A 72,089-nucleotide genomic window follows, 5' to 3' on the forward strand; every position below is an offset into this window, starting at 1 on the left:
TTCTTCCTCATTTATAAAGATAATAACATTATCATTTTTTTTGCACCATGGTGATTATGTTGTCGTCATTCTTCTGGCCACTGCTTTCACCTTTGTCCTTTCTTAGATTCGGGCAATCTCTTTTGAAGTGACTCGGTTGATCGCAATTGTAGCAATTTCTGGCTTTTGATTTGGATCGGTTCTTGGACTTTCCATGACCTTCGGATCTACCATATTGCTCAAACTCCTTTGGTAACTCATGCCTCTACCTTCTGTGACGAGAGCATATTCTTGATTTTCAGGTTTCTTTCTCATCTTTTCATTGAGTAGAAGTGTCGATGTGACGTCCTTCAACTCAATAGTGATTTTGTCGTGCAGGATGGTTGTTGCCAAATTATCGTACGAAGATGGCAATGAGTTCAAAAGAAAGATGACTTTATCTTTTTCCTCGATCTTTACTCTGAGGTTGATAAGCTGCGCGATTAATACATTAAACACATTTAAATATGACAAAAAATTTGTACCTTCACCCATATGTAGGGCATACAATTGCTTCTTAAGGTAAAATTTATTTGTCGGTGCTTTGGACATGTATAGGCTTTCCAACCTTGTCCAAATGCCACATGCACTATCTTCATCAATGATGTTATTTTATAACGTCATCTGATAAGTGCAACTTGATTGCACTAGTAGCCTTTTCATCAAAGTCAGCTCAATCCCCTACTTTTATGGTATCAGGTTTCTGGGCATCACTATTTAATACCTTGTGTAATCCTTGTTGGATGAGCAGATCCCTCATCCTTCTTTGCAATGTTGAGAAACCGCTATCTCCGTTGAATTTTACTACCTCGTACTTTACTCCAAACATTTTATTTTTCATCGAGTATAGTACCGACCGTGAACATTATTTTTGTGAACGAGCAAAACCTGTGCTCTGATACCAGTTATTGGGAATAAACTCCCCACATAAATAATATTCACGGTAATAATAATGGAATAATAACATAATACCGAGATACAGTAATCAACAAAAAGAACAACAAGAACACAAAGACTTTAACGTGAAAAACTCTTTTAAATAAGGAAAAAAAATTACGGACCCGAGAGGAGCAAAGTAGTCCACTATAATGGGGAATTTTACACTCCGTAGTTTCAAGTAAATACTCCAGGAACCACTATACACTCAAAAGAAATAACCTCTTTTGAGATTCTCACCTCACTACAATATCTCGCTCACACTCTCTATTTTTCTTACATAATCTATTTCTCACAATGCCCAAGAAATACTCTCTGCAATTACTGTGTTGCTTCTCTTTCTGTGTGTTATAAAATGAGAAGCAGATAGCCCCCCTTTATAGGAGAAATGGCCGGCTTCTTCAACCAATTAAATTGATTGGCTTTAGCAAGTTGGTGTTGCAATTTGCCAATTTGCAAGAATGCAAATTGTTGCCAAAATCGATTTGGCAAAACCTGTTATGGAATTTAACATTCCTTTTTTTTTTCTTTTTCATTATGGGGATGGACCCCACACCGATGAAGAGTGGAAAACAAAAGGCATTTTCTGGTCAGGGGTAGAGGCAGAGTGCCAACTGCGGAGTCGATTGAACCAAGTAACTTTTGGTTCAAACTGTATTTGTCTTAAAAACTCATTGAATATGGACAATTTATTAATGTAGAATCTAGTAACTTAAAAAGATTAGAATACCGAACCCACAAACTTAAAATTCTGACTCCGCCTCTGTTTTGGTCCTTAGTCCCAGGGTATATTTGTGTGTGTGTGTTGGGGGTTGGGGGGGAGGGGTTGGGGGAGTGTGTCATGGTGAAAACAGGGAATGCAAGGTCAAATGAATGACTTTTAAAAATAAAATTAGGTACCAACAGAAAAGAGAAGAACAATAGAACAATTGTAGCTTATGAGTTTGGATAAAAAAGTTAAAAGCTTCTAATTTCCATTCTAAATTTAGACATTAATCTCTTTTAATTTTTTTTAAAATAAAATATGTATAATTAGAGACTACACAAAAATACTACTACTATGAATTAAGCTTCTTATAATTAAAAATATATATAAAAATATCATGGCTAAAGAAAAAATTATTTAACTCTTGAACGAGTAAAATTATCCTACAAGTTAGAACGTATAGAGTGAGAAAAAGAAAATACAAAAAAGAAGGTTCATATTCCTTAGAAAAAAAAAGAAAAAAAGAAAAGGACTAAACAAGTTGTGTAACATTCTTAGCAATTAGCATTTGGTAAAACACCAAGACAACGACAAAAATAACATTTGACATATCAAATTTTTTACTACATTTTTCCTTTGAATATTCAAAATCCAGTCATGTGAGGACCAGTACAAAACTATACCAGGATTTACTCTTATTCAAAAAGTTGTTCCCCCTTTCGTCGAGCAGTCATTGTGAAATTTCATCGAACGGCTGGGCTACACATCTCTTCGGAGCTATCTCCTTCACTGATACCATTCATAACCCCTCAACTGAAGCGCCAAAAAAAACCCTCCAACTATAAATAGGATTTTGGGGCAATTTTGTGGAGCTGAAGTGAAGAGCTATGGAGCTACAGAATACAGTAAAAGAAGCCCTAAATGCACTGTACCATCACCCAGACGACGCCGTCCGAATGCAAGCCGATCGATGGCTACAGGATTTTCAACGTACTATTGATGCTTGGCAGGTTTTGACACAACTTTCCCTAATAATTATTGTTTCGATCTTTCTATTTTCAATCATATGGGCACTCATATTAAGCAAAGTGGGATTTGGGTTTTCCATTTTTGAGTATGAGATGGCTGAGCTGGTAAAAAAAATTCGATTTTTATCTAAGGGATAAGAACAAACCAAATCTTATTATCATTTCTGATTGACCTGAATAGAGGATTCATATAGCCGAATCCAACTAATTTGGGTTTGATGCATAGTTGATTGATTGATTGATTCCTCATTGGCTTGAGTTTTATTTGTATGGTTTTCAATTTGGATTATCAATAGTTGGGTTTCTTTGGGTTGCTGCAAATGTTGGTATATATAAGATACAATAATTTGGAGTTCAATAAATTCTGGCTGGCACAGGAATTATGAGGTGCATTTTCCAGTGGCAAAAACCACTAGGTGATTCCTATCTTCCTAAGCCTTGGTGAACAGATTTACCCGGTACCTGTGCTGGTGGGAGATAGCAGGGTACCCGTTAGAATAGTCGAGGTGTGCGTAGGCTGGCTCGGATGCCACCATCATCCGGAACAAAAAACGTAAATGGGAGGTGCAGTTCCAATGGTGATTGATGGTTGGGTTTTAGGTGGGGTTATTGGTCAGTAAGTAGTCTTTTTGAGCTCAACAACATCTAAGCAAGCGCTTATTCTTGTATATCATTGAGTTTCTGTGCGGCAATACTTTCATCTCTTATTAGGGTATTCAAATTGCAGTTTTTGGGCATACAAGGAGAATTGCATGTTCAATAGAAGGAGAACCTAGGTACAGATTTAATTAGGGGAATTCATGCTTGCTTAAGAAATTATTTAAGAGTGTTTCAAGAGTACTTCAATGGTACTGAATTACTGTCATAATGATTGCAGATTTAATGGAATAATAAAGAAAGTGCAGGGCCATCATTGATATGCATGTGACACTCATCAATATGTCTGTTTCACATGAGATGGCGTATTACAGGACAATAAAAGTTGTCAGCAAATTATGTCCGAGTACTGCCACTTTCTTTTTTAGACAAATGGAGACCATCTGAGTCCAGTCCAATTCGCTTTATGTTTGATTTAAGGAGCATAAATGCAACAACTTATAAGTCTCTATCTCTGACGGTTGACTTAAATGTGCCTTACACTTTTAACCATGTAGAAGAAGCAAATAACTAGCCTATTGTTGCGATTAGTCTGCTTACTAGGAGAAAAGGTATGTTGAGCACATTAAGTGACAAAGGGATGTTGTTCTGTAAATCTCTTTTCAGATGTATTAAAGTGTGTGACCATCTCATCTAAAAGCTTAAGCTGTTAGAGAGAACACACTTTAATTTACTTAATTATCTCTTCAACACGGCCCCTCACGTGCGACTTCATTCATTCTTTTCATTGTCCAAGCACGTGAAAATTCATTTAATGGTGGCGGTGAGACTCAAACCCAGGACCTTTGCCTGCTCTGATACCATATTAAAGTGTGTGACCATCTCATCTAAAAGCTTAAGCTGTTAGAGAAAGCCAACTTTTATTTACTTAATTATCTTTTCAACAAGATGCCTTCCTTTCTGTTCATAAGATTAATTTGTCAATACCTGATGCTGGATGTTTCTTTTACGCTGGCTTGCATAAGAGCAAAAAGGATATAGCTGAGTCATATAGCCGACCCAACTAGTTTTGGATTGGATGTAGTTGATTGATTTGATGTTCATGAAATTGAGGTGCACATGGTTGTTAGCATCTGTTTGTTTTAGCTCTCTCTCTCTCTCTCTCCCCTTTAAGTTAATCCTTGTAACACTTGTGATAATCTGTCTAAAAATATGTCTTTTCCTTTGCACTTCCTTTTCTGTAACCGTAGCATGGCGCTTGTCAATCTACTGAGTTTCTTGTCTTTGATTAGGTGGCTGATAATCTGCTTCATGATGCATCTAGCAATCAAGAAACTTTAATATTCTGTTCTCAAACTCTCAGAAGCAAGGTAACCTTCATATTGAGCGTGTGTGGAAGTCTGTTCACTTATTTTCAGTTTCTCTATGAAGTATTTAGTTATTTACTAGTAAAAGCTACTGAAATGTTCTAATAAATGATATCAGTATCCATCACTGTCAGTATTTCCTAGCAGCAATTTAATAGGGGCATTTCCTATCTGATTGGTAGGTTCAAAGGGATTTTGAGGAACTACCTTCTGAAGCTTTTCGTCCACTGCGGGATTCTCTGAACGTGAGCGAGTTTTTATCATCTCTACATATTTAAAATTTACAACTTGACTTGTAATTTTTTTTTTTTACAACTTGGATGTTTGACTCATTATCTTTAAATTTATCAGTTTTTTTCATATTGCCAGCAGATTGCTTACTTAGATTAACAACCACAAAATTGGAATCAAATATGTAGAGAACTGTTACCTGCATGATGCTAGTAGGTGGGATTAAATTGATTCCTCGCCGACTTTCCTGGAGTATGAAACTGTCTGTTGGCTACTTTTGATGTAAGGCACACGTTAAGTAGTAGCAATATAAGGAAACAGGCCCTAGGGATGAATGCTTGTTATCTGTCTGATCGAAACTGGAAGTGTTTTATTCCTAGGCAGTGGTCTCTCAGACCAGGTATTGTCACGCCCCTTTCATGTTCCTGCACAGAAAAGAAAGTGATTGGGAAATAATATATTGGATTTGCTCCATTATTATAAAAACTAGTTGATGGCTGGCCTTCCAACCATTATAGGGAGGCATGGACCAATATCACCTAATATTAATGTAATTCTGGTTTTTTTGGAACGGGAGTGAAGTATAATTTGCTGCATAATCTCAAATGTAGTTTTCTTTGGTGTTGGTATCGTTAGATTATATCATTCATATACTTTTATTTGATAACTGATAAGTAAACGACATTTCTTTTCGGATTCCCTTTACAGAAGAGGTATACAAAAAAGCTCTCCTTTTTTTTGTTCAAATCTCTCTATCAATTGTGTTGACAACTGAAGATGTCATGTATACTCCGCTTCAAAACTGGCAAAGTCATCTGCAAGTACAATAAATTTTTCTCTCTCCCCCCCCCCCACAGGTTTTCCACCTAATGACGTGTTGTGTAAAGATCCAATCCTTTTGTTTGATGAAGTAACTACAGTCTCGTTGATGAGAGCATACAAAGGATGCAAAGCAGTATTTTGTAAAGCTCCAATCTTCAAGGAATCAAAATCAAAACAATACCATTATCTAAATCAGGAGACTTTCATCTAAATGTACTTGAGAAATACTTTGAATGTTCAATATAGGGAATACTTGTAAACATTATTGATATCCTAAGTTGGGTTGACTTATATTTAAGAAGAGGACTATATTACACCCTCCATTCCAATTTATGTGACGTAGTTTGACTCGATACAGAGGTTAAGAAAGAAATGAAGATTTTTGAAATTTCTGGTCTTAAACATGCCATAACATTTGTGTGGCTATAAGATTTTTCAAACTTGTGATCTTAAACATTGCCATAATATTTGTATGGCTATACAAGCTTCTCATTAAGGGTAAAATGGGAATGTCAAGTTAAATTATTTCGAAATATAGAAATGTATTATTCTTCTCGACACATACTAATAAGGAAACAATGTCACTTAAAATTGTAACAGAGGGAGCAACAAAATATAAATCAAAAGGGAAATAATTTTGGATCCTAAATTTTAACATTCCAATTAATTGGTGGGTGTTTTGGTTAACAGCTCAAATGTGATCTTTTACATGTAACTATGGCTGAGTCCAAGGTTGAGTGAAAACTTTTCTCTAATGCTGTGGTGGCTGAATTGCCCAGCTTGATAAAAGCAAACTGTTGGTAAATAATTTTATCAATCAAACTGTTGTAACTTGTATAAATAGTTACATAAGCTGCCATCAGGTTTTGCTCTATATGTGCATAAACATGCGTATTCTTTTTAAGTAGAAATTTGTATGTGGATTTGTCATATATGTTATATTTTCCTACTGACTGTGAGTTTTGGTAATTCTCAAAATGCAGACCTTGTTGAAAACATTTCATAAGGGTCCCCAAAAAGTTAGAACGCAGGTAACCTATTGGAATTTTTGACAAACATAATATGTGATGTTTAATGAAAAGATTCTGTACTAAATGCTTTACTATAGATTAGTCTTGCAGTGGCTGCTTTGGCTGTTCATGTGCCTGCAGATGACTGGGGAGATGGTGGTATTATAAATTGGCTGAGGGACGAAATGAATTCTCATCCCGAGTTTATACCGAGTTTTCTGGAGCTGCTTAGAGTTTTGCCGGAGGTGCTAGTCTCACTGTTTTAATTTAAAGAAAAGTAATATTTGGAGCTTACTATGCTTTTTATTTGTTGAGAAGGACTGGGACATTTTATTTGAATATAAGATAATAAATGTTAGAGGTTGCAAATTTATGTCCTTGTTGTTGCATTTATTGAGGAAAGTTTGCTTCTTTTAATTTAATGTTGAACGATATTGGTAACAATCGTGTCTTCACACAGGAGGTATTTAACTATTGTTGCATTTATTGAGGAAAGTTTGCTTCTTTTAATTTAATGTTGAACGATATTGGTAACAATCGTGTCTTCACACAGGAGGTATTTAACTACAAGATAGCTGCTCGTCCTGATAGGCGACACCAGTTTGAAAAAGAACTTGCTTCTGCAATTGAGACTGCACTTAACATCTTGACTGCTTGTTTGAATATCAATGAACTTAAGGAGCAGGTGAGCTTTACTTTTGCCTTTTGTGCCTCTTGAATGGACTTCGGATATTTTGACAAATTCAAGTTGCTGATTGATAAAATTTCATAATATGAATTTCCAGCTTGATGAATATATAAATAGTTAAGGTTGTTTGGCTTAGAGATTAGTTATGCAGGGATTAGTAATGCGAGTATTGTAAGGTATTGTAGTGCAGGGATTAGTAATACATGGATTATTTCTTGGTTGATGTATTAAGATTTAGTGTACAGTGTAAAATTAAAAATATATGTTTAATTTTAAAAAAAAATTAAAGTTTATGTTCCACTATGAGCATTAGTTTTTTCATTTTAATCGTTTTAATTCACATGTTACCAATACTTGCACTCTTATTCCACATTCTACCCCACATATATAATACATAAATTCCCGCATAACTTAAGTGGGTATTATTTATGAGAAAAGGAAAAGTAGCGATCAATACATTGTTTTAATTTATGCTTTGATTTTATGTGGAGATCAAATATCCTTATCAAACCAACCAAACAACCCCTTAGGGTCTGTTTGGAAAGCCACCCGGTAATTGTAATTGGTCTAATTATTAGTGTAGTAATTACACAAGCTAGTAATTACGATGACCAAGTAATTACTTGGCCAAACTGTGTAATTACACCCAATTACATCCAAATCCAATTCCTAGGTGGCTTTCCAAACATGCTCTTAATGATTCTCTTTCACCAAATGGTAGTTTTGCCGAGCCTAGAGCATGGATTCCATTTCGACTTTCTGTCATCTCCTTTTAATTTATGTGTCTAAATAACTAAGTGACCTCAAGATGGCTTTACATGAAGTTGCAACTGATTTTGGTCTGTGGATTTTGTTAATGAACTAAAGCTATGGGGCTCTTTAGGTGTACCAACAATAGCCTTCATTGCTTTCTGTGTAACATTCTTTCTGCTCTTTCCCTAACTTACCTTTACATTCGTGGTCATGCCAAACTACGTAACATTGAGAAATTTTCTAATCTGTTTGTTGCACTTTAGTTTTTCCTTGAGCTCACTAAGGTTGTTTATTGGGGTGCATAGTGAATATAGAAACATCATAATGGTGCTGAGGATCATTGAGACAACGCCCTGATTTGAGTTGAAAATGGTTAGGCAAAAAGAAAGAGGTAATAGAAGAGAGGGTTGAAGCAGGCTACTTGTTAGTTTTAAATAACTATCCTCAAAATTGAGAATACATGGGCATTTATAAACTGAGACTTTTACGTTTATGTCCTGTAACCGTCCTATCGTGAGTTATCTCATTTGAATAGATGTTATTTGTGTAAATGGATTTCTACATCAATTATGCCTTTTTTAGTTATGTAGGATTAGTGGCTAGGTGTACAATTTCTGCTTAAGTAACATTTAAATTTTTGAGGGTAAATTGGAAAATTTTATTAGTCTCAAGCATAGATGTATTGTTTTGCTTACATTCTACTGCAACAACGGCAGATGTAAATGATGTAGGTGCCATGCTTGACTTAGTTCATTAACACAATTTGTAATGTAAATATCCCGGTTGCCCTTATTTTAAAAAAATAAGGCAAATAGCCCAGTTGTGACTTCACTTCCAGCATTCTCTTTTTGCTAGACATATTGAGTAATATTTTGAACCATTACTAAGCGAAAAAGAGATCTCCTATTTATTCATTCTCATGTCACACCAGATGTTCATATGTAACTGCCCTATCCACCGGTGATATTGTCTGCTTTGGGCCTTGGCATGTACGGCTTTAAAAAGCGTTACTAGGGTATGAGATTTGCTTCCTCATATACCTAGCATCTCTCAGTATTTTGCCAATGCGGGATTTCTCTAGGCTGTTGCTTACACCCCCCTCTTAGGGACGGAACGTCATTCCTGAGGTTTGCTCCACCATCATCTCAAAGATGTGGGATTTTCCTAATTCAAACTTCAAAAATTGAACGCTGAGGTTTGCCCCGCCATCGCCCAAGGTTGCACGCCAAGTGGCTTTGATACTATATGCAATAGCCCAACTAGTGATATTGTCCCACTTTGGCCTAGGCTTGTATGGCTTTGGAACACGTAAGTAGGGTATGATCCTTGCTTCATTACTGTGTTACATGGACCCTTCATTGCTTGATGTACTCGTGTACAAGTGTAATATGAGTATGGATACTTCGTGCAGACTCTTCAGAATACAGTAAAATTCGCTAAAAGACCTAGATCGTTCTGTATGCATAGCACACCCCTCTTGGATACCTACCCAAGAAAGAGTCCTTGTAACATAGGTTCTCTACACAAGATATGGGGTCAGAACCTAGGTTGCTGCACATTACCTTGGAACTGACAGCACAGCTGCTAGTTTATATGGATATTTGTCCGATCACCAGATTCTCTTAGCTTCTTCTGTACACACTCTGACCAGCTAATTAGTGGGTGAATTCTTTAGAAAATGAAAAATATTTTAAAGGAAGCTGCATTGCCTACTATTTACTTTTCGTTTTTATTCAAAGTTCTTCAAGGTGAAAAATTGACTCGCAGATAGACTTGTGATTGATTTGGTATCTTTTCCTTTGATTACTAATTGGTTTTCCAATTACATGACAGGTCCTTGAGGCGTTTGCTTCTTGGCTACGGTTAAGGCATAGGTACTATTAGGCTTCTCTGTGTCTCTTGGTATTCAAATGCTGAATCTAGATTTTGCTTTAACACAAAACTGTAATCCTTGTTCGATGCTTCCTGTGAATTTGTTTTGCTCCCAAACTGAAGTTGCTGGTTTGGGGAATTGGATCCTGGATTTCATGGAAAGCTAGCACATGGTGTGCTCTTAACAATTTATTTCTGAAACTTTATGATGTATCTTCTTTGGATGCTGAAGATATGACATTTTTATTGGATATTCTTATGCTGTAATTCATAAGTATTTAACATTGTTCGTCTTCTTAATGATTGAAGCATCTTTAAGAGGTAGCATGCAGAGTGAGTGGGGTATGTACAATTATCAGTTAGAGAGACAAAAAAAGTGTCTACTATATTCAAACAAGTCAATTGCTGAATTATATAAAATCCCGCATCGGATTTACAAGGGCATCCAAGGGGGTTTATTAAGGTTTTGGTTTGGATGTTTTGCTCAAGTGGTATCAAAGTAAGTAGCTCGAGTAGGTAGAGGTTCTAAGCAAGTAGGTAGAGTAGGTAGAGGTCCTTAGTCTGAGTCTCTTTGCTACTGATCTGCACAAAATACTTTCACGTGCTTGGTCTAAGAAAAGGAATATAGTTTGCACACGAGGTGGCAGTTGCAGGCCTAAACAAATCATTTAAAATGGGTGTTTTAAATACCAAAGAAAATAAATAAAACTGTTCTCCCTCTAATAGTTTAAGCTTTTAGATGAGGTGGTTTCCCGTAGCCTTCATCAATAAAAGTGTTCCCCCTCTAATAGTTTAAGTTTTTGGATGAGATGGTTTACGCAGCCTTCATAAAAAAATGAGGTGGTTTACGTAGTTCGAATTAGTAAGCTAATCAGCAAAATGAATCAGCAAGTTTGATTAGCATTCGTAGGATTGCTTAATCATAAGTATGTTAGTCAAACTTGCTGATTCAATTAGGCGTATATTTTTGTGAAGTCATGGTACGTAGTTGTGCTGGACTTTCTGTCAGCATGTTTAGAAGAGGAAGAGGTTGTGGGCTAGTGGATTTAAAATTCTGTCCAGCAAGTAAAAGTTTTGACTGGATTTATCGGTGAAATTGGATTTTTAAAACGCTAGATAGAGATGGTTCCTTCCCACTTTGAAGGCATGTAGGTGAAATCATGGGGATAGGAGTCAACCTTGCTCAGGCTATTGACCTAATCATTGACTAATGGAAGTTTTGGAGACCATTTACCACAAAGATTGGTAGAGACTTAAGTGTACTTTATTGTGAAAAATGTGATGTGGATTACATGGTTGTCCAACACCCATATTACCAATTGATAGTGCTGATCACTCTAGTTTCTGTATATAATCTGTGCAGTAACTAGTGCATTTTCTTTTTGGGAAAATACATAAATTACTCCTTAAACTTGTCTCAAAAACTTACTTATACACTTAAACTTTGCGGATGATTCTTTACCCCTATGCTTGTCTGAAGTGAGTCTAACACCCCCTTGAAAACACATAACCAATCTTGTGACAGGCTGTGTCTTACACGCGCCCCCACGTCAGATGCCATGTAATTTTATCTTCTTTTCACTTACTTTTCGTTTTTTCACTCTTTTTTTACTTCATCTCTCACCCTTCTTCCCTCTCAAGTACCAACACCATCACCGTTTTCACGCTACCAGTCTACCACCAGTTCATTGTCGTTTCTTATGAAGGGAATTTGACCAAATTTTGGCAAACAGTCTAAAGGTTTCAACCAAAAAGGATGAAGCCTAATTTGGACTGTCCAATCAAAAGCTTGTAATTCTGAGTCACAACCAAAGCCATGGCAGCTGCAATGTAACCGATGCGATTTTTGAAGAGCTCCCCAATAATAAGCAGCATAACCCTCTCACTCTCATCCTTTCCTACTTTTCAGGACCTATAACATTTATCTCATCATTTTTTAGTAAAACCCAGCTCACCGAATAAATCAGTGCTGGCAAATACCAAGACTTCTCGGGTTAGTTGCCGGCTATTTATTGGTCGTGAGATTATTTTTGTGGATCAAAAATGGAGATTTGATGGTGATTTTGGGTGGGCTGAAAGCTGGATGGATCTGCACGGGTTGTTTAGATTGGTCAGATTTTGAGTTTTAGGTGGAGGGTTAATGGAGTTGGTGTTAATGGTGGTTTTTTGTGGAGAGGAAGGAGGCATCGTTTTCCCCCCCCCGAATTACAGATTAAGAAAAACAATAATCAATTAAGGGACAGTGACCAATCAAAAAATGACACCTGTATGACTTAGTCATTTTTGAAGTTCCTTTTTTTCTTCTCACGCGTGAGCAGGAAGGTGAGACACCTTCCCTGCCATGTCACCTCTTAGGGGCTACTAGTTCCACTTTGAACGAGAATAAGGGGGTAAAAGAATGATCACAAAGTTTAAGTGTGTAAGTGAGTTTTCGAGACAAGTTTAAGAGGTAATTTATGTATTTTCCCTTTCTTTTTCTTTACTGGATAGTGTTACGTTGAGCATTCTTGGATATCATATTGCAGGTTGCATGTGCTATGTTTAAAAGACAGTCATACTATCATGATAATATCTGTTGTAGAGTTTGTGTAAACTCGAAGCTCGGAAGCACATGAAATCGACTACTATGCAGTTTAGTAGTACCAGTGTTATGCACTTGGAACACAATTTACACAGAGAAATCACAGGACAAGGATTCATGTCTCTAGCTAAATTCCTTAGGTTGTATACTTCTGTCCTATGAAAAGGAAGTCTACTAATCTTACTCTACTTTTTGATGTATTAAAGTGCAATTATTAGATATGCCAGGATTTTCTTGTAATAAGTCTCTTCTCTCCTCTTTTTCTTTTTTCTTTCTATTTCTGCATGTGTTGGATTCTCAATCAATTGCATACTCTTTTAGAACTGAACATTTAATTTGTTCATTCTGTAAATCTAGTGTGCATCAATTTTCTATTTTTTCTGAACATAAAGAACATTGTTGCTTAATACATCACTTCTTCTATTTCAGGGTACCTGCATCTGCCCTTTCTTCACACCCTTTAGTGCTTGCAGCTCTCTCAAGCTTGAGTTCTGAAATATTGTCTGAGGCCTCAGTTAATGGTACTATGAATGTTATGAGTTAATGAACTTTCTTGTTGTAAGTTCATTATGGTGATCTTGTGTTATTAGTGCATCAAACTACTATGCTATCCACTTGTCTTAAGCTGTTCAAGGTAATCTATGGGGGATCAGTACTTCAGTAGTTCCAATTCCCTAAAGTCCCTTCATGAAGCGAGTTGTCGCTATAATGGAAATAAATCTATCCTAAACCTATTCAAATGAAACTTAGATTATAGAAAATCTCAAATTGTTGAAAGAGACTGCAACTGAAGTTCAGAGGTAGTCACTGCTTAGTTGGATTAAGTTTAACCTAGGTCCACTATTTGTGAATCCATTCTTACTGATAAATGGTCTATTTGGCTGTTTCATGTTATAAACGTCAAGTTTTACTGTTGTGCAGTAGATTGATAAGACAAAATATATTGTTTCATCGCCTACTCCCTTGCTCTTTTGTACTTATTAGTGGCTTTCAGTTCTTCTGAATTTTATCGTGATTATGTGCTCGCTACACCATGTTTGATGGAATTCACTTTGTTTTCCCTATACCATTTTTTGCAGTCATTTCTGAATTGATACACTACACAGCAGCAAGAAACTCTGGTGGAGTGTCGTCGCAATTGCCCTTGATTCAAGTAATTGTTCCTCAAGTTATGAATCTGAAACCTCAGCTTAGAGATCCTTCAAAGGTATCCTTGTGCATTGAACATAGAAGTTCTGATTGGTTTATTCTTTTTCTTTTTTCCCAAAATTACAAGAAGTAATATTTAGGCATTTAGAAATTTGTTGACATTTTTTTTGGGAAGCATTCTTGATGAAAAGATGTTAACTGCAGAATATTATATGGTGATCAGAATGAAAACCAACATGTTACTTGTAGTCTTCTTTGTCTTTTGGTGTTAAGAAAATCTAAATACACTACCTTTTAATACCCTGAATCACTGGGTCATTTTAAGGCTGGTATGTACAAATTTCCATTTCTCTCCTTCCGGGGTCCCAATTTGGGGAATTCCCAAAATCTCATTCTAGGCCTTCGTGTTCCCTGTAGAATGCTATTCGTTTCACCGGTTGAAACTAACCTTTCAAAAATTTTGTTAGCTCCCAATATCTGCTATCTTATTCCTCCTATGCACTTGTTTTCTTTATTGTGTAGAATGTTATGAGCGTAACATACTTGCTCTACTGCTGATCGTTGGGCAGTTTACCATTATGCAGAACTGGTTGGTGGGTTCTCTAGTTGCAATTAGTTGAAAGTAAACTTAAATGATATTCTTGGGACTACTTTTTTGTTTTGATAAATCAAGATCATTCATTGACATCGCCCTAAGATGGTGTCAAAAACTATTTACAGACGGAGTGGGTGGCTCAACCACCATCCTGTATTAAGTTATTCCACTCATCTGATATTCTTTCTTTTCACTAAAGAATGTATAACTTTGAATCCAAAAAATACATAATGGTCTTTCATACTACCTTGTTCTCTTGCTGATCCTTTGCGTCCCCCAACTAGTGATTGCCTCTGCCACCGTCATCAGCATCACTCAGGTTACACTGGACATAGAAATTTCCAGGTTCTATAATACAGTTGTAAACCTACAATTTAGCAAGATACCGTTTGTATTTACCATGTAATTCCGTGGTGTTCCCACCTCAGATATTCAAATACTTAGGCATCTCTGTTGGTCAATTAAGCATGTGGAAATGCTTCCTACGGATTAGTATTGCCACACCATCTCACTTCCAGAACTTAACTCTCAAGCCATAACCAACTGGTTATTCTAAATATTTAAGGACAGTATTCTTTCCCTTTAGATCCCCTTCCTTAAATTAACACCATAAGAATTCAATGCTATCCCCGAACACCATCCATTGTCTGCCAATCCATTTGTACGAAGTTCTTGGTAGTTTATGTCCTTGAGCTCTATTTTCACAATCTTCCATCCTGTTCTCCATCCTGATCAATTGGTTTAAGGGGTTTGCATGACACAATAAGTTATGGAGCTTTAAGTAGTTGTTTCGTATTTTCTTTCTCTGTTTATGATTTTCTGTGTGGAAATGGCTGTTTCCTTCAATCATCTGATCATCCTGTTGTTTATTTCGTCACTTCCAGGATGAGGAGGATATTAAAGCCATTGCTCGTTTGTTTGCTGACTTGGGCGATGCATATGTTGAATTGATTGCCACTGGTAGCTATCCTTTCTTTCTTAGTCCCTTCCACATGTAAATTTTCTTTTTCTTGGATTGCCCAAAGAAGATTGGCGTGCATAAAAAATCATATGTGATATTAGTTCTTAGTTATGTATAACCAAACATGACCACCTTATTCAGGTTCTGATGAATCAATGCTGATTGTACATGCATTACTTGAAGTTGCTTCACATCCCGAGTTTGATATTGCTTCTATGACATTTAACTTCTGGCACAATCTTCAGATGATTTTGACAGAAAGGTGAATGCTGTTTGACTTTTCAAATCAGTGTATTTGCTGCAAAATAAATTTTGCATCTAAAATTTTACTTATTCAGGGAGTCGTATACATCTTCCGGCAATGAAACTTCCATTGAGGCAGAGAAAACTCGTAGGTTGCAGGTTTTCAGTTCATCATATGAATCACTCGTCTCCTTGGTGAGTCATTTTGGATTAGGAGCAGACAGTTTGGTTTAGACATACAAAGCTTTATAGGGTTGCTTAATCAAAAGATTTATAGTGTTCATCTTATCATGCATGGCTTCATATCAATCTATTGTTATGTCAGGGGGCAAGAACTAATTTATTTTCTTCAGGGACGTGATTCCAATGGTTTATAATCACCTAGATTTTTTACCCATGCTATACTATTAAGTTTATGTTTGATTGTATTTGTTTGCAGGTTACTTTCAGAGTTCAATATCCTCAAGATTTCTCTGATCTTTCAACGGAGGACCAGAAAGATTTCAAGCAGACAAGATATGGTACCAATTACTCAATAGACCGTTCCCTAAACTTAATCTGGTTTTCTTAAAGATGTTTATCATTAATTGCATTTGCTGAGGCAAAATGTGATTATACAGAGGAGTATCTGATTAATCTACTACTAAATGCTTTGTTAGTTGTTTGTTTCTTGACACATTGAAGCTTGTCTTTTGTAGTTTGTCATTTTGTAGATAGTATATGATACCTTGTCATTTTGTGGAATAAGAATGCGTGTACAAGCAATATCTGGATAAAAGTATCTAAAGATAAAAATACCCTAAAGTAGGAATCCTTGTATAACAATCCCTACATTAAACCTTACATGACCAACCTGTGAACCAAACAGCTCCATAGCGTTATTCGACCACGAGCTTATTCAGTTCTTATTTCGCATAAAAATTAGTCCAATAAACCCTCGAAAAATATGGGCAGCAGTTTTGGAATGAAGTAATTCTAATATCACTGCATTTTATGATTAAATATTCATTTAAATGTACTGTTCATGCATTATATGTGACCACGCACTCTTCCATCCCCCTCATACTAACTCCCAAAGAAATTGATGAAATGTCTAATAAATTAACAATTATTAGCTGGGGTTTGGTTTCGCCATAAATATGACCCAGAAGTCATATTTAGTTGATTGAGTTGGATTTTGGGAGCTTTTGGCAGTTTCTTATTAGGTACCAGAAGACCGCGGCCCTTTTCTATGATAAGATAAGGTAAAATTCATGTATGAAGTACCAAGGAGGTACTCCAAAAGTACAGAGATATACAGCCTATAAGAGAAACATCTCTCAGTTTACAGAGAATAAAAAAAAAAATTTAAGTTTACGGAGAATCCAAAAAACTGGAGTACTGGGCCATATCTTCTACCATACTACTCTTACACCAAAAATATAAATTCTGCGAAGATATGTTTTTAACATAAGAAATATGCTGTTTTTTCCCTTCAAAACATCTTTTATTAGGTACTAAAGGACCCTTCGCCCCTAAATGGAGAGATAGTACCTGTTGCCTCTGTCTCGACAGTGTTATCAAGATTCAGAACTAGCAAAGACTATTTCCTTCATTATCTTGAGCTTTATCGAATTATCTTGCGTATGCCCCTTGCTGGTGTGATCACCATCCAGAAGTTCTCCGTTTTGCTTTATGCCTTGGTTGTTTTAAGGTAGGTGACAGAACTTTTTGGTTTGATTTATTCTTTGGCTATTCACATCTTGTTGGCTTTCTTTTCTTTAGAAAAAGAAGAATGCTTTTTATATTGGAGGACGGTAATGGTATAAGTGCATTTATAAGCTTCTAGTTGACTGGTTTTCTGTCTTGCTCCAGAAAGACATAGCATATTCTCAAGGAGCTAGTCTCTTGGCTCATTGATATGCATCAAGTGTCTAGCTCAATTTGTACCCTCTATGCACCTTGCCAGTTATTTCCTTGATGGCATTTTCTTTATTACCATGCTAGTCTTGAAATTTTGGAAGACCAATCATGAATGTGCAACCGCTATTGTGCTGAGAAAAAATGTAAGCTATTCTCTTTTGCTCCATGCTAACTTACTCTGTGATGCTGCCATGTGCCAGCTGTTGCTGATGTCTTGATTGATGGAGCATTGGTTTTAGGAGGTGAACCTACATTGAAAATTCTCTATATGAAGCTAGTTGAGGTGCGTGCTACTACTGCACTCCTGGAGAAATCATTCACTTTCTCAAATTAATGTACCAAAATCATTTGATTAATGTAAGCCACCAAAAAAATTGTGACAAAATTTTAGAGGATCCTTCTCGTAGAGTCAAGACTAGGTTAATGCCGTTAACTTTGAAGTTTTCCTTTGGGGTTGTGGACGTGTTGACTACGTTATAGCTTTGCTACATTAGCGAAATCGACTTATTTGTATTATTCTGGATATTGTACAAAAAGAAATTTACTAAAAGGCGATATCTACTTGTGGAGAGATTTCTTCAAGTTGAGGCTTGCCAAAGGATTGAGTCAGTTGTAGTGGTAATTATAATGCTGCTGCCTAAGTTTGTGGTATGGGCTGTATTATAGGTGGTGGTAATCGTGGCTTCCTTGTGTTGCCTCTCAACTTATTCTAAACAAAATTTAGTGTATAAAAACAATTCATATTGACTCTTTTCTCTCACATAAGTACAAAATTTCTACACAGCTGGTATATTTGAATTAGACAAATAACAACCAATTTACAATAGAACAGTTGAGCAATCAATTATGCCCACATAAAGTTACGTCGTGAAAGTCCTTATAAAAGAAAAATTATGTTGCGATAGTCTATAACTTAGCATATCAAATGTTCTTCCTGCAAGTAAAACTTGAAAGCTTTAAGTCCTAGGATGTAGCATTGATCATTCTACTCATTTGGAATTGTTATTTGATTTCTCCAAAGTTAAAAGTTCTCTTAGATGCATTGTACATGCAGTTAGGTTTAAATTTTTGATACAAAGATCTCTTGCAATTATTCTGTACAAAAAGTCCTTGTTATCAATCTTCGGCCGTAGAATTGCATTTTTTTTTAGATGTTAACTTTTGATGATTTTACAGGCTATCAATCACTGTGGAAAAGATCAGCATTCTGATTGGCGCCCTGCAGAGGCTGCCTTATATTGTATACGAGCTATATCAGATTATGTATCTGATACTGAAGCTGAAGTGATGCCACAGGTTTGAATGTTAATTGAGCGTTATGTCCATGCAAATTTGTTCTACTTAAGACATTTTGTGTTAAATTGTTTCTTTACTACTTTATTAACTTGCAGATTATGTCTTTGCTTCCTAAGTTACCTCATCAACCCCAACTACTTCAGACAGGTAATTAATTGTTTCCATCCAAGTGAGAGGTTTCTTGAATCTCACATATTGGTAGGGTAGGGGGATCACATTGTTTCCTTTTTTTCTTTTACCTATGGGATTATTTTGATAAGATTTACCTATGGGATTATATCCGAACGAAAACAATCCAACTAGAGGTTGGATTCTAGTTCATATTAGCACCAAAAGTGTGTTTTAGTCTCTCCTTACTTTCCACAATCACCCTACTCCTATACACCATTCCGCCTCCTACCTGCTACCTTCCAACTATTATTTTTTTGTCTTTTTTCTTTAAACTTCAAAGTTGTGCGAGGAGATGATGTGATTGAATAATTCTTATGCCATATTTGGTCCAGTAATTAGGTGTAGAGTTCTAGTAAAATTTTATATGATTATCGTAATTAAATTGATAGACCTTATCAACAATAAGTAGATTGATAAAAGAGATATGAGTAGGGTAAAAACCATTGTGGTGGGGGTAGGGGGGAAGTGAATGGAGTTGGGGGATGGTCAGGGCAAATGGAAAAAAGAAGTTTTTGATCATTTAGCCAATCTGATTTTTAGTGCATTTATCTGCTAAATGCTCCAAGGCTATATCTTTCTACTGCTGGATAAGCTACCGATTTGACTATTCTCATTTGCACTTTTAATTTACTCTCTTCCAGTCTGCTTAACAATTGGAGCTTATTCAAGGTGGCTTAATGCTGCATCAAGTGGACTCTCATTCTTGCCCTCACTCATTGATATTCTTGTGAGTGGCATGAGTATGTGTGAAGATTCTGCAGCAGCTGCTGCTTTAGCTTTCAGACACATATGCAATGGTAAATGTTTCGTTCAGGTCCTCATGTTTGTATTTAGCTATTTTTAAGTGTTACTTTTCCTAAATTCTACCTTTTATCTAAAAAAAGTGTTTTAGTAAAAGCACTGATTGTTTTGTTCTATACTCATTTTCTCCTTTATATCACTGGGTAGTGTTTATTTTTATATATATATTTTTTTATGTTGTGTGTGTCTGCAACAGATCTCTATTATTTGACGCATTGATGTAATTTTATCACCCTACGGTTGGGTTCTGTCCACAATTTATTAATGCTTAAAAGACTAGTTGGTGGATATTGATGTGCCTCTTGTTTCAAATTTATTTCCAGTTTATCTGTGGTAGAATTTAAGGACATATCAACTTTTAAATTTTGTAAATTGCATCTTGATTACTCAGTGCCTTTGAACAAATGACCTGGTGAGTTTGCTCCTTCCCTGAGTTAACATTCTGGCCAGAGTTAATAGTTCTCTAGTTAAGCTTGTTTCGAAATTTTTATTGTCATTGTAGATTGCAAGAAGAAGCTTTGCGGGTCCTTAGATGGTCTGTTTCAAATTTATCAAACGGCAGTTATTAGGGAAGGTCCCTTCAAAGTTTCTGCGGAAGACTCGTTGCATCTGGTCGAAGCTTTAAGGTATTATCTATTTCTTAGAAGCTGATCCCTAAGTTAAGCTCTTTATCTTGTTAAATCCATAGTCTCACCACTCTCCCTGCAAAATAAACACACTAGTCCCCTACTTTTGCAGTATGGTTATTACAGAACTTCCTTCAGAACAAGCTAAAAAGGCCCTTGAAGCAGTATGCTTGCCATCTGTTGCTCCATTACAAGTTAGTCTCCTTTCTAAGATTTTCGGAATGACTTTTTAAAGTGTCAAAATACCAATAATTTGAGATTACTCTCAGGAGATGATCAATCAAGGTCCCCTGGTTTTGGGGCAAAAAACTGCTCGTGAATTAACTGTTCATTTTGATCGACTTGCAAATATATTTAGGTAAGAGGCAATTACCTTGTATCGTCTTTCATCTTGATTTTATTTGCATATTGTCAATTTTGGGACTGAAACCATTTGCAGATATGTAAATCACCCAGAAGCGGTTGCAGATGCAATTCAAAGACTTTGGCCTATTTTCAAAGCCATTTTTGATGTGTAAGAAAGCTGTTTGCTGTAAATATTATTTTTGGGATAATTCTTTGATTATATATAAGCTTGCCTGATTATTGTGTCTGACAATATTCACATAGTCGTGCTTGGGACATGCGAACAATGGAGTCTCTTTGCCGGGCTTGCAAAAATGCTGTAAGTGCACTTATCTATGCCATCTCCTGCCTGGGGGTTAAAGGAAATTATTTCTCAAGCCGTCTAATACTGGAAATGCTGTAGTGACACATCTACTGTCACTATGTGCGGTTTTTCTTAGTCCTTTGAGTGCTTCTTGCTCTATTCTTCCTTATTCTTGTGCCTCTTGACATCTAACATCAATGACTGATTACTTTCTGCTTTCAGTGAATTTTTGCTGAGATATGTTGCTTAATGTCATGACCTCAAACTGCATTATGTTCTGTTGAATTATGATTGATAATAACCCCTCCAGATTGATTAAAATGATCTGGTCTGAACCCTGACAAGTGGGACCTTGTCCAACAGCGAGCCAAATGGTATTACAACTTCCCTATCTCTGATGATTTCACCCATTAGGTACGGACTTCTAAGAGGCTCATGGGAGTTACAATTGGGGCGATGCTGGAGGAAATACAAGGACTATATGGACAACACTATCAACCCTGTTTCCTTTATCTCTCTAGTGAAGTCATTAAGGTATTTGAGTTCTGTTACATTGCAAAGTTTTAACCAAATTTGCAATCACCATTTTGAGCAACAGTTGGAACGTCTGCTGCAGATATTTGGTTCCGATCCATCTTGTGCAAATTACTTGAAAGTTCTCATTGAGTCTCTCTTTAGCCATACAGCGTGTCTTCTTACAAAGATTCAGGTGCAGTCTGTTGCTTGATTTTGCATTTTATTGCTAGCTATATATGCTAATTCCGAAATTTGGGCTATAGGATTTCACTTCCCGTCCGGATATAGCAGATGATTGTTTTTTGCTGGCATCAAGATGTATTCGCTACTGTCCTCAACTACTTTTTCCGTCTCCTGTGTTTCCATCATTGGTGGATTGTGCCATGGTAGGCATCACCGTGCAGCATAGGTAAAATCCTCTCTATTTGCAAGTTCTTGCCTATGTACATCTATTTGATGTAAAAGAAGCTCTGGTTCTACATATGTAGAATGGGTGAAGATTTTGTATTCTGGATAGTACCATAAAATAATTGTGAGAATATGTGAAGCCAAATGTCTTATGGTTGAATCTTCAAGGCCCCAATAGTTTCGGTCCTTCATGCATAGACACTATTGTTGAGATATATACCTTCATAGGCAAAGCTTCAATGTACCTTTATCATTTCATTAGGGGCTCTTGCAAAGACAACGAAGATTTGGATTTCTTCTCCTACAGTAGTTTCATTATCCATTTCATCTGATATTGTACGAAGTTTTGATTGTTCTAACTATTGAAGCATTGACTGTATTGTAGGGAGGCTTCCAATTCAATATTGAACTTTTTGTCCGACATATTCGATCTTGCAAACTCTACCCAGGGAGAAAGTTGCCTATCCATAAGGGACAGTGTAATTATTCCTCGAGGGCCCACTATCACAAGAATTTTGGTTGCTTGTCTAACTGGAGCCCTTCCAAGCTCACGACTAGAAACAGTACGTACACATCCTTATCTTCTACAGAAGGCAGATGAGTTAAAAAGAAAGGTGTAGGATTCTTTTGTTGACAGTTATTTGTGTCATTCAGTTACTCTGAGCTGAGCTGTTTCCTCTGTAGGTAACTTATGCTCTACTGGCATTGACCCGGGCATATGGGTTGAAAGCCCTTGAGTGGGCAAAGGAATGCGTATCCTTAATTCCATCAACAGCTGTTACAGAATTGGAGAGGACTAGATTTTTACAAGCTTTGTCAGATGCAGCCTCTGGAGCAAATATGAATAATCTGGTGGTCCCAATTGAAGAGCTTTCAGAGGTTTGCCGGCGTAATCGAACTGTTCAGGAGATAGTTCAAGGAGCTTTGAGGCCACTTGATCTGAACATAGTAGCTGTATCATAGGGGAGGTGGTGCAGAAGGGCCTTTTTTATTTTTTACCATTGCCCTTCTCTCAGGCGGTAGTTTTTCATGATTCTTTGGAGGCCTTATTTCATTATTTGTCCATTATTGCGGCTTGCTTATTTACGAGTTGATGCGGCAAAAGGGTGGTGTTGTATTATTGTAACAGTTCTCTTGGCTTGGCCTTCACTTATGGCCCTTTTGGTTTTTTTTTTTTTTTGGGATTTTTTTGAGGGAGAGGAGTTTTCAGTTTTTAGGTTTAATCCTGGAGTTCGAAGTATATGCTTCTTGAATTTGGTGAGATTTTCCAGTTTAAGAGTGTACAGAAAAAATACATCAAACCGTGTCACTTGTGCAGATAATGAAATTTGCTTTCAATCTGTTCAATAGATGAATGCTGGGGAAAGGAATGTGGCATCTCATATCTACTCTCTTGTTCTCTCCCCTTTTTAAAAAAAAGTTTTAATAGCTATGGTTGCCACCTGTTCTCTTTCGTTCCCTTTATACTATATGTAATGCACATAGCAACTATTAATCATTTAGAATACTTTTTGCTGTAGAGGAGATTCCTGTTTTGGGTGGAAGTTGCAACTTCCTTACCCGCTTGGTTTCTCTGACTTACAGTTTTCGTGTCAAAATGGGTCTGGTCCTCCTTTTTGTTGGTTATTACTATTTCATTATATTACTATCAACTAATAAAGAATGTTGTCACTCATTGAACCCGAGACTGGATGTTGTGTCAAGCGTCAAGTTGAGGCTTCACCCTTAATGGTCTTTATTTATGGGTTCTAACCCCATCCCCCTTGATGTTCTCGACACCAAGTCCCTTGCTAATCCCTTAGTCAATGGGTCGGCAAGATTATTAAGTGAGCGTATATAGTCAACATTGATCATCCCATCTTTAATTAATTAATTTATATAACTATGTCTAAGGACAATATGCCTAGACTTTCCGTTATATATATGACTGTATGCTCGAGCTAAGGTGGCCTCACTATCACAATGGTAGAAACCGGTGGCATGGGCTTAGGCCATAATAAAATAGCAAAAAGCAAATTTCTCAACCATTCCCCTTTCTTAGAAGCATAAGACAAGGCTACAAATTCTGCAGTAAAGACACGTTTGCTTCTTAGATCCCCAAGATATTGCACCCCCTAACAAAGAGGTATACCCATCCACTTGTTGAGGAATAATCCTCTTGATCGGTAATCCAACTTGCATCTGAATACCCTTCTAGTATAGCGGGATCACCACTATAATAGATGCCATAATCTAGAGTTTTTTTGAGAGACTTTAGTATTCTTCTTATAGCATGCCAATGATACTCACTCAGATTGCAAGTATATCTACTCAACTTGCCCACTGCATATGCAATATCGAGTCTCGTACTAGTCATAGCGTACATAAAGCACCCGATCAACTTAGCATACTTGTCACTCCCCAAGAACGGGATGAGACGTGGCCGGTACCCGGTACCTATCACCTGGACCGAGCGAACCTAAATGACATAATCAATTACCCATATTGTGCCCACATGCCATAATTTATTTAATTAATATCATGATTAAATGAGCAAGTGAAATAGATATCGTATGAATAAACGGGCGGCTAACCATAAACCAAGATATGAAATAAAACGTCATTCGTAAGATCACATAAGTACCCATAACCAAAAAATAATACAAGTCATCTATGGAGACTTTATGACGCTACGAATGAGATAATAAAGCTACGAGGCTAGCTCGCACTATACCAAAATATACAATTGAAATAGAGTAGTCCCACGAGTACAAATGTGGGCTCACCAAAAGAAGGAAGATGCAGAAAACTCTAGCTCGTATGCTGACCGCCCTGCACTCAACAATCTGCCAAACCTGACATCAATTAAACAAATGATGCATGAGTATTGGAATACTCAGATATGCATCATAATCAACCACTCATGGTGGGGCAAGATATGCGCAATAAAAATATTAAATACATAAGAGAGATAAATCAATTTAAACAATTAAACTTATCAAAGATATCAAATGTAAGCGTAAATCTTTCAAGGTATAATTAGAACCATTAACTTTTACCAAGTAACTGAATGGTATATAGTCTTTCCACCTATGTTTCAAAATCTCGTTGGTAGTACACAGCCCTTATGTCTGTGTTTCATGTGTATAATAATAGAGTACATAGCCCTTCCGTCTATGTTTTCAAGTATACGACAATAGATTACATATGCCTTATGTCTACGTTTCAATGACCCAATCAAAGGATACATAGCCCTTCCGTCTATGTTTTAAGTATATAATAATAAATTAATTTATTATCACTCATGACTTAGTAACCAAACTTTCGATCTTTAATTCAAGTGTTTCTATTCCTTACTTCAATAAAAATCGAGAAAGAGAATTCAATCCCATCATCCTAAAGTGAGCCATGAATTCATGTCGCTAATAAAATAAAAAAAATATTCCAATATCGCAATGCACTAAAGACAAGTTATTCGGTCCATAAAAAACAAAAATACCAAACTTGTTAGTATTTTCAACTCTTAGAAATGTTATGCCAAGCTTTTCATTACTTAAGTAGCGGAGCAAGTCATGTAAGCTTGTCCCACACGTACATGTGAGCCTTATGCATTTTATTCTATCAAGACATAAAGTCTTCTAAAAAACACACACAAGATAGCTTAAAGCTCGACATACCTCAAGTTAGCCTCTAAACTTCCAACATAAGCTCTACGTACTCAACGACGTCCCAAACGTGTTCAATCTATCACCATGCAACCATTTGACATCAATTCATACTCACAAGAATCCAACATAATCCATTTAGTGGTCAAAGCTAGCTAGAAGCCACCCAAAATTTCATTCCTTTACTTATAGCCTTCTTAGGTGATTTTCACCTTTACTTATAGCCTTCTTAATTTGTATTCAAAATATGTTTGGCCAATTTGATTATGTAATGACTAAGATAATTATTATAAAATATTTACTTCATATGATGATTAGAGAATTATTACATGTTGCCAACCACAATATTGACTTGTATATATTGTTGAGTTCCATCTCTCCTTTTCAATTTAATTCTCATACTCCGTCCATGTAACCCCGAAAAATACATATAAGTGTTAACATGATCAAAAATTATTTTCTTAATTGTCGTTGGTGCAAAATAGTATTTTCTATATTTGTTAGCACGTTTAAAGTATTAAACTAAATTCAAATTAGTATTTTTTTTTTCGAAGCGCTACATTCTCCCTCATTTAGGATTATTCGTCCTCGAATGACATGTGTAGCTTAATGCTCTTCGCATAAGTCGTCCTGGATTTTTATATAATCAATTCCTTAACTCTCATTTCACTTTTGATATTTTAAAACCTCAAGATTTGACTAACTCTTTAAATTTCCAAAAAATTTTGGCACAGTTTCCTTTGTGTTTAGGCCTTTCCAAAAACAAATTCAACCTGTCAGAGGGCCACATAAATACAATACTAATGCCCCACACGATACCACATATCATAAATGTATCATACATGCCTCCACGGGCCTCATATGCCTTAAATACCACTAAGTATTCACTTTCGGCATTTACACGATAAAATCTACTACAGTGATATAAATCTAGCCACCATAGACAATGAGTGCATCAATTACATTACTAAAATAAATCAATCTCAACTTATAAGTAAGATAATCAAAATTACTTATTCGCTCCATGGAATAAAATATGACATTCAAACTTGAAGTTCCAATAAATAGCCATACATATAGATGTGAACAGGTGTGGATATCGAATTTTCATATCCTCCTCGGCCTCCTAACAATTGGCACTGATTCAAGAGTTGGTGTCTCAGTATTCGTGTTCGTAACCGTCACCAAATGATAGAAACATCCATTTGTGATCATCTTCTTTGCCTTAAGGTAAGAAATAAACTTACCTCGAGGCTCGACAATATTTCCCTTCTACTTACGAATCAGTTCATTTGGGAATTCAAACTTGACTACCTTGGTATGATAATCAAGAGTGGCATAGCACTTGGATAACCAATCCATTCCCATTATTACATCAAAGTCGATCATTTTCAACTCAATAAGGTCAGCTGTAGTCTCTCAGTCCTGGACCATAACCACACAACCCCTATAGACACGAGAAGAAATAATAGAATCCCCAACTGGGGTAGACACAGAGAACAACTCAAGTAGTTGTTCTGGCTCTAACCCAAAATCTAAAGCGAAGTAGGGGGTGACATATGAAAACGTGGATCTAGGATCAATAGGAGCATACATATCAAGTGTACAAACAGTAAGTATACCTGTCACGATGGTGTTACTCGCCTCTGCATCAGCCCTGAGAACTAGTCCATAAAGTTGGGCATGTCCACCTGAAGTCGAAGCACCACCATTACCTGCAACTCGCCCAACCTGGGTAGCAGTGCCCCGGGCTGGGAGAGGTATGGCCATAGAAGATGTGGACGTTGTCTGCTGCATAGATAAACTATCTCTCTCCCTTTGAAGCTTGCAACAATCCGTCTGGATATGGCCTTTTTTTCCACTTTAATGACAATTACGGCTCTCCCCACGACACGATCCCCAATATCTCTTACCACATGTCCCACAAGTAGGATTCTGCTGCAAGGACTGCCCCTGATGAATAGAGCTCTAAAATTGCCTAGAGTGTCCTCCCTAACTCTGACCATGCCTTCCAGATGGAGCGCTACCAACAAATGGTACAACAGACTGAGTCGGCCCTAGCAGCCCCCTACTGCTCCCTCCGCTAAAAGCATTATTGTAACCACCCATTATACGGGCCTTCTTGTTCTGATTCTAATCTACCTTTTTCTACTTGTTCCATAGTTCCAACCTCTCAGCATGGTTAACAATGGAGGATAAAGAGCATGGGTGCACAGTAGCGCCTGACGCATCTGATTTGACATAAGATCCCAACCCGTCAACAAACCTTCGAACCCTAGCAACCTTATTTTGAATCATGTGGGAAACATACTTTGACAGGGGAGTGAACTCGTGACTTTACTCTATGACGATCATGGACCCCTGCTTTAACTGCTCGAACTGAGTGGCAAGGGCATACCTATCTGCGTCAAAGAAGAACTGCTCTATAAATCCCTTGGAGAACTCATCCCAAGTAGCAAGATGAGCATTCTCTCCCCTCTCTCTATCCCATCTCTTATACCAGGTGTAGGCCACACCTTTCAGCTGATAAGAAGCAAACTCGACCGCTTCCTCGTTGGTGGAATTCATCACCTTCAAGGCTTTTTTGGTCTCATCCAGGTAGTTAAGAGACCATCTTCGGGTCTAGTCCTATGGAAAACTGGTGGAAAGAGCTTTAAATACTTATCAATCTGTGAACTTGGATCATGAACATGTGTCGGGGCTTCAGTACTCATTTGTACCTGTGCTACTACCAAATTTGTGAGTAGTTAGATGGCCTGCAAGAGGGATGGAGTGTCATTAACCACAAGATGTGGCACTGCAAGTGCAGCATGTATTGATGGGGGTACATGCTCTCCTACTCTCTCGGCCTTCGGTTCCTTGGGGAACGATCCCGATCCCTTGGAGCCACTGGCAACCCACCGAAAGCCTCGTTAGGAATGACCTCATTGGGATCAGCAGGTGCACTTTGAGTCAGGGACGCACGAGTATGAACCATATTGCACGTAAGTCACAATAATATGTGTGTTAGAATAAACCTTAAAGTTAAGCTCTACTTGCACGATCTAGAGTGGAAAAGAAATGTGAAACTTTCTATAATGTCCATAGCCTCTAAGATATACGAGTGGTCAACAACACACGCATAAGTTAGACTCTACAAGACACAGCTCCATAGACTCCCTAGGACACATTAAACCTAGAGCTCTAATACCAAGTTGTCAGGCCCCAAGAACGGGATGAGACGTGGCCGGCACCCGGTATGGAGCTTGGTCGTGACCCAAATAGTATAGGAAATAGTGTAGGAATGTACCTTTAAATACTAGGTATATTCCTTGGAATTTACCTTGAAATAGCGTAAGTATATTCCGAAATATATATAAAATTTTCCCTTTCTGGCAATTTCGTGTCTTTACTTCTCCAACATCTTTTCATAGTTTCTATTCTTGTAATATTTCTAATGCCTTAGCGTAGAATCAAATGTAGTTATAGGGCGTTCATTTTTAGAGGTTCGAACGGAGCCTGACTTTGATACAACATTATTTGCTCAAGGCTTTGAAAACGCATTGTGACCGGAAGTTTTTTCAAGATGCTTTAGTGATTTTAGGCGATGCTTTTGTCGAGGGTAACCTTTTAGCAGGTTTCGAATTCTTATAGAGGCCTTACTTTCTAATTACGAGCTTCGGACGTCTCCGAGCCTTTTTTAGGGTGGCCGTAGCCTTTTGTATTTAGGCACCGCCTAATAGGTTTGGTGCCTCTGAGATTTGGTAGCCCGAGTTATCCGAACGTTTTTCGGATGAAAGTCCCCGAGTAGGGGTAAACATTGGGCTTGATAGTCTCCGAATAAGGGTAGACAATTGGGCTCTATAGTCCCCATATAGGGGTAGCCCATGGGCTCTTAGGATCCATTATTTAAGAGTAAATAAAATGGGTAATAGCAAGGCGGAACTTTCTTTCATTTCTGTGTGTAAAGTACATGATCGAGAGCGCGTAAACGCTTGTATCATGGCTAAAGTGGACTATGTGGGCACAATTCACACGACAGTTTGGCCCTTAAAATGAATCCTAACCACTGAGCCTTAGCTTCTATCATACAAGGTTTTTTTTCCTTGCTAAACTTTTCCTTGATAAAAACCTTAATCCAAGGGTAATCGCCCCCAGTATTTGAGGTCGAGCTTGAGAGGGCTCGGATACTATTAATGCGAAATGAACGCCCATTGACTCCGATTTGAGACCGACCTTCAAATATAAGTTAGCACATTTTACTGTTGCCTTGTTAAAAACCTTACCGAAAAACCCATTTTGGGACAACCAGTTAAAGGGAAAAAGAGTGCAATGCATGTTGCATGCAAGTGTTAGTACAATTCATAATATTATTAAAGAGTAATTGAGATCGTACCTTAGCAGCATTACCGCTTTAAGTGTGTCATGTTCCAGTTGTTCGGCAGTTGCACACCATTTCCTGCTTCGAGTTTGTATGAGCCCTTACCGGTAATTCCGACGACTCGATACGATCCTTCCCAATTAGGTCCCATCTTCCCCTCATTCGGGTTCCGGGTGTATAATGTTACTTTCCTCAACACCAAGTCCCCGATCTTGAAATGTCGGAGGTTGGCTATTCGGTTGTAGTATCTTTCTATCCGCTGTTTCTAGGCGGCCAACTAGACTAAAGCTGCCTCACGTCTTTCATCCAATAGTTCTAGGCTCGTGACCATGGCCTTGCCATTTGACTCTTTGGCCGCATATTAGAATCTGAGGCTCGACTCTCCCACCTCGACTGGTATCAAGGCTTTGGCTTTGTAGACAAACAAAAATAGAGTGGCCCTGGTACTAGACTTCGAGGTTGTATGATATGCCCATATGAGTTCGGGCAAAATTTCCTTCCATTTCCCTTTGGCATCGGTCAACCTCTTTTTTAGGTTTTGAAGTATGGTCTTGTTTGTTGATTTCGCCTGTCCGTTCCCACTAGGGTGGTAAGGTGTTGATAGTATCTTCTTAATCTTGTGATCTTCGAAAAACTTATTTACCTTGCTGCCGATGAATTGTTTCCCATTATAGCACACGACTTCGGCTGGTAACCCATATCGACATATTATGTGGTCCTAGATGAAGTCAATGACTTCTTTCTCCCGGACCTTTTTGAATGCTTGAGCCTCGACCCATTTGGAAAAATAATCAGTCATGAATAGTATGAATTGAGCTTTATCGGTTGCCCATGATAGGGGACCGACGATGTGCATCCCCATTTCATAAACGGCCACGGGGACAAGACCGAGTGGAGTAGCTCTCCCAGCTGATGGATCATTGGTGCGTGTCTCTGGTAGTCGTTACATTTTCGTACGGAGTCCTTTACATCCTTCTCCATTTTGGTCCAATAATAGCCGACCCCGATTAATTTCCACACTAAAGATTTTTCCCCGGAATGGTTTCTGCAAGTGCCTTCGTGAACTTCTCTCAAGGCGTACTCGGTATCTCCCGGTCCCAAGCATCTGGCTAAAGGGCCGTCGAACGTCCTCCTGAACAATGCCCCTTCGACCAAACTAAATTTGGCAGCCTTGGTACGCAGGGCTCTCGATTCTTTGGGATCCGAGGGCAATTTCCCAGTTTTCAAGTAGTCTATGTACTTGTTCCTCCAATCCCAGGTTAAACTTGTTGAGTTTACTTTGGCTTGGCCTCCGAATGTGAAACTTACACCGGCGTATGACTATTCTCGAACTGAATTCATCGTCATCAACCGATGACTCCAAGTTAGCCAGAGCACCAGCCTCATTGTTTTGATCATGGGTCATGTGCTGTAGGGTCCATTCCTTGAGTTGATGCAGCGTTACCTGTAGCTTGTCTAAATACCTTCGCATTCATTCCTCTTTCACTTCGAACGTCCCATTGACTTGATTTACCATGAGGAGGGAATCATACTTAGCTTTAACCACCTTGGCCCCAAGACTTTTAGCTAATTCGAGACCTGCAATCATGGCTTCATACTCAGCCTCATTTTTAGTCAATTTTACAGTTTTAATAAACTGCCTAACTACATTCCTCGTAGGAGGTTTCAGCACGATGCCAATCCCGAACCCCTTTACGTTCGAGGAACCGTCCGTAAAAAGGGTCAAAATTCCCGAGGTAGTCCCTGAGGCTAAACATAATTCTCTTTCGACTTCGAGTACTAAGGCCAGCGTAAAGTCGGCCACGAAGTCGGCCAAAATATGAGATTTTATGGCGGTTCGAGGTTGATACTCGATATCGTACTCGCAGATTTTGACTCCCCATTTGGCCAACTGCCCCGAGAGCTCGGGCTTATGCATGATGTTCCTCAGTGGGTAAGAGGTTACGACACATATGGGGTGACATTGAAAGTACGGTTTTAACTTTCTGGAGGCGCTTAGCAAAGCGAATGCCAATTTTTCCAGGTGAGGATACTTTGTTTTGGCCTCGCCTAGAGTTCTACTAACATAGTAAATAGGGAATTGCGTAACTTCCTCTTCCCGGACTAAGACTCCACTTACCGTCACCTCGAAAACTACCAAGTAAAGGTACAACTGTTCATCCGCATTCAGAGTGTGGAACAGGGGGACTCGAGAGGTACTGTTTGAGTTCTTCCAGAGCTTGTTGGCATTTCGGGGTCCAGGAAAAGTTATTATTCTTCTTCAACAGTGAGAAAGACCGATGGATTGTGTTCGAGGACCTCGATATGAACCGACCCAGGGCGACTATACACTCAGTCAACCTCTAAACTGCCTTGATGTTGTCCACCACGGTGATGTCTTCTATGGCTTTGATTTTGTCGATATTGATCTCGATCCCTCGATTGGATCCCATGAACCTGAAGAATTTTACAGATCCGACACCGAATGTGCACGTTTCCGGGTGCAACTTCATATTGTATCTCTTCAATATGTCGAAGGTTTCTTGCAAATATTTCAAATGGTCCTCTGCTCGCAGGGACTTGACTAATATGTCGTCAATATAAACTTTCATTAATTTTCCTATTTGTTCTTCGAACATCCGGTTTACTAGGCACTGATAAGTGGAACCGACATTCTTTAATTTGAATGGCATTACGTTATAACAATAGGTTCCGAATTAAGTGATAAAGGAAGTCTTTTCATGTTCGCCCAGGTCCATCCGAATTTGGTTGTACCCGGAATAGGCATCGAAAAAATAGAGTATCTCGTGCCCGGCCGCCGCGTCGATCATCCGATCGATGTTAGGCAAAGGAAAAGAATTTTTAGGGTATGCCTTGTCAGATCTTTATAATCCACACATATTCTTAGCTTATTTCCTTTCTTAGGTACTACCACTATGTTGGCTAACCAATTCGGGTACTTAACTTTCCGAATGGATCCTATTTTAAGGAGTTTAGATACCTCGTCCTTGATGAATGTGTGCTTGACCTCGGACTGCGGTCTCCTTTTTTGCTTAACCGGATGGAACTTTGGGTCCCAACTCAGCTTATGAGTGGCTACCTCCGGCGGGATCCCTGTCATGTCAAGATGGGACCAAGCGAAACAATCAATCTATGTTAGCTATAAGAAATTCAATGAGTTTTTTTCTGAGCTCGGGAGTTAACCGTGTGCCCAAGTATACCTTTCGATCGGGTAAGTGTTCGATCAGTATGACTTGCTCCAGCTCATCGACCGTCGATTTTATGGCATCAAAATCATCGGGAGAAATGAATGACCTAGGAACTCCATAATCATCCTCATCGCCTACTCTTCGCTCTTATGGATAGTTGTTAATTGGCTTACCTGATAGGTTGGATTAGGTGCCATCACGACTAGGTGGATTTTGGGTCATGACAAGGTGGTATCAGTGCCCTAGGTTCATAGGTTCTACGAGTCATGAGCAAGTGTCTAGTAGAGTCTTGCGGATCGGTATAATAATGCCCATACCTATCTTTGAGAGGCTACAAGGCATTAAGGATAAACTTCCAATCTTTCTTTCCTTATCGTGCGACATTGATTCAGCTTGAAATATAACTCTTTGAATTCCCTCCACACATTCGCATGCGCATGTGAGCGCTCGGTATCAGCTGTGCATCATCGGCTTGTGATTCCATGGATGAGGTGCGAGATGTGATTTCGATGTGCTGATGATAGGCCAGTCTGGAGGACTTGAGGCTGGGTTTTGACTGCAGCTTGAGCACGGGGATTTCAGTTGTGTGGGCACGTGCTTTTGGACTTATATGCCCTATAGCGTCCCTATGGGTGGAATTTGTGACTCGATGAGTGGCTGGATGGCTATATGATGTGTATCATGTGACCGCGGGATGTGTTCAGATGGGTTAAATATGATGAGAATAGTTTGCTTGAGATGCAAAAAGGACTATTAGGTGCTAGATTGCTATCTTGATTTGACGTATAGTCTCGAGTTATAAGTGCGTTGAAAGATTTTTCATGCTATTTAATTGTTGAACGAAGTAGATTTTCACGTCTTGTTGTGAGTTCAGGCTCAGGAAGATTAAGTGATGGCATAGTAATTGTGGCTGCAAAAGGGTATAGCAAGATGTCAATTTGAGGTTAGGCAGGTGGGTTATCTCTTGCGGAGTAATATACGGAGGTGTGATCCTTATAATGTTGTATAGAGAGTTTCCTTTCTACCAGCGGAATATATATGTTGAGATTTGAATCTGAATTTGGTTGAGAAAGTCGAATTGATCGTCATGTGGATGTATGCGGGCTTAGTAGATGATTTGAGGTACTATATGGTTTGTGTTATGTGAGCTTATAAAGGATTTAGTTGAATCTCCCTTTGGTATTATGGTAGTAATAGAGTATGGGTATGGTGAGTTATCATATGTTTTGTTCTATGGTTTGAGCTAAGTGGGGGAGTCTGCTACGGACAATTTGATTGTGTGGTTACGTGTTGCATTGGTTTTGGTCTGAGGCATATTTGTGAATCGGTTATGACTTGTAGAGGTTGAGATCGAGTATGACTCGAATAAAGAAATTTCTGGATACAGGTTATGTTACACTTTATGGGTATATAAGAATCATGGGATGATTGAGTTGTTATTCGTGAAAGATGTAGTGCGCGTGGAGGAGGAAATTTCTCGATTGCTTAAAGGTGTGGGTTAGTTCTTTAGATGTTGTTGTGCTAATAGGGCACAAGTCGTTCGGCCCGTTTGGGTGGTGCAATGTAGATTTGAGCAGAATGGATGACTCTCAAGAAGGTTCTAATGGATTCAAGATTTATATTTAGCAATTTAGAATTTTGCAGATTTGTATATGGCTAGAATATGAGATTTAAGTTGGATGGTGTCAAGACTCGCGGTATTTCTATGTCATTATCGATTTTACATTTTGGTATTAGAAAGGTGGAGAAAACGGCTTCAGATTTACAAAAGGTCTCTTCAGAGTGGGTATCTCGGGTACGGTATATTTAGGGGTACTTAAGAAGGAATACAACGGCTTATGGGCCTTAGGGCAATGTGGTTTTATGCTAGGATCTCTTGTGGTGAGATTTGGGTAAGGATCATGTATTCTAACAAGGAGAAGTGTTAGCTTGAGGCCAATTCGGAAGGAACTCGGAGAAATGGTACAGTTTGGTAGTAGGTTGGATCAGTACGGTAATAGATATGATCAGTTCTTTGGATACTTATGATGTGGCGAGGCTCTACAGGTGTTTTGGTGTCAATACTCTTGGGTTTGGCAACTTGCGTGGCTTGGTTGAGTTAGAGAGATTCAGTTCTGATGGTTTGGTTATGGGAAAATGGGTTTCGAAGAGTTTTCGATGGTTTCTGTAATGGCTTGGGATGGATATTTCCTACTAGCGTGAAGAACATGTTCCGTATTGTGATTTTCTCCTAGATGAGATCAAGTGAAAGGTTTCTGACTGATCGAGTATGTATTCTGCTTGTGACTTAGAGTTGATTATGAGATTCTCGTACGTTTCATATGATGGCATGTTGAGTAGGATTGAGATTTGCATATGCAAGGTCACAATTCATATTTGGAGGGAAGGTCATGAATTTTGGACAGCATGGACAACTTCAGATATATAGATGAATGTTATAACTGCTTGGTATTTCCTCAAAAGGGTACACATTTTAGAAGGCGCACTGAGTGTTGATGTACGGATGCTTCATTGGTATTGCGGTACTCGCCTGATTGATCGACTGCTGATATTCAGATTTTGCTATATGGCACGGAAGAATTATGGAAGTATTCCTCGTGGGATGATCGTGTATGGGAGATGTGTTAGACATTCGAGTGATGGAGTTGGGAACACATATGGTGATTCATGTGTTCTATGAATTTGGAGACTGGGAGTTCTCAGAAGCAGATTGTTTCGTGGTTGTGGACTGTGAAGTTGTGGCCAAAGCTAGCCAGATGATAGTATGTGTTATGATTCAGTCATTATAGACTTTCGGAGGGTTATTTATCTATTTGTGGGTGACCAGAGTTGATTTGGGGTCCATTAGTAGGCCCAATAAGGATGTGTATTCTACACCAGGTCGAATTGGTTAACTCTGTACTGCTATTGTTGAGGGATGTGCCATTCGGTCAGAGTTGAGCATATTCGTGTTCTGATATGTTCTATGAGTTACCCTTCTATACCACGAGGGGTTTTGATTTGTTGGTTATAAGCATACATGGTGCGGTTCTGTTTGGGTCTTGTAGTTGTCTTTGAGTAAGATGGTTATTAAGGTGTCGAATGGTTGATTGCGCCTTGGTTATGTTCTCTCCGGACTGTGGTATATTGTGCTATTTGCTTCTCCGTGGTTATGATCATACACTTCAGGTATTTGATGTCGAATTGTGTGTAGTTATTGATTTTGAGCATGGTGGCTCGAGGTATTTCATATGGATCAGTATTTGGATGGGTCCCATATTGCAGTCGGGTTATATCGGGATATGATCCTTTGTGATAGATTCGTGTGTTTTGGTTCTATTGTGTGTGATGGGTTCTTAGCATTGCATTGTGGTGGTACTTGTTGAGCTTGCGGGACAGTTCTCTCGTTTGAGTCATTTTCCATTTTTGGGTACATTTGAATTGTTGCTTATTGGTGCACAGATTGCACGGTTTGTGGCTCTAGGTAGTATTGATGTGGCATGTCAGTAGAGTAGCTTGTATTTGATAAGACGAGGTCGTTGGACCTAGAATGGGTGCTATCGGATCTTATTGCGGTATATTTGGAAGGATAATGTTGCTGATCGGCTTAGAAATTGGCTATAGTTCTTGTCGAAGGAGAGGGAGCTCCATGGCTTGTTGATCTGATAAGTGGTTATGAGTTTATGCGTGTTTCTTCCATCATTGGTAGTGTACAAAGGTTTTAGAACAAGGTTTTGTTTGATACGAGGTTTATTACCGGTACGTGGTTTGCTTCGAGCAATTATTGTGGTCTGAATTATTACTATAAGTATTTGAGTTATGTGGTATATCATGTGATTACATCTTGGGTTATGGTTATGGCTTAATACAACTTGTTCATACTTATACAATGTGTAGATGCGAGATTCAGATCTTATGGAAATTCCGGATGTTAGGAATTGGATTCTGTGGTTTATGGGCTAAGGTTGAAGTAATGATCTTAAGTTATGTTGAGTTGTCAGGCCTATATGGAATAAGGTGAAGTGGGATCACCCCCGGGTATATGCGTGGTAAGGTTACATGGCGATTTGATGGCTTTGGAATGAATATTGGCATGTTAGAGGATGAACGTATGTTTAAGTGGGGGAGGATGTAATGACCCGATCGGTCGTTTCGAGCATTTGCACTTCTCTCGGTAGTTTAAGGGCATGAGTAGCTCTGTATGATGTATTATGGCTTATGTGAATCGTCGGTTTTTGTTTTCAAGTTATTCGGAATCGATTGGGAAGAATAAATTTCACGATTTAAGCTTTATGTTGGAAGAGTTGACCAAGTTTGACTTTTGTGAATTTGACCCCAAAACGAAGTTTTGAGGGCTCCGTTAGGTCCGGATGGTGATTTTGTACTTGGGCGTATGCCCGGATTTGCATTTGGATATTTCTAGAAGGATACAACGCTAATTAGTGAAAGTTGGAAATTTGAAGGTTTGGAAAGTTCTTAAGTTTGACCGGGTGTTGACTTTGTGGATATCAAATTTGGATTGTGGTTTCGTGAATTGTAATAGCTTCATTATGTTATTAGGGACTTGTGTGCAAAATTTGAGTTCATTCCGAGTTGATTTAATATGTTTCGGTGCGAGTTTTGGAAGTTGAAAGATTTAAAGTTCATTAAGTCTGAATTGAGTTGCGATTCATCGTTTCAATGTTGTTATATGTGATTTGAGGCCTTGAGTAGGTCCGTGTGATGTTATGGAACTTGTTGGTATATTCAGACGGGTTCCCGAGAGGCTCGGGTAAGTTTCGGACGAGGTTTAGATAAGTTTTGGACTAAGTTGAATTTTGGCTGGGCTGCTAGTTCTGGTGTTCCGTATCTGCGGCTGGTATTATGCAGGTGCTATGGTCACAGAAGAGAGCCCATGAGCGCAGAAGCTAAGAGCACTTCTGGGTAGGAGTCTGCATATGCAGATCTTGCGTCGCATCTGCGAAGGCGCAGATGCAGACACTTCGTCGCATGAGCGAAATTGGACGGTTGGCGAGGGATCGCAGATGCGGGGATGTTTGCACCGAAGCGCGATGGAAGAAGCGGGAAACGATCGTAGAATCGATGGCAGTTGAGTTTGGTCCTGTTCGCAGAAGCGGACGCTGGGCCGCATGTGCGTGTCCACAGAAGCGGAAATTGGTTCGCAAATGCGAAATTTCTGGGAAGATTCTATATATTTTTGTGGTTTTGGTTTTTTTATCATATTTTGAGATTGGGGGCTCGGATTGAGGCGATTCTTGAAGCAAGTTTCACCATCTGACTTGGGGTAAGCATTCTTGACTCACTCATGATTTTATTTCGTGAATCTATCTTCGGTTTTGGTAATTGGATTATGAATTATAAAGAGAAATGAGGGGGGGGGGGGGTAGCCTAAAGTTTCATAGAGTGAGTTTTTGAGTTTTGAACATCGATTCAGAGTCGGATTTGAGTGAAACTAGTATGGTTAGACTCGTAATTGAATGGATTATCGGATTTTTAAAGTTTCCTTGAGTTCCGATATGCGGGCCCGGGTTGGACTTTTGGGTTGATTTTGGGCTTTGATTAAAGATTCGACCTTTGTCGATTGAGTTCGATTTCTTTGGCTTTATTTGATGTATTTGAGTTGATTTTGGCTAGTTTCGAGCCGTTCGGAGGTTGGTATGCGTGGGATGGAATTTTTGGAGCATCGCTTGGCTTGCTCGGTATTTGATTTGGCTTGTTCGAGGTAAGTAATACTTAACTTGGTACTGAGGGTATGAACCCCTGAATATACGTGATATGTGTTTGGTGTTGAGGTGGCGCACATGCTAGGTGACGGGCGTGTGGGCGTGCACCGTGTGAATTGTGACTCGGTTATTTCTGTGGTACTGTGTAGTTACCTAATCTTATTTGTATCTATGAAATCTCTACGTGCTAGAGTAATTGAGTTGTGATCCATGTTAGAAACCATGTCTAGGCTATATGCTTATCCTGTTGGGACCCACTCAAGTCATTTCTACTGTTGAGTTATTTGCTTACATTGCAATTACATACTCAGTCATACGAATTCATTTGCATATCATATCTCAGTCTCTATTACCATTTATTAATACATCACATCATCATTTTGGGATGATTTTCATGACATTGTGAGCCCGAGAGACTGGAGAGATTGATGGCTGAGTGAGGCCGAAGGCCTGATGGTGAGGATATTGATGGGACTAGTCTGCACGCCGCAACAAGTATTATTGATTTATGATGGGATTGGGCTGCACACCGTAACATGTTTTATTGATTTATGCCATGATTGGCTTGTTATAACGCTTGGGCTGAAGGAGCCCCTCCGGAGTCTGGACACCCCCCCTAGTGAGTGCAAGTACCTACTGAGTGCGAGTGCCGAGTGATTGGGAGGACTGAGTGACTGTGAGGACTGAGTGAATTGATACTTTGAGAGTATGCATATGGTTTTATCACTGAGTTGCATTGCATTCGACATGCACACTTGACGTACAAGCATAGAGATGCATTTTCCTCATGCTGTACGACATTGCGTCATTCATGACTTTACATACACATTGACATGTAGGCATAGAGATGTACTTTCCTCATGACATTTGAAAATGAAACATTTACCTGTTAAAAGGTTTGGAAAAAATCACAATTTTACAAACGTACTTATAGTTTGGTGATTTCGGTAAAACAATTTGGGTTTTTCACTAACATACTTGAAAAGCATGCCTATTTTCCGGAAGTGTGAACGAGCTGAGCACTTAAGGGTGGCAAGTGGGCTGGTCCGGGACCGACCCGGGAACGTGGGCCAAACAGGCCAAGACCGGTATTCGTGGGCCTGGTCCGAGCTTCTGGGCCGGATCTACAGATGGGACTGCTAGGATCGGGATCGTTTGGGACCGAGACCGGACCGGTCCCTGGCGGGCCAAACGGTCAAATTTCAAAAAAAAAATTTGTCCGTTGGAATATTTAAAATCTGGCCGTTGGCTGTCACAAAATAGCCGTTGACTATTTACAAAATAGTCGTTGGCTATTTACAAAATAGCCATTTAACCCTCCAAACTTTGTTTTAACCCCAAACTTTTTATAATTATACTTTTTCCCTATTTTCAACTATAAATACCCCATCATTCTTTTATTTTTCTTACAAAATCATCAATATATCACAATATCTCTCTAATGTTCTTCTATAATTGCTGCTATTGCTTACTTTATTGTTACAATTTGTGAAAAAATTATTAAGTTGGTGAATTGAAGTATTCAAGTCTTCAACGATAATCAATTTTCAACAAGTTGTTCGTCAATTCAGTAAACTCGTTCCAACACTTAAGTTTTAATATTATAGTTGTGTTTGTTTTATTTATTTTCTATTACTTGATTAATTAAGATGGCTTCCTTAAAATAATTTTTGGTAAAAATAAGAAAAAATCCAAGAGTGGTGAATCTAGTGGTCAATCTGTTCCTCCTCCACTACCCCCGGCTCCCCGAACCAAACCCCATATCTGTCCTACACCTGGTATTCTTGATAGCGATAATAGTTTATTACAATTTACTGAGAGTCCATTTTGCCATAATATTGGAGATGGTGAACAATTAGACCATGAATTCATGAATGCTCTTTATTCTAATCCAACTATTGATGAAAATGATGATGAGGAAATAGATTTTGATGAAACTCAACCGGATGATGATACACCCACTAGTCCTACTCCTAATGTTAACCCAACTAGTGATAACCCTGCTAATCCAAATGATGCCCCATCTGATACTCCTGTTACTGCCCCGACTCTTTCTAACAACCTACCAAACGGACAAAAACATCTCCTGTATGGCCATTGTTTACTCAACTAGTTCCAGAAAATTAGGGTAAGTGTAAAACTTATGGCACGGAGTTAGCTTTTAAATTTTTTGGATCGCGGGATGGGGTGGGGTGGGTGGGTGGGGGGAGGGTGGGGGACTTTGGCTAGACACATATTGAAATACCCTCAAGATAGAGTCAAATATCTTCGTCTGAAAGCTTTGGCCGAGGGAAAAAGCGTACCTACTCCTAATCAGGCTGACCCTAATACCGGTTCAAATCAATTTCAATCGAGAATTAATATTGTTACCAGTGGTATTTTATATTATGATCCAAAAAAAGATCGGGAAGAATTGACAAAAATGGTAACTGTTATGTGCTTACCCTATAGTTTTCCTTCTGACCTAACTTTGTGCATTATATTAGAAAGTTTTTTAATCCTACTTATAAAGGTTTTCCTCGCACAACCGTCGATATTTATAAATATAAAGATGAATATGAACAATATTTGCGCTATTTATTTACTCATATAAATTGTCGTATTGCTATTACAACTGATATTGGTAGAAGTGTTAACGATTGTGATTACCTTACTGTTAGCAGTCATTGGATTGATGAGGATTGGATAATGCAAAAACGCATTATTGCTTATAGAATAATTAATTCATGTCACACATGGCAGTTTATTGCTAGCACAATTACAGATATTTATAGATATTTTTGCATTAGTGATAAAATAATGTCAGTTTCAATGGATAATGCTACTAGTAATACAAATGCTATAGCCTTGCTTACCACCACGCTAAATCCTGCATTTAGTAACATATTTCATGTTAGATGTATTTGTCATATTTACCATTTAATTATGGGTGATGATATGAGAATTTTAATTATTGAATTTGAAAAGGTCAAAATGGCTCTTAACTGGTTTTTTTATTCAAACCGTAGAAGTAGACTTAGAGAATATTTTAAATGATGCGATGAATTTGGCCTAAGAGAAAGAAAGGTTCCTAAACCTTGTCCAACTAGATGGAATTATATGTATGAACGTTTGGTTGTTGCATATGAATATAGAAACCCCATAAACTCAACGTTTAATGCACATGTAAGTGATGATGATGAGCACCTTACGAATGGGGATTGGGCAAATGTTAAAATGCTTGTAGATTTTTTAGAAAAATTTCATATTGCTACAAATGAATTTTTTGGGCAATATTATCCTACTATTTCTAACTGTTTAATTTATATTGCAGAACTTGCAAATTTATTTGCTTATTTTTCAGAGGGTGGGGAAATTTATAAACCTGCTATTGATTCTATCAGAAAAAAGTTTAAAAAATATTTTTTCCCTATTTCCTCTATTTATGGTGTTGCTGCTTTGTTAAATCCTTGTATGAAATTAGGATATCCTCAATTTTGGTATAAAACTGTTTATAATGGTTTAGCACTTGAAGATGAGGAGTTGTCTCAACTTTCGGAAGCAATAGACTCAATTAGAATAAATGCTCAAACCATTTATAATGCTTATCAAGTTGCATTAAATCATGCTATACCAAATGATTTAACTCCTTCTTCTTCTGATTCTCAATCATCTTAAAGAACTGCGGGAATAAGAGCACTTAGTGCTTGTGCGAGGTTTAGGGGTTCTTAAGGTACTAGTAGTAGTGATTTTTCAAAACCAAATGAGTTTGAAATTTATTTGTCGCAGGGAATTGAGGAAGTGAATCCCGACGGCTCCTTTAATCTTTTGGAATGGTGGAAGGACAAAAAAAAATACTTTTCGGTTATTTCAAGGATGGCCCGAGATATTTTAACTATTCAAGCTTCAACAATGGCATCAGAGAGCGCTTTCAATCAAGCAAGACTTCAACTCGGTGATTATAGAGCGTTTATGAGGAAGAGCTTAGAAAAATCAGTACTTTTCAGAGATTGGATCCGTTCGGAAAGAAGAAATTTTGGACTTGCTGAATCACAACCAGAGGAAGACGAAGCTTACGAAGAAATGTTAGCTGAACTTACGGAGGATGCTGCTTCGCCCGGAAGCGGCGATGACCAAGCTACTTTTCCGCCACCACCAACGGAAATTCCTCCGGACCTTTATGGATTTATGAAGTTTGTAAGAGATACCATGTAACTTGTATGAACAAAAATTAGTATGTATTATGTAACTTGTATTTTGGCACATCTTGATTAGTTTCTTTTTCTTTCCAATGGTGGTATTAGCACCTTGTTGTGCTTATTCCATGGGGGGAGGAAGACTAAGAAAGATATTGCCATATTTTTTTAATGCTATAATAAAATTATAAGGCATTGCTTTGAATATCTCTTTACAATATTTTTGTCTTTAGACTTTAAATTTAAATTAAAAAAATTAGGTCACAATTCTATAATAAAATTTATAAGGCACTACCTTAGATATTGTTTTTAGCATCTTTTTGTCTCTAATTTCTATTTAATTTTTTTTTTAAAAAATCCATTGGACCCACTTAGCCCACTTAGCCCGCGGGCCGGGACCGTTTAGCCCTGGACCATGAGTTCGTGGGCTCGGTCCCGTGCCGGTTCCTACAAAAAGACCATTTGGCCCGGGACCGTTTGGCCCATTTAATTTGGGACCGGCCCAGGACCGTTTGGACCGGCCCAATCGGCCCGTTTAGGGCCCGGATCGGTCGACATGCCAGCCTTATGAGCACTATATCCTAGAGTTACTTCTTTTATCACTTTTATTTTGTGTTATGAACTGTTGTTGGCTATTGTTGTTGGACTCCGACCTTTGTTCCAGCTCGTCACTACTTTCAACCTAAGGTTAGGTTTGTTACTTATTGAGTACATGTGGTCAGTTGTACTCATACTACACTTCTGCACCTTGCGTGCAGATGTTGCTGTGCACGATGGGAGTTGGATTTGAAGATGTACCTGCGTTCCGGTCATAGCTGCCTCTTGATCTTGGTAGCTTTAGAATTTAAATCTGTTCCTGTAAATTTCAAACAAATAGTGTACTTTATTTCATACCGGCTTTCTAAATTCTAAATCTTAGAAGCTCATAATTTATACTACCAGTTCTTGGGAAATTCTTTTATAAAAGCAGTTGTATTTTCATTTCTTTTCTTAATAAATCTCATTTAAATTGGATAGTTGTTAATTGGCTTACCTGACAGGTTGGGTTAGGTGCCATCACGACTAGGTGAATTTTGGGTCGTGACAACTGCCCTCATGTTGTGAACCCATGGCCTACCAAATAAGGTGTTATACCTCACGTTCCCTTCGATCACATAGAATTTTATATCTTGAATCATCCCGGCAGTATTCACTGGCAGGGTTATTTCTCCTTTAGAAGTTTCGCACGCCATGTTAAATCCGTTCAACACCCGGACCATCGACACTATTTGATGTTGTAATCCCAACTGCTCTACGATCCTCGATCTGATGACCCTCAGCATCCTCATCGACCCTCAGCATCCTCATCGCTGAACGAAATGGTTCCATATGGGATGTAATATTGGGTGCGCTTTTCCCTCATGATGGACACTTTTGTGCGCTTTATCATTGGCCCCTGAGGGACATCAACCCCTCCAATGATCATGTTGATGACGTGCTGAGGCTATTCTTGTTTGGTCTATTTGTTGGAGTCCCTGTTCCTGAAGTGGTTTTTGGTTCGATCGCTCAGAAACTCTCGGAGGTGCCCGTTATTAAACAACTGGGCAACCTTTTCTCTCAATTGTCGACAGTCCTCGGTCATGTGGCCATGAGTGCCATGATAATTACACATCAGGTTAGGATCTCTCTGGATAGGATCAGACTGTAATGGTCGAGGCCACTTGGTTTCCTTGATGCGTCAAATGACTGATATGATGATGGCTGTATCAACGTTGAAGTTATACTCTGATAATCTTGGCGCTTTCCTTCCCCCGAGCGGCATGTCAAAATCATTCTTGCTCATCATACATCTGTTATTGGTCCCACAATCGCTTTTCTTCTAGTTCCTTATGGATTTACACCTGGGCCTGTTTCCCCTCTGATCTGCACTGTATGGTTGATACCAATCTCGGACCGGCCTTGATTCATGATCGATGACTCTCTTAGGCCAGTTGTCGATTCTGATGGGATAAACGGACCCAGAAAGGGCTCCGAGGTGGTCGTCCTCGACTCTAATTTTTGACTGGTACCTATTGTGGACGTCTGCCCAAATTACCACCGGGTACTTTACCAAATTTTATTTCAGTTGTTGTGAAGCCAAGGAGCTTCGGGGGTTAAGTCCTTGAGTGACTGCCTGAACGACCCAATCATCCGCAACCGGAGGCAAGTCCATCCGTTCCATTTAAAACCTTGACACGAACTCCCTGAGCATCTCGTTGTCTCTTTGCTTAACCTTGAAAAGGCCCAATTTTCTAGTTGCAACCTTGATGGCCCCGACACGAGCCTTCACAAAAGCATCCGCGAGCATAGCGAACGAATCAATGGAATTTGGGGGCAAGTTGTGGTACCATATCATCGCTCATTTTGACAGAGTTTCCCCGAACTTCTTTAATAACACTGACTCGATTTCATCGTCTTCCAAGTCATTACCTTTGATGGCGCATGTGTAGGAGGTCATATGCTTATTCGGATTTATGGTTCCGTTATATTTTGAAATATCGGGCATACAAAACCTCTTCGGGATTGGCTTCAGTGCTGCGCTCGGAGAAAAAGAATTTTGGACAAATTTCTTGGAGTTTGGTCCTTTCAATATTGGGGGCGCTCTTGGAATTTGATCGACCCGGGAATTATATGTCTCCACCTTCTTGTCGTTTGCCTCAATTTTCTTTTTACATGATTCCACCCATTTCGTCAATGCTTAGAGCATTTTCATTACTTCGGGGATGACACCGGACTTTGCTTCACCCAGTATTTCAGTGAACTGCTTATTTCTTCGGGTGTTTTCCCGGGACGGTTCAGGCTCAACTCTGTTGGGGGCGCGACTTTGATTTTGCAGTTGCGCTATCGCTGCCTGTTGAGCCTGCAACATATCAAAGATCAATCGTAGAATGACCCCATCACCTTTTAGAGCTTCTCGAGCCGTTGGTCGGTCTCCTCCACGAACGCTGCTCTCTGGGTCGGTAGGGAGGTTGGCATCGATGGCCACCTGCGAGCTAGCATTGATTGGGTCTGCAACTGGGAGTCCGTTGGGATCAGTAGAGGGCACCTCATTTCTAGGCACCAGATTGTTGTTTTCGCCATGATGGCCAGACTCAGCCTCAACGTTCAAGTGAGTAGACTGAGAATTTGACATTTTTAAGTTGACCTGAAATTGAGACCTTGATGAACACGTGTAAAATGGAGCGTGTTATGGAGATTTGTATCAAACTACCACTATTATTCTTAGCCCCACGGTGGGTGCCAAACTGTTTACCCTTAAAACAAATAACAATTAAATTTGTATGCAATTTTAAGGATATGTGGATTGATTCAATACAAGTGATCAAAATTATTAGATAAACGAATTAAAGATAAAATAAATAACCAAACCAGTTGTGACGTCGAGTCCGTGATCAAATTTAAGCTTAACAATTGTTTTACCCTCGACCGGACCCTCGATCTAAAGCCAAATTTGTATGAAGAACTATGATGAAAATAATAACCTTTCAATAGCTAGAAAGCAGAGAAATAAGTTTGTATTGCCTTGATATGCTTGTTACAATGTGCCTATTGAGTAAAAAACTTTCCCTTTATATAATAGGAGAGTTTCATTCCTAGTACAACTCTAAAAAGGTAAAAGTCCTCCTTTCTCGTCAATTACTGATACACTACCGACATCAGGCGAGATCCGCGCCCAGATATCACGGCGGCCCTCTGTTAGTCGTGTGCAACCGTTTGTAGTGCTTTCTGAGGTCTCGAAGCTCGTTTTGGGTTCGGGGAATGTCATCTCGTCGGGCCCGATGGCGAGTACCCCACCCCGGCCTCGATTCAAAGAGTTTCTAACTTCGGTCTCGATCTCATACATTCATACTCTTACTTTGTTTGACTTACCGGAAAGTTGGTGTACGTGCTAACCCCGAGTTCACCCGTATACAAACTTATCATAGAGATCGTGGAGAGTTTTGTTTGGTGTTAATTTTAGTGTATTATTTACTGTTTTCTAGAAAGTTTGTTTTTTGTTGAAAGGAATTTTTGTTTTGTTTTTTTGATGAGTAAAAAAGAAAAAGTCCTCAACGAGTTAGGAAGTATCAACATAATTAGTTAATGAAAAAACTATGTTAAAGTTTTACCTTTTATGGAACGTACACTAAAACATTGTCTATAAGGAAGTATAAAATAAGGTATAATTATATCACATATGTGTATATAGTAGTATTAAAATAAATTGTCATTCTATATTAGAGTTTCAGACGATACCTAATCATTTTGCTTTCAGCAATCAAGTTGGTTAACTTAGCTCAACATTCATTAGTTTGAGTTTGTATAGTTTTCCCTTTAAAATTCATACTACACATCATAAGTGTATTTTAATATTATATTTACTATTTTAAAAAATGTATACTAATTAACATGGGATACACGTGAAACTACGTTGTTTAGACACTAGCATCTTCTAAATGTTCGTCCACTTTAAAAGCTGTGATTTAACATGTTCCGTATTATTTAGACACTAGCTGGATTTCACAAGGAATCATTATACGAAGAAACATCTTCTAGTAATAATTAATAATTTGAATAAAGTAACTGAAACTACAAAAGTCTCATATTATTTTTTATGTAATGATCTAATCGATTGTTTTGAGTTCTAGCATTTTGTTCTGTGAATTGAGACTGCGAGTGACTTCAAATAGTGTACTATGACTTGCGTGTATGGTCGATTTTGAGGTTTGTAAGGTTGGAATGGATTAGATAGAGTGATTCTCAAATTGGAAGCTTTAGGTTGGAGGAGTTGACCAAGATTTGACTTTTGAGTAAACGACCTCGGAATCGAGATTTGATAGTTTCAAATAGGTTCGTATGATGATTTTGTATTTGGACATATGTTCGGTGTAACGACCCGACTGGTCATTTTGTGTATTGTAGCCTCGTTCCCCTATTTATTGCCTCTTCTATGTTCATTTATGGTTATGTGACTTCCCGGGGTGACTGGTTTGGTTTCGGGGATGTTTCGGAGTTAATTAGGACACTTAGGCCTCATTTGTTTGCACTTAATGGAGGTCTGAATTTTAATCATTCAGATCCAGCCCATTAAGTGCATTGATATTTAGATCTTAACCCTAATTATTCAGATCCAGACATTAAGTCTATTTGTTTTTTCTCTTTTAAAAACTCTTAATAGGTTTGAATGCATCTGACAGAAACAGACCCACACCAAAGTCCTAGTGGCGCTCAGACTCTTTAAAAAACAATAAACTTATTTTCGCAACTATTCACTCAATAATTTTTGCAACTATTCACTCAACAATAAGGCTATATTTTAGCAAATTCCACACTTTCTTCTTCATCTTCTGTGCATAAAGTTTCACGCCTCTCTCTCACTTTCCATCTATCATCGGCTATCCAATTCTGTTTTCTCTTGAACAAGTAAGATTCTAACCTTTAGAAAGTATTTTGCTATTATTTTATGAAATTCGCAATAGGCTTGCCTATTATTTTGTAAATATTATACTTGTATGAGTTTCAAGATCTCAAGTCGTATTTTCATTGGTCACTATTTAAATATGTGTATGTATATTGTTCTTTATAGATGTAAGGACCCGATCGGTCGTTTTAATAATTAGCATTCCGTTCGGAGGTTTAAGGCCTTGAGCAACTTCGTATCATGTATTAAGACTTGCGTGTGTGGTCGAGTTCGATTTTTGAAAGATTGATGATTGATTTGGAAGAACAATTCTTATTTTAGAAGCTTAAGTGAAAAGAGTTGACCGCAGTTTGACTTTTATGTAGATAATTTTGGAATGATATTTTGATGATCCAAATAGTTTCGTATGGTGTTTTTGGACTTAGGTGTATGTCCTGATTTTGATTTGGAGGTTCGTAGGTTGATTTGATGCATTTTGGCGAAAGTTGAAGGTTTGGAAGGTTGAGAGGTTTGACCGGGAGTTGACTTTGTTGATATCGGGTTTGGATTGCGATTCCGGGAGTTGAAATAGCTCCCTTATGCCATTTGGGACTTGTATGAAAAATTTGACATTATTCCGGGTTGATTTGATATGATTCGACGTGAGTCGTAGAAGTTGAAAGTTCATAAGTTTATTTAGTTCGATTTGAGGTGCGATTCATAGTTTTGATGTTGTTTGATGTGATTTGAGGCCTCGAGCAGGTCCGCGTTATGTTATGGGACTTGCTGGTATGTTAGGACGGGGTCCCGAAGGGCTCGGGTGAGTTTCAGGGTGGTTTCGGACCATTTCTAGGCCATTTTTAGTTGTTGGTTTTTGACTATAGCAGTGTGCATTGCGATCGCGTAGAATTGGTCGCGATAGCGAAGAGTAAAATGGGGAAAATGGAAATGTGTGATCGCGGAAGGATTTTCGCGATCTCATAGAGGAAAATTCTACTGCCACTGACCCAATTTTGGAAGCTTATAACTTGCAATCTATAAGGAATTTGGAGATGATCAGAAATTAAAAGTTGTAGTCCTTTGTGTCTTGTTTTCAGAAAATAAAACGGTTTGTCATTTGCAGTTTTGTACAAAATGGTATGGCGGATACACTATAGGATGTCTGGAAGAGTTTGGGGAAAGTTAATAGAAGTTTGTTCATCACGATCGCGAGGAAATGGACATGATCGCATAGAGTAAAACTGTCCTGGAAAATTTTAGTAATCTTGATCGCGAGGTTTTGATCGCGATCGCAGAGGGTACCCCTGGAACAAACCTTTAAGTACTTTATTTCGAAGGTTAAGGGTATTTTAGCATATTGAGCTTGGGACCTCGGATTTGAGCGATATTTCATGGGGTTTTCAAGAAATTCCATGGGACAAGTGTTCTCTATCCTAATTTGATTATAAATCATGATTCCATAATTATTTTCATCATTAAATTAGTGAATTGAATGGAAGAAAATGGAATTTTTGTAAAATCATTCAAAAATGTAAAATGAAGATTTGAAGGGCGATTCGATATCGGAATTTGATTATTTTTAAATGGTTGGACTTGTATCGGAATGAGAGTTCGAATTTTGTGAATTTTATTGGGTTCCGAGATGTGGACCTTGGGGGTTGACTTTTGGGTTGAATTTTTAGTTTTAATTAAAAACCGAAGCTTTATTATCCGGAATTATTTCCTATGAGTTTTATTTATGATTTGAAGTTATTTTGGCGAGACTTGAGCCATCCAGAGGTTGTTTCACTCGAGAAGGTCATTTTAGAGTATTGGTCTAGCTTCTTTGAGGTAAGTATCTTGCCTAACTTTGTGTGGGGGAACTACTTTTTAGGATTTGAGTCATTTGTGCTAATTATGTCATGTGAAGACCGTGTACGCGAGGTGACGAGTACATACCCCAGATTGTTTGTGGAAACTTGACAGTTTAGGGCTCTTAGATTCTTATGTTCATTAGATATGAAGTTGTTTTGTCATGTTAAATCCCCCATTTACTAAATTCCCCCTTACGTGTCTTATTTGGAATTGATTAATCCATGTTCTACCCTTGTTGCCAATTAAACTCTTATGTGCCTTAATTGAAATAGTTGCCTCTTTATTGCCTTGTTGTCTTTCCCGAAATTGCTTAACCTTAATTGAAATTATTATTATTTCTTCCATAATTGCTTAACCTTAATTGAAGTTAATATTATCTCTCCCGAAATTGGTTAACCTTAATTGAAGTTATTATTAATCCTTTCGTAATTGCTCAACCTTAATTGAAGTTTTGCCATCCCTTTCATTGTTGACGTATTCGTTTTTAGGGTCATTTATTCATGCTATATCTCTTATCGTCGAATTGTACTTTGTGGAATCATTGATACACATTATCTCTCCCTTGTTGAGCTATTCTTGTTGAGACCATTATTCCCTGTTGTGTCTTTCTTTGTGAGCTCGTTCTTCCGTTTCTTTGTGTTTTGGAGTTCTTGTGTTGATTTACTTGTCGTACTCTTGAGTTATTGTTGTTGTTGCTGTTGTACTCAGTGTTGTTGAGCCGAGGACTATGCGTGGATATGGTGTTGAAACTATTTTGAGGAAATGTTGTGGCATATGGGCACATATTGTGAAAGTCATTTTATTGTGTTGTTATGTTTTGGCACACGTGGTATTGTTGAGAAGATTGTCGGGGTGTTCGCACGTGAATTATCCGTGCTATTGTTATTATTGATATTTGCCCATGCGGCGTGACAAGGCGGGCTATATATATGGGTTTGCGCATGTAGCGAGACAAAATGAGAATATTATTATGCGCGTGTGGTGAGACAAGGCAGGCATTTACTTTATTATTGCGCAGTTGGTGAGACAAGGTGGGCTATGTCGGGGAATGATTTATGATGGCCTGGGGGCATTGTTATTGTTGATTGTTTGTGTAGTGGTGTGCCTACCTTGTGTGAGTTATACCTTGTACATTTTGTGGTGATCATTTCTTATGTGTCATTCATTGTCTCTACTCTTACTTGTTGACTTGATTTGTGATAGAACACTTGCACAAGCATACACGCGGTATTTTTGAGAGGATTGTCGGGGTGTTCGCACGTTAGTTGTCCGTGCTATTATTATTATTGATATTTGCACATGTGGCATGGCAAGGTGGGCTATATATGTGGGTTTGCGCATGTGGCGAGATAAGGTGAGAATGTTATTATACGCGTGCGACGAGATAAGGCAGGCATTTACTTTATTATTGCGCACGTGGCGAGACAAGGTAGGCTAGGTCGGGGAATAATTTGTGATGACGTGTGATGGCCTGGGGGCATTGTTATTGTTGATTGTTTGTGTAGTGGTGTGCCTACCTTGTGTGAGTTATACCTTGTACATTTTGTGTTGATCATTTCTTATGCGCCATTCATTGTCTCTACTCTTACTTGTTGACTTGATATGTGATAGAACACTTGCACAAGCATACACGTAAGTAACCACCCATATTGGTTTAAGATGATGAATCCCGATGTTATTGACCATTTATATGTACTCTCGTCCACTTTCCTTCTCTGGGAGAGTTGTTCTATTGGTACGTGAGTTATCCGTACGGTCATGAGTCATTGTTATTGTTGGCACGTGAGTGATCCGTGCGGATATTAGCTATTGTCACTCTCTTGGCACATGAGTCGTCCGTGCGGTTATGAATTGTAATGTGGGCACAAGATGCCAAGTGATTAGGTTTCATGAGTTGGGACCCGTGATTTGTGATTATGAGATTTGGCACCTCGTGGAAATTCTTGAATAAATCTGATGTGAAAGCGGTTGTTCTTATTGAGTTGTTACTTGATTTCCTTTTTTGGTTTCAAAGGACTTAAACTGTGTTCAACTTACTCTACAATATTATTACATGTTTGTTCCATATTGTTAATTGTTGCTCTTAGTTTCCTATTACGAGCATTGTTTCGTTATTGTTATCATGCGCAACTCTACATTGATATTGTCCTCTGCTAGTTCACATTTATACTTGTTCAGGTTATTTAGTCCAGTAGATGTCTTGATTGACCCTCGTCACTACTCCACCGAGGTTTAGTCTTGATACTTAATGGGTACTGCTGTGGTGTATTCATGCTACGCTTATGCACATTTTTGTGCAGATCCAGGTACTTCGGAGTTGGTTGATCAGTAGCTAGCTGTTCAGGTTTGCTGTGGAGACTCAAGGTAAACCTGCCGTTGCGTTCGCAGGCCTCAGAGTCCCCTTCTGATATTGTACTTGTACTGTCTATTCCTTTTTCGGAACAATTGTACTCAGAAGACTATTCTAGTAAACTCAATAGAGTTTATGGCTTGTACTGCCTATTTTGGGATTGTTGGCTTTGTAAAGAAATTTTTTGTTTCATATTTAGTAGTTGTTGGTTAAGTTGCCATTAATTAAGTAAGTGTTAGGCTTACCTAGTCCCTAAGACTAGGTAACATCACGACATCCTACGGAGGGAAATTGGGGTCGTAACAAGTTGGTATCAGAGCTCTAGGTTCATAGGTGCTACGAGTCATAAGCGAGTTTAGTAGAGTCTTGCGGATCGGTACAGAGACGTCTGTACTTATCTTCGAGAGGCTACAAAACTATTAGGACATTTTCACTTCTTTCATTCCTATCATGCGAGTTGATTGATCTCGGAGTTTGAGCCTTTGTCATTCTATTCTCTCACAGATGGTGAGAACACGAGCTGCAGTTACTGATGACGCTGCCCCCAGAGATGGTGTTGCTAGGGGCTGGGGCAGAGGCAGAGGCAGAAGCCGATGAGGTGCATGTGCTATAGCTAGAGCACCTGTCAGAGCGGCAGCTGAGGAGCCACCAGTAGCTTCGATTTGGGGAACAGGTACCGGAGGCGCCTGTTGTTACCCCGAGACTTTAGGAGACTTTAGCATAGTTCCTGAGCATGTTTGGCACATTGGCTCAGGCGGGGTTGGTTCCGGTTGTACCAGCTACTTCGCAGATCGGGGGAGGAGCTCAGACTCCCGCCGCTCGTACTCCAGAGCAGCGAGTCCACGTTGGTCAGGTTCCAGGTGTCATGCTGACACAGCCTATTGTTCTAGTTCAGCCCGTGGTTAGGGCAACAACCTCTGAGGAGGAACAACTTAGATTTGCGAGGTTCAAGAAGTATTGCCCTCCTACCTTCAGTGGTTTGGTTTCAGAGGATTCACTTAGTTTCTAGAGGAGTGCCACCGCATTCTCCGCACTATGGGTATTGTGGAGATGAGTGGGGTTGCTTTTACTACGTTCCAGCTTAAGGGAGCGACATATCAGTGGTGGCAAGCATACGAGTTGGGTAGCCAGGCCGATGCAACTTCACTTTCATGGACTCAGTTTTTAGTGATGCTCTTGAGAGAGTTTGTTCCTCAGACCTTTGGGATGCATGGCGCATGGAGTTTGAGCAGCTACGCCAGGGCACTATGTCAGTGTCAGAGTATGCCGTTAGATTTAGTGATGTTTCCAAAAATGCACCTGCTTTGGTTTCTACAGTCAGAGAGCGAGTTCGCAGGTTCATTGAGGGGCTCAGTCATGGTACCCGATTCAACATGGCTCGAAAGTTGGAGACGAATGTTTTGTTCCAGCCGGTGGTAGAGATTGCTCACAGATTAGAGGGCGTGTGGGATCATGAGGGGGAGGTCAGGGAGGCTAAGAAGCCTCGTGGACTGGGAGGATCTACTAGTCCCTATTTTGGAGGCAAAGTACGCCGTGTTAGAGGTTTTGTGGGTCAACCAGTTCAGTTTGCACTTCAAGCTTTGCGCGGTGATTCAGATATCCATGGGTCTCAGAGTACCCATACCGGATAGCTTTCACAGCCACGCCAGTGGAGGGGTTGATTTGAGTGTGGAGATACCAGCCACATGGTGAGAGATTGTCCGAAACTCTAGACAAATGTGTCGCAGTGGGGGTATTCAGGCAGCTAAAGGGTGCCCAAGAGGGGGAGGCCCGACCCATTGATATGCTTTCTATAGTGTTGCTGAGACTGCTGCACCTGATGATGTCGTTACATGTATGGTTTTGATTTGTTATAGAGGATCATCATTCTTATTTTGATTTGGTTCTGCTTATCGGGGTGAGTCCTCTTATCTTGCTTCACGTATAGGTGAGTTTCGTAATTTTTGTACTCTGCTTACGTGTTTACATATATTAGGAGATTCTATAGTGGTAGCCCGTGTCTATCGTTTCGTTTTGTTCATTATTGAGAGCTATGGGATTAGAAGTGACTTTCTGTTACTCATTACGGTAAGTTTTGATGTGATTTCTGGATGGTTAGGCTACAATTTGAGATTTAGATGCTCTACCGGTGTGGGAGTTCAGTATGTGTTATGATTTTGTTAGCAGAGTTGAATTAGTGGAATGTTTCGGTTGGTATGATGGTTATACTAGTGATTCAAAGCTGAGGATGGGATCCTCACATTTTCATGAGGGTTGATATGTTTGAACCGGCCTACATGCCGAAGTGGAAGTTATATCAGGATGAGATCCTTATGATTAATTCATGTGTTTTAATTCTCCCTTGTGAAATTGATTTGTAGTATGGTACTGATATGGAGTTATGGCTGTCAGACTTGTTTGATAGTTTTCTCATATGTTTCTCTTTGCATAATTAGTCATATTCGCGTTGTGCTTATTGAGTTTTAGCTTACGAGATGCGTGCCAGGTGGCGTTAAATGTGACTGGATGAATAAGGTGAATAGTTATGAGGTCTTCATGTTTCTTACATCGTTGTCAGTATTGTGAAGGTTTGAAATGAGGCTTAAACTGAGATGAGGTTAATTGCCGGTGTTGTAGTTGATTATGGGCAGCTATTGTGACCAGAGTTATTGTTATGGGCATATGTGTGATGTATTACGTTGTGTGGTTGTACCGTGTGGGTGTAGGCACGATTGTTATAGCTGGATGGGGCTGATACCGTGTGTTGATGTGGGAAATGGTACTTTTGGAAATGATAGGATGGTGAGAAATTTGATTCTAAGGTTTATCAGTGTGTATGGGAGAAATAATCTTCAATTGAGATGGTGTTGTCGGGCTTATATTGGTTAAGGTGATGTGGGATCACCCGCGAGTAATGTGTGGCAAGTATATTCAGTGATTTGATGACTTGAGAACGGTTCTTGGCATGTTTGAGGACGAACGTTTATTTAAGAGGGAGAGAATGTAACGACCCGACTGGTCGTTTTGATAATTAGCATTCCGTTCGGTGGTTTAAGGCCTCGAGTAGCTTCGTATCATGTATTATGACTTGCGTGTGTGGTCGAGTTTGGTTTTTGGATGATTCAGGATTGATTTGGAAGAATAATTCTTGTTTTAGAAGCTTAAGTGAAAAGAGTTGATTGTAGTTTGACTTTTGTGTAGACGACTCCGGAATGGTGTTTTGATGATTCTAATAGCTTCGTATGGTGATTTTGGACTTAGGCGTATGTCTGGATTTGGATTTGGAGGTTCGTAGGTTGATTTGATGCATTTTTGACGAAAGTTGAAGGTTTGGAAGGTTTGATCGGGAGTTGACTTTTTTGATATTGGGTTCGGATTGCGATTCTGGGAGTTGAAATAGATCCGTTATGTCATTTGGGACTTGCATGCAAAATTTGACGTCATTCTGGGTTATTTGATATGATTCAGCGCGAGTTGTAGAAGTTGAAAGTTCATAAGTTCATTTAATTCGATTTGAGGTGCGATTCGTAGTTTTGATGTTGTTTGATGTGATTTGAGGCCTCGAGAAGGTCCGCGTTATGTTATGGGACTTGTTGGTATGTTAGGACGGGGTCCCGAGGGGATCAGGTGAGTTTCGGGGTGGTTTCAGACCATTTCTAGGCCATTTTTAGTTGTTGGTTTTTGGCTACAATAGTATGTATTGTGATCGCATAGAATTGGTTGCGATAGCGAAGAGTAAAATGGGGAAAATGGGCCTATGAATCCCGATCGCGGAAGGCTTTTCAGGATCGCATAGAGGAAAACTCTGTTGTCATTGACCCGACTTTAGAAGCTTATATCTTGCAATCTATAAGGAATTTGGAGATGATCCAAAATAAAAATTGTAGCCCTTTGTGTCTTGTTTTTAGAAAATCAAACCGTTTATCATTTGGAGTTTTGTACAAAAAGGTATGGCGGATAAACTATAGGATGTCTGGAAGAGTTTGGAGAGAGTTAATAGAAGTTTGTTCATTGCGATCGCGGGGAAATGGACGCGATCTCATAGAGCAAAACCGTCCTAGAAATTTTTAGTAATCGCGAGCATGAGGTTTTGACCGTGATCGCGAAGGGTACCCTTGGAACAGACCTTTAAGTACTCTATTTCGAAGGTTTTAGGTATTTTAGCATATTTTGAGCTAGGGACCTCGGATTTGAGCGATTGTTCGTGGGGTTTTCAAGAAATTCCTTAGGGTAAGTGTTATTTATCCTAATTTAATTATATTTCATGATTCCATAATTATTTTTATCATTAAATTAGTGAATTGAATGGAAGAATATGGGAATTTTGTAAAATCATTCAAAAATGTAAAATGAGGATTTGAAGGGCGATTTGATATCGGAATTTGATAATTTTGGTATGGTTGGACTCCTATCGGAATGAGGGTTCAGATATTGTGAATTTTATCGGGTTCCGAGGTGTGGGTCTGGGGGTTGACTTTTAGGTTGACTTTTTAGTTTTAATTAAAGATCGAAACTTTATTATCTGAAATTATTTCATATGAGTTTTATTTATGATTTGAATTTATTTTGGCTAGATTTGAACCGCCCGGAAGTTGTTTCACTCGAGAAGGTCATTTTAGAGTATCAGTCTAGCTTCTTTGAGGTAAGTATCTTGCCTAACTTTGTGTGGGAGAATTACCCCTTAGGATTTGAGTCATTTGTGCTAATTGTGTCATGTGAAGGCCGTGTACGCAAGGTGACGAGTACATACTCGGGATTATTTGTGGAGATTTTACCGTTTAGGGCTCTTAGGTTCTTATGTTCATTAGATATAAAGTTGTTTAGTCATGTTAAATCCCCCATTTACTAAATTCACCCTTATATGTCTTACTTGGAATTGATTGATTCATGTTCTACTCTTGTTGCCAATTAAACTCTTATATGCCTTTATTGAAGTTGTTGCTTCTTTATTGCCTTGTTATCTTTCCCAAAATTTCTTAACCTTAATTGAAGTTATTATTATTCTTTTTTAATTGCTTAACCTTAATTAAAATTATTATTATCTCTCCCAAAATTGCTTAACCTTAATTGAAGTTATTATTAATCCTTTCGTAATTGCTCAACCTTAATTGAAGTTTTGTCATCCCTTTCATTGTTGACATATTCTTATTTGGGGTCATTGATTCATGCAAACTCTCTTATCGTCGAATTGTACTTTTTGGAATCATTGATACACATTATCTCTCCCTTGTTGAGCTATTCTTGTTAAGGCCATTATACCATGTTGTGTCTTTCTTTGTGAGCTCGTTCTTCCGTTTCTTTGTGTTCTGGAGTTGTTATGTTGATTTACTTGCCGTAAAATTGGATGAAATTGTTATGGTTGAACTCATAATTGAATGGGTGTTCGGAATTTGTGAGTTCGACTAGGTTTCGGGGTGCAAGCTCGAGGTTGACTTTTTGATTTTGATAAAGATCAAAGCTTTATTGTTTAAAGTTGTTTCCTACAATATTATGTGATGATATTAAGTTGTTTGTGACTAGATCCGAGTCGTTCAGAGGCCGATTCATATGGGAAGGGCTTTTTGGAGTATTGATTTGCACGTTTTGAGGTAAGTAATATTTTTAAACTTGAATTTGAGGGTATTTAACCCTAGGAACTATGCTATATGAGAGATATTGGGTGACGTACGTACTAGGTGACGGGCGTGTGCACGCACACTGGAGTATTCATGATTAAAGGTAGCTTTTAGGCTATTATGGGATTTCTTTGCTATCATGCCTTGTCATATCCGTGTTCTCTAAACCTTTATGATCCTTTGAGTTCCGATTCATGTTAAAAATTATGTCTAGGCTATGTGCTACTTGTTTGAGACTTGATAGGGTTATTCTTTCCGTTTTTGATCTATTTGCCTTAATTGTACACATACTCGCAGTCATTATGCTATATATGCGTATGATATATCTGTCTCAGTACTTTCTTCTTTGATTCCTCACATGTTGTTTATGCCTCATATGTGTAACATTGTTAAATTGAATACTGTGAGATGTGTTAACTGAGACTTGATCAATTGATAACTAAGTTTGGGCCAACGAGCCGATTTGGTATTGATTTTGAGGTGACGCGTACTCTAGACTCATATTGGGCTAAGTGCTATTAATTTGGAGCGACGCGTGCACTAATACTCACTATTGGGCTATGTGATTATGATTAGCGCTTGGGTGGGATCCGCCACTCCGGAGTCTGACATGCCAGCAGTGGGTGCAGGCGCAATGTTTTTATATACGTGCTTGATGATGGGCAGTGATGCCCGACACCCGTATAGTGCTAAGTGTGATTATTCTTGATGGATCCACTATGTATTATTGATTTGACATGTATATTTTACATGTAGGCATAGATATGTACATTTCTCATGCTAGCTGATAAATGAGTTATTTTATCCATGTTGGGCTTTAACGGTTAAATATGAAAAGTATGCCGAAATTCCCGATGTGTGAACGAGCTGAACATGATATCATTGAGATACTTGCTTACATTGTTTTCCTTTATATCCTGAGGTTTATTAGTTATTAACATTAGTCTCTGACTATTTCTTCTGATCTCGTCACTCCTTTTAGCCCAAGGTTAAATTTGTTGCTTATTGAGTACAAGGAGTCGGTTGTACTCATACTACACTCTGCACTTCGTGTGCAGATCCATGTACTTCTGAATGAGGTGATCTCTAGAGTTCTGCTGCTTCCAGCTTTTGGGAGTGTCACGACCCCAATTTCCCCTCCTCCCATAGGATGTCGTGATGGCACCTAGTCTCTAAGACTAGGTAAGCCTAACAATTTGCGGAATAAATGAATAATAAACTAAACTCCAATCTCAACACATGATATATAAATATAAAGCTGCAAATCCATAATTACAATTCCCAAAACCTGGTAGAAATAAGTCACAAGCTTCTAAAGAAAATACTAAGTGTCTCTATACATCATAGTCTAAAGAGAATAAAGAAAATAACATAGTAAGGATAGAGGGGGGCTCCAAGGTCTGCGGACGCTGACAGATATACCTTAAAGTCTCCACGTGTGGTCCAACTCACTGGTATCTGGTCTGGTGGGAAGAACCTGGATCTGCACAAAAAGATGTGCAGAAGTGTAGTATGAGTATACCACAACGGTACCCAGTAAGTGCCAAGCCTAACCTCGGTAGAGTAGTGATGAGGTCAGGTCAGGGCCCTACTGGTTTAAAAGAAAAGTAAGGCAAAAAATATAATAATATTTTGAAATGACTGAGAATTTAAACAATAAGAAGTTTCTGAAAATATCAGCACAGTAAATAGAGGTAAACAACAGGGGCACTCCCGATGTACCGCCTCGTAGTCCCAAGTGTAAATATGCACGACAGGGGGGATCTCCCGAGGTACGTCCTCGTAGTCCCAAAGTAAATATGCAAGACAGGGGGATCTCCAGAGTAAACATCTCGTAGTCCCAAAGTAAATATGCAGTACAGTGGGATCTCCCGAGTAAACGCCTCATAGTTCCAAAGTACATATGCAGTGCAGGGGGATCTCCCGAGAAAATGCCTCGTAGTCCCAAAGTAAATATGCAGTACAGGTAATCAAAGGAAACACAAATTTACAACAAGGATCTTACAGTTAAAGATTTAATTCAAATCAAGGAAAGCAGATAATTCAACTAAGCATATTGTAAAAATTACAAGTAAGAGTTAAGGCACGCAGACATGTGATACTAAGTTAAACATGATCACTACATATGCTAAGACAACTCAGTAAATGAATTTTAAGAAGAAACAACTCAGTTAAGGAATTCGAAAGATGACAAATCAACAAGAACCAAATTTTTCCATAATTAGCCCGTGTACGCACTCGTCACGTCGCGTACACGACGCTCACATATCACAAATTGTTACAACAGTACTAAATCCTAAGGGGATTTCCCTCACACAAGGTTAGACAAGTGACTTACCTCAAATCTCGCTCAATCAATCGATAAGGATGTCTTTCCCTCGATTTTCCGACTCCGAATGACCCAAATCTAGCAAAAAGTAATTATATCTCATGAATAAAACTACAAGGAACTAATTTAAATCATGAAACTACGACTTTAGAAACGAATCAAAAATTCGGCCCAAAATGTCAACCCTGGCCCACGTCTCGAAATCGGGTAAAAGTCACAAAATATGAACACCCACCCAACCACGAGTTCACTCATACAAAAATTACCAAAATCGGACACCAAATCGCCACTCAATTCCTCAAATCAACTCTCCAAATCCCTAACCTCAAACTCCCAATTTCCACCTTAAATCTCGAGTCTAAGCTGCTCCACCTCAGAAACTGCTGCCCTATCCTCGGACTGAACTGGAGCTACCGGCTGCATCTGTATGATCTTTGGAACCTAGTCGACCTGAACCCGCTGCTCTAGGGTACCCCCGACGGGAGTCTGTTCTCCTCCCCCCGGCCTGAGATGTGGAAGGAGCAAGCGGTATCAATCCTGCCTGAGCTAAGGTGCTGAACATGCTCTGAAACTGGGCTAGAGTCTCCTGGAGGGATGGTGCAGTAACAGGTGTCTTAGGTGCCTATCCTCCAACTGGAGCTACTGGTGGATCCTCTGTAGCAGCTCGTGCGGGTGCTCTGGCTGCACCACGTGGAGGTCCTCGGCCTCTACCCCGGCCCCGGCCTCTCGCGGCTCTAGCAGGGGGCGCGGGTGTTTGGTGATCCGATCCAGTTGTACGTGTCATCACCATCTATGAGAGAATAGAAAGACAGAAGTTTAGAGTCTGAAGTCAAAAGTCTCGCACGATAAGGAAATCAAGAAAGTGAAACTTTTCCTTACAGTTCCATAGCTTCCCGAAGATACTTACAGACGTCTCCGTACCGATCCGCGAGACTCTACTAAACTTGCTTGTGACTCACACCACCTATGAACCTAGAGTTCTGATACCAACTTGTCACAACCCCAATTTCCCCCGTAGGATGTCGTGATGGCACCTAGTCTCTAAGACTAGGTAAGCCTAACAATTTGCGGAATAAATGAATAATAAACTGAACTCCAATCTCAACACATGATATATAAATATAAAACTGCAAATCCATAATTACAATTCCCAAAACCTGTAGAAATAAGTCACAAGCTTCTAAAGAAAATATTAAGTGTCTCTATACATCAAAGTCCAAAGAGAATAAAGAAAACAACATAGTAAGGATAGGATAGAGGGGGACTCCAAGGTCTGCAGACGCTAGCAGATATACCTTGAAGTCTCCACGTGCGGTCCAACTCACTGGTATCTGGTTTGGTGGGAAGAACCTGGATCTGCACAAAAAGATGTGCATAGTGTAGTATGAGTACACCACAACGGTACCCAGTAAGTGCCAAGCCTAACCTCGGTACACTAGTGACGAGGTCAGGTCAGGCCCTACTGGTTTAAAAGAAAGTAAGGCAGAAGATATAATAATATTTTTGAAATGAATGAGAATTTAAACAATAAGAAGTTTCAGAAAATTTCAACACAGTATATAGAGGTAAACAACAGGAGTACTCCCGAGGTACCGCCTTGTAGTCCCAAATGTAAATATGCACAACAGGGGGGATCTCCCGAGGTACCGCCTCGTAGTCCCAAAGTAAATATGCAAGACAGGGGGATCTCCCAAGTTAATGCCTCGTAGTCCCAAAGTAAATATGCAGTACAGGGGGATCCCATAAGGAATCACCTTTTAGTCCCAAAGTAAATATGTTGTATAGGTAATAGAAGGAAACACGAATTTACAGAAAGGATCTTACAGTTAAAGATTTAATTCAAATCAAGAAAAGCAAGTAATTAAACTAAGCATGTTGTACAAATTGCAAGTAAGAGTTAAGGCACGTAGATATGCAATACTAGGCTAAATATGATCACTACATATGCTAAGGCAACTCAGTAAATGAATTTTAAGAGGAGACAACTCAGTTAAGGAATTCGAAAGATGACAAATCAGCAAGAACCGAATTTTTCCATAATTATCCCGTGTACGCACTCGTCACGTCGCATACACGATGCTCACATAGCACAATTTGTTACAACAGTACCAAATCCTAAGGAGATTTCCCCCACACAAGGTTAGACAAGTGACTTACCTTAAATCTTGCTCAATCAATCGATAAGGATGCCTTTCCCTCGATTTTCCGACTCCGAATGGCCCAAATCTAGTCAAAAGCAATTACATCTCATGAATAAAACTACAAGGAAATAATTTAAATAATGAAACTATGACTTTAGAAAAGAATCAAAAATTCGGCCCAAAAGGTCGACCCGAGCCTACGTCTCGGAATCGTGTAAAAGTCACAAAATACGAATACCCACTCAATCACGAGTTCACCCATACCAAAATTACCAAAATCCGACACTAAATCACCACTCAATTCCTCAAATCAACTCTCCAAATCCCTAACCTCAAACTCCTAATACATACTAAATAGGTGAGAAAAACAATGAGGAAACAAGATTATCGATCAAAAATAAGCACAAGGAACTTACCTCAAGAAATCCCTCGAAAATGCTCTCAAAACTCGCCCTAGACCTCAAAACTCGCCCTAGACCGAGTTTGCAAAGTCCAAAATGACAAAAATCACGAAGTCCTTCGGTTGTAAACACTGACCAGGCTTTTTGCACCCGCGACCAATTATCCGCACCTGCAAAACCTCTTTTGGGGTAAATTTCTCCGCTTCCACAAAAATCACTTAAGTCCATCAGGGCCCGCACCTGCGGACGCGCTTCTACGGCCCTTGATACGCTTCTACGGAAACAACTCTTGGCGCCCATTTTGCTTCTGCAGTCCAAATTCCGCTTCTGCGGGTGCGCATCTGCATAATCACGTCTGCTTCTGCGGACATGCCTTCCCACACTCGTCCGCTTCTGCGACCAATCTTCCGCAGAAGAGACTCCGTTTCTGCGGCCTTCACACTGTACCTACGACCAATGGCCAATTTCCCTAGCCCCGCATCTGTGTCCTATTGTTCGCTTCTGCAGGCTCGCACCTCCGTTCAATCTTGCGTAAGTGCGATTACACCAGAACCAGCCCAGTACCAGAAAATCTTCTAAGTCCAAAATTGATTCGTTAACCATCCAAAACTTACCCGAGATCCTCGGGACCTCAACCAAATATACCAACCAGTCCTAAAATATCATACGAACTTAGTCGAGCCTTTAAACCACATCAAACAACTCTAAAAAACAAATCACGCATCGATTCAAGCCTAATGAACTTTAAAACTTCAAACTTCTACATCCGACACCAGAACTTATCAAATCAAGTCCGACTGACCTCAAATTTTGCATGCAAGTCATAATTGACAATACGGGCGACCTACTCCACCTTTAGGAATTGGAATCCGACCCTGATATCAAAAAGTTCACTCCCGGTCAAACTTTCCAAAATTCATCAAATTTCCCAACTTTTGCCAATTAACGCTAAAATGACCTACGGACCTCCAATTCAACATCCGAACACGCTGCTAAGACCAAAATTACCCTACGAAGCTATAGGCGCCATCAAAACTCCATTCCGGAGTCGTCTTTACACAGTTCAAAGTGCGATTAATTCCTATGACTTGAGCTTCCATTTTAGGGACTATGTGTCCCATTTCACCCTGAAACCAAAAACAAATCCTCCCGGAAAGTTACATAACCACTAAATGAAGTAGATCGAGCAATAAATAGGGGTTCGGGCTAATTTCCTCAAAAAAACGGATCCGAAGGACGACCACTAGTACCACAAATTAGAGGGAGCAATAAATAAGGGTTTGAAACTTGACTCTTCTATTCTCTCACAGATGATGAAGACACGTGCAACCGGATCAGGAAGACAACCGCTAGTACCACCAATTAGGTCATCGAGAGGCCGGGGCCACTGTAAATACTGGGTCCACTGTAGAGGCCGAGGTAGGGCTCGTACTACAGAAAGAGCAGCATCTGTGGAGCCACTAGTTACTCCAGATGAGGAGTAGGTACCAGATATTATTGAGCTAGTGGGACCAGCTCAGGCACCGATAGTGCTATCGTTATTCTTGGCCTTTAGGAGGCCTTAACTTAGATTTTGACTGTATGCATAAGCCTAACTTAGTCGATTTTAATTCTAGCTATACTGGCTACCTCACAGGCTGTGAGGGAGGTGCCAGACTCCCACCGCCCGTACTCCAAAGTAGCTAGCTCAGGGTCTTCAGACACCGTGTGTGTTAGCAGTTCAGCCGGTTGCTTCTTCTCGGGTAGAGTTTGGTCCACATTTAACCGTTGAGGATCAGAAGAGGTTTGAGCGGTTTGGGAGGCTTAAACTACCAGAGTTTAGAGGAGGAGAGTCAGAGGATGCTCAGGATTTTCTAGACAGGTGTTAGCGGATTCTTCGCACAACAGGTATTTTGGAGACTAGTGGATTTGTATTTATCACTTTTCAGTTGACAGGGGCAGCCTACAGATGGTGGCAAGATTATGAGTTGAGACGGATAGTTGGCGCAACGCCACTTACATGGCATGAGTTCTCAGTTCTCTTCTTAGAGAAGTTTGTCCCACAAACTCGTAGATAGGAGCTGCATAGAGATTTTGAGCAGCTACACCAGTGGGATATGATTGTGACTCAGTATGAGATGAGATTCGCAGATTTGGACCATCATCCTATATGATTGGTTCCCACTGAGAGAGAGAAAGATGACCCAAAGGTTCATTGATGGCATTAACCATATGTTACAGTCTATCTAGAGAGGCCGAGATGGATGCTATGTTTGACCAGGTGGTCGAGATTGCTAGGCGCTTGAAGCAGGTTTGTAGGCTTGAGCACGAGGAGCGAAAGGGCAAGAGGCCCCGTGGGTTAGGTGGGTTTAGTGGTCCTTCATCTAGAGGCTAGTCACATCACAGCAGGGGTTGTCCTTATATGCCCGCTCAGATGGCTCGTCAAGTTCCTCGTGGTTGTTCAGCTAGCCACAGTTCTTACATCACTCGTCCATCTCAGTAGTCTTTTAGTGCACTTCAAACTCAAAGCTCGTACTGTGCTCCATCAGTTCAGGGTTTGTTGGAACCGGGTTCTTCCTATGGTTATTCTAGTTCTCGAGGTCCGATTCAGTCCCCACAGTCATTCCTAGTTCGAGGTTTCTACCATTGTGGAGAGTAGGGGCATGTGAGGAAGTATTTCCCCCATCATTACAAAGGTTCAGTGCAGCAGGGAGGCCAGACTATGATTTCTGCACCAGTTTCTATACCACCCGCTCAGCCAGCTCAGGGTAGAGGTCATGTGGGTCAAGGTCGCCCTAGAGGGGAATGTCAGTCAGGTGGTGGTCAGGCTCGTTTCTATGCATTTCCCACTAGATTAGAGATTGTTTTAGTGTACCACATGGATGCTTCAATATTATTTGACCCTGGTTCCACTTATTCATATGTGTCATCATACTTTGCTCGTTACTTAGATATGCCTCATGATTCCTTATTTATGCTTGTTCATGTATCTATACCGGTGGGTGATTCTATTATTGTGGACCGCGTATATCGGTCGTGTGTGGTAACTATTAAGGCCTATGAGACCAGATTTGATCTTTTACTACTTAGCATGATTGATTTTATGTAATTTTGGGCATGTACTGGTTGTCTCCATGTCACTCTATTCTTGATTGTCACGCTAAGACTATGACATTGGTGATGCCGAGGTTGGAGTGGAGAGGCTCCCTGGATTATGTTCCTAGTAGGGTGATTTCACATTTGAAGGCTCAACAGATGGTTGAGAAGGGATGTTTGGCGTACTTGAACTTTGTGAGGGATGTTAGTGCTTATACTCCAACTATCAAGTCAATTCTTGTAGTGAAAGACTTTCCAGATGTGTTTCCAGTAGACCTGTCGGGCATGACACCCGACATGGACATTGATTTTGGTATTGACCTGGTGCCGGGCACTCAGCCCATCTCTATTTCACCGTATCGCATGGCACCTATAAAGCTGAAGGAGTTGAAGGAAGAGTTGCAGGGGCTACTAGATAAGGGCTTCATCAGGCCTAGTATTTCACCTTGAGGCAGCGCCAGTTCTATTTGTGAGGAAGAAGGATGCTACTAAGGGTGGCAAGTGGGCCGGTCCAGCCTGGGACCGCGGGGCCAAACGGGCTAAACGGGCCAGGACCGTTTGGCCCGGTTTTAGCGGGCCTGGGCCGGTCTCGTGGGCCGGTCCTATGATTTGGGCCCGTCAGGCCCGGGACCGGCCCGGTCCCTTAGCGGGCCAAACGGTCCCAACGGCTATTTATAAAATATAGCCATTGGGCTGTCAAAAATAGCCATTGGCTATTTATAAAATAGCCATTTAACTCCCCCAACTTTGTTTTAATCCCAAGGGGATGAAGACTAAGAAAGATATTGTCATATTTTTTAATGCTATAATAAAATTACAAGGCATATCTCTTTACAATATTTTTGTCTTTAGACTTAGATATTATTTTTAACATCCTTTTGTCTTTAGACTAATATATATACTATACTATACTATATATACATCTTATATATAGTATATAAGCTGTATATATAGCTTATCGAATATAGCTTTTATATATATATATATATATATAACTATAAATACCTCATCATTCTTTTAGTTTTTCTTACAAAATCATCAATCTATTATAGTATAACTTTTATATATATACTATACTATACTATATATACATCTTATATATAGTATATAAGATGTATATATAGCATATCGAATATAGCTTATATATAATATATACTATATATACATCTTATATCGATATATATATATATATATATATATATATATATATATACACTATACTATGTATACATCTTATATACTATATATAAGATGTATATATAGCTTATTGAATATAGCTTATATATATATACATCTTATATCGATATACTATATATACATCTTATATACTATATATACATCTTATATACTATATATATTCGATATTAAATATTGAATATTAAAATTTAGGATGTTAAATAAAATTTAGGTCACAATTCTATAATAAAATTTACAAAGCCTTGCCTTAGATATTTTTTTTAACATCTTTTTATCTCTAATATCTATTTAATTTTTTTTTAAAAATAAAATATATGTTGGGCTCACTTAGCCCGTTTAGCCCGCGGGCCGGAACCGTTTAGCCCGGGACCAAACGGTCCCGGTCCATACAAAAAGCCCGTTTAGACCCGGGCCTGTTTGGCCCGTTTAATTTAGGACCGGGCCCGGGACCGTTTGGACCAGCCCACTTGGCCCGTTTAGGCCCGGGACCGGCCCACTTGCCAGCCCTAGATGCTACTATGAGGATGTGTATTGACTACAGGCATCTGAAACATTATTTGACCAGCTTCAGGGTGCTAGAGTGTTCTCGAAGATTAATTTGAGGTCAAGGTATCATCACTTAAATATTCGAGATTCAGATATTCTGAAAACGGCTTTCAGGACCTGCTATGTTCACTATGAGTTTTTGGTGATATCTTTTGGGATGACCAATGCCCCAACAACCTTTATGCACTTGATGAACATCGTATTCCAGCCATATCTTGATTTCTTTGTCATAGTATTCATTGATGATATATTGGTGTACTCATGTAGTCAGAAGGATCATGAGCAGCATCTGAGGATCGTGCTCTAGACTTTGAGGGAGAAAACACTATATGCTAAATTCTCCAAGTGTGAGTTTTATCGTAATTTGGTGGCATTCTTGGGGCACGTGGTGACTAGTGAGGGGGGTCAAGGTGGATTCGAAGAAGATTGAGGCAGTTCAGAGTTGACCTAGACCATCTTCTGCTACAGAGATTCAGAGCTTCTTGGGTTTGGCAGATTATTATTGCCGTTTTGTGGAGGGTTTCTCATCCACGACTGCATCTTTGACTATATTGACTCAAAAAGGTGATCCTTTCAGATGGTCTGACGAGTGTGAGGTGAGCTTTCAAAAGCTCAAGACAACATTGACTACAACCCCAGTGTTGGTGTTGCCTACAGGTTTGGGATCGTATACCGTGTATTGTGATGTGTTATATGTTTGGCTTGGCGCGACGTTGATATAGGATAGTAAGGTCATTGCCTATGCTTCGAGGCAATTGAAGGTTCATGAGAAGAATTATCCTGTGCATGATTTAGAGTTGGCAGCCATTGTTCACGCACTGAAGATTTAGAGGTACTATCTGTACAGTGTTCCATGTGAGGTCAATATCGACCATCAGTCTCCAGCACCTGTTCAAGTAGAAGGACCTTAATTTGTGGTACCAGAGATGGTTAGAGTTATTGAAAGACTATGATATCACTATATTATATCATCCGGGGAAGGCCAATGTGGTGGCCGATGCATTGAGTAGGAAGGCTGAGAGTATGGAAAGTTTGGCATTTTACCGGTTACAAAGAGGCCACTAGCCATGTATGTTCATTCTTTGGCCAATCAGTTTGTGAGATTGGACATTTCTGAGCCTAGCTGGGTTTTTGCTTGCATTGTAGCATAGTCATTATTGTTGGAGCATATCAAGGCTCGTCAGTTTGATGATCCTCACTTGTTGGTGTTGAAGGATACGGCGTAGCGGGGTGGTACTAAGGAAGTTGTGATTGGTGATGATGGTGTTATGCGGCTTCAAGGACGGATTTGTGTTCCAAATTGTTGATGGGTTGAGAGGTTTGATCCTTGAGAAGGCTCACAGCTCGCGCTATTCCATTCACCCTGGTGTCATAAAGATGTACCGTGATTTGAAACAAAATTATTAGTGACGGAGAGTGAAGAAAGATATTGTTTCTTATGTCTCTCGGTGTTTGAATTGTCAACAAGTGAAGTATGAGCATCAAAAATTGGGAGGGTTGACTCACAGATTAGAGATACCGGAGTGGAAGTGGGAGCGCATCACTATGGATTTTGTGTTAGGCTTACCACGGACCTTGAAGAAATATGACGCAGTCTGGTTTATTGTGGACTGGTTAACTAACTCTGCACACTTTATTCCGGTGCTGACTTCCTAATTATTCGAGCGGTTGGCTCAGATTTACATTCAAGAGATTATACGCCTATATGGAGTGCCCGTTTCCATCATTTATGACTGAGGCACACAGTTCACGTTGCAGTTTTGGAGAGCGGTGTAGTGAGAGTTGGGCATACGTGTAAAGTTGAGTATATGATTCCATCCCCTGATGGACAAGTAGTCCAAGTGCACTATTCAGATCTTGGAGGACATGCTACGTGCCTATGTTATGGAATATTTGGGGTTCTTAGGATCAGTTTCTCCCATTAGCAGAGTTCGCCTATGATAACAACTTTCAAATAAGTATCCATATGGCTCCTCATGAGGCCTTATATGGAAGGCGATGTCATTCTCCGGTTGGTTGTTTGAGCTCGGGGAGGCTAGGTTGTTGGGCACTAATTTGGTCTGTGATGCTATGGAGAAGGTTAAGGTGATTCAGGAGTGACTTCATACAACACAGTCCATACAGAAGAGTTATGCTAATAGGAAGGTTCGTGATATTGCGTATATGGTGGGTGAGAAGGTTTTGCTCAGAGTTCCGCCCATGAAGGGTGTGATGAGGTTCGGAAAGAAGGGGAAGTTGAGCCCTCGGTATATAGGCCGTTTTGAGGTGCTTGAGTGAGTTGGAGAGGTGGCCTACATACTTGCCTTACCACCTAGTCTATTGAGTGTATCTAGTGTTTCGTGTTTCTATGCTCCGGAAATATGTCGGCGATCCGTCTCATATTTTGGATTTTAGCACGGTTTAGTTGGATGGTGATTTGTCTTATGATGTAGAGCCGGTGGCCATTTTGGATCGGCAGGTTCGAAAGTTGAGGTCAAAGAATATAGTTTCAGTGAAGGTGTAGTGGAGAGGTCAACCAGTTGAGGAGGCTACTTGGGAGACCAAGCGGGAGATGCGGAGCAGATATCCACGCTTTTTGAGACTCCAAGCATGATTTTAGACCCATTCGAGGACGAACATTTGTTTAAGATGGGGAGAATGTAACGACCCGACCGGTTATTTTGTGTATTGTAGCCTTGTTCGCATATTTATTGCCTCTTCTATGTTCATTTATGGTTATGTAACTTGTCGGGGTGGTTGGTTTAGTTCTGGGGATGTTTCTTAATGAATTGGGACACTTAGTCCCAAAGTTATAAGCTTAAGTTGGGAGAGTTGACCAAAGTTTGACTTTTGTGTGAATGACTCCGGAATGGAATTTTGACTATTTTGATAGTTTCGTATGGTGATTTTGGACTTAGGCGAATGCCCAGATGTTGATTTGGAGACCCATAGGTTGATTTAGTGCTTTTTGGAGAAAGTTGAAAAGTTAAAGGTTTGGAAGGTTGAGAGATTTGACTTGGAGTTGACTTTATTGATATCGGGTTCAAATTTTAGTTCCGGAAGTTGGAATAGGTCCATTGTGGCATTTGGTACTTGCATGCAAATATTGAGGTCATTCGGAGTTGTTTTATCTTGTTCGGCGCACGTTTTGAATTTTGGAATGTTCATTAGTTCATTAGGTTTGAATTGAGGTGTGATTCATAGTTTTGATGTTGTTTGGTGTGATTTAAGGAGTCAAGTAGGTTCGTGTTATGTTTTGGGATTGGTTGGTGTGATTGGACGGCGTCCCGGGGGCCTTGGGCGTGTTTCAGATAGGTTTTAGACCATTTCTTGAAGTGTTTGATTGCTGCCAGTTGATGTCTGGTTTCCTCCTTCGTGATCATGAAGAAGGGGATGCGACCGCATAGGGTGTTCTTGATGGCAGGCGAGCTATTCTTTGCATTCGTGAAGTGGTGATCATGTTTGCGGAGGGTTCGGGGCATTGAACAATGCGATTGTGCTAGGGTGCACGCATTCGCGTAGAAGGGAGTTCTGCTGGGGGGCTTCAGCTGTAAGCTTTCGCAATCGCGTAAAGCTTCCCGCGTTTGCATATTTGCAAGGTGGTCATGCATCGCGTTAGCGATGGGGAGCTCGTGTTCGCATAGGCCAATGCTAGGTCAACGATTGTTTGTGCTTTGCGATCGCGATGAAGGTCCCATGATCGCGATAAATATACCTGGGAGACTATTTAACATCTCTATTTCAAGGGTTTGGACATTATATAACATTGAGTTAGAGAGTTCGGTTTTGGGCGATTTTGGAGGGTATTTTCTCGTTCTGGATTGGAGTAAGTGTTTTTAACTCGGATTTGTTATTATTTCATGATTGTATCTTTGTTTTTAGCAATTAATTGGTGATTTAAAGTGACGAAATTGGGGATTTTAGTAATAATTTTCCTAAAGTAAAAATTGAGGATTTGAAGGTCGATTTGAGGACGGAATTGGATGAAATTGGTATGGCTGAACTCGTAACTGAATGGGTGTTCGGAATTTGTGAGTTCGACTAGGTTCTGGGGTGTAAGGTCGGGGTTGACTTTTTGATTTTGATAAAGATCAAAACTTTATTGTTTGAAGTTGTTTCCTACGGCATTATTTGATAATGTTAAGTTGTTTGTGACTAGATCCGAGTCGTTCGGAGGCCGATTCGTGTGGGAAGGGCTTTTTGGAGTATTGATTTGCGCGTTTTGAGGTA

The 72,089-nt window shown here is 39.4% G+C and overlaps 1 protein-coding gene across 3 annotated transcripts; it reads left to right on the forward strand.

Annotated features, from left to right (window-relative positions):
• Positions 1 to 2,298: 2,298 nt before the first annotated feature.
• LOC107782313 (transportin MOS14) lies at positions 2,299 to 23,273 on the forward strand. Of its 3 annotated transcripts, none has more exons than XM_016603187.2 (27): positions 2,299 to 2,670; positions 4,578 to 4,655; positions 4,835 to 4,897; positions 6,689 to 6,736; positions 6,814 to 6,960; positions 7,269 to 7,400; positions 9,990 to 10,030; positions 13,039 to 13,130; positions 13,689 to 13,816; positions 15,238 to 15,313; positions 15,456 to 15,576; positions 15,653 to 15,752; positions 15,997 to 16,078; positions 17,660 to 17,742; positions 18,636 to 18,755; positions 18,851 to 18,902; positions 19,568 to 19,723; positions 20,230 to 20,353; positions 20,466 to 20,547; positions 20,623 to 20,711; positions 20,793 to 20,867; positions 20,963 to 21,017; positions 21,417 to 21,536; positions 21,619 to 21,711; positions 21,782 to 21,927; positions 22,312 to 22,489; positions 22,611 to 23,273. In XM_016603187.2, the coding sequence occupies exons 1-27, from the start codon at positions 2,548 to 2,550 to the stop codon at positions 22,887 to 22,889; spliced, it is 2,883 nt and encodes a 960-aa protein (XP_016458673.1). In that variant the 5' UTR covers positions 2,299 to 2,547; the 3' UTR covers positions 22,890 to 23,273. The 3 variants fall into 3 exon arrangements, with proteins under 3 accessions (XP_016458673.1, XP_016458675.1, XP_016458674.1); XM_016603189.2 differs by having other exon boundaries at positions 2,393 to 2,670; positions 6,819 to 6,960; XM_016603188.2 differs by lacking the exons at positions 2,299 to 2,670; positions 4,578 to 4,655; positions 4,835 to 4,897 and adding an exon at positions 5,122 to 5,283.
• The last annotated feature ends 48,816 nt before the right edge of the window (positions 23,274 to 72,089 follow it).

Source organism: Nicotiana tabacum, chromosome 22, assembly GCF_000715075.1.
Source record: "Nicotiana tabacum cultivar K326 chromosome 22, ASM71507v2, whole genome shotgun sequence".
NCBI classification, from domain to species: Eukaryota; Viridiplantae; Streptophyta; class Magnoliopsida; order Solanales; family Solanaceae; genus Nicotiana; species Nicotiana tabacum.

Bases quoted from the DNA above. Each gene is read 5' to 3' on its own strand.
- LOC107782313 (XM_016603187.2), top strand. From the start codon at position 2,548: ATGGAGCTACAGAATACAGTAAAAGAAGCCCTAAATGCACTGTACCAT. The intron at 13,817-15,237 runs GTATCCTTGTGC...CGTCACTTCCAG, and splicing joins AGCTTAGAGATCCTTCAAAG to GATGAGGAGGATATTAAAGC. The intron at 15,314-15,455 runs GTAGCTATCCTT...CACCTTATTCAG, and splicing joins TGTTGAATTGATTGCCACTG to GTTCTGATGAATCAATGCTG.